Source organism: Podarcis cretensis (genome assembly GCF_951804945.1).
Source record: "Podarcis cretensis genome assembly, chromosome: 6".
Classification (NCBI taxonomy): Eukaryota; Metazoa; Chordata; class Lepidosauria; order Squamata; family Lacertidae; genus Podarcis; species Podarcis cretensis.
In genome coordinates, this window is record NC_137175.1 from 86,766,091 (window position 1) to 86,838,179 (window position 72,089).

A 72,089-nucleotide genomic window follows, 5' to 3' on the forward strand; every position below is an offset into this window, starting at 1 on the left:
CATGTGGATCCTAATCCTATTTTGATCCATGCCAAACTCACCTCCAACACCTCCACCCCTACTTTTCCTCCTTCCTGCTGCCAGAGTACCAACAGTGGAGAAGGAATCGCCACAGGAGTTCTCTTGACTATAATAAACAGGTCTGCAGTATTCTATGATGACACGTCCTCCCAGAGAGCACAGAACTGCACCTTAAATGAACCCAAACCTAGTTCTAAAAAGTTGAATCCTCCTAACCAAGGGTCCCTGTTGTGCGCAGCCCTGGGACTCCCCCCAACTGCGGGGCCTCTGGCTCTTAGCCAATTGGTGTGGTGGAATGATTGGGGTTAGAGTATTTAAACAGCAGTGTGACGTGGGGACCTCCTCTTGCTTCGTGCTGCCGAACACCTACCCACCCACCCGTAGTTGGGTCTTTGTCTGGCCTTGTTTAGACTTTGGTTGGTCACCTGTTTTGGAACAGGGGCTGGGTAGGAATATTTTTCCAATGGAGAAGATTGGCAGTGGCCACTTGGTTTTTGCCTACCTCTTAGCAACCAGCACAACTTTGTAAGGTTTGGCAGTTAGGCATTGGTTTAGGGGAGCGTGGGGAGGGGAGGTGCTGCCATCATCTGCCCTTCCAGTTGCTAGGGTATTCCGTTAAAGGAATCCAGGGGTGCAGATCTTGTCCGAAGCCTGGGGAAGGGCTAGGGCCATGCCAGGACCCCCAGGAACCCTAGGGGTGAGCACCAGTCGGTAGGCATTGATGGAGCTCCCTGTGCTGGTAGTTTACCCTTTCAGGCTCTCTGCAGGGTGTGCAGGAGCCAGTTATAGTCATTATATACCGATGCCTAAGCCAATACCAGTCACACTTTTGTATTCAATAATGACCGCTCCCCGCATAAAAACGGGGGGCGCCCTTTGCGTGGACGCGTGCAGCCCCTAGATCTGGAGCGGCTCCAACAGCATAGGCTTGGCTTCGCCTTCCCTCAGGTGGAATACCTGGAGGTCTCCGCCTACCTCAGTCAGTTGTCCAATCCCACCTGGGGGAAGCGTTGCCAAGGAAACCAGGCCAGGTAGGGGAGGGACTACCTGCCCACACAATAGAGGGAGGATCTTACCTGGGAATCCTCACTTGGCTCCAGAGCTTCTCCCACCTTACCCACCCTCAGTTAATGTCTTGTTTTGCAGGTTAACTTTTCTTCACAGGTTTGCAGGTTAACCTTTCTTCACAGGTATGTGGGCACTGCTACGTCAAGGTTGCTGTTAAAGGGCCGGAAAGGAATTTCCCTGCATTGGCAGGTTTCGCCTTTCCCATAGCAAAACGTCACAACTTTGGTGGTATCAGGCCTTGGGTGGAATCCTTTAGTCTATCTTCCTCTTTGCAGCGGCGATACCAGGGTTCCCCGTTAAAGGGGTTTCTGAAGGGAGGCTTTGACCGTACGCCGAAAGGTCGTCATTGCTCTCCCCTGCGGCGGCGGCGTAACGGAGGCAGCTATCTCTGCTTGAACATATGTTCTCCAGAGCCAGCCCATCCCCCCCCACACACACTGGATAACCCTGATGCTCCCTAGGTCCCCGGCTGGGAACTGGGGAGCGATAACGCCCAATGCCTGAGCCAAGGTCTACCCACATTTGAAATTTAATAAAGTTGTGGCCAATTTAATCCCATAGCATGTTGTCTTGAGTCATTATTCCACATGACGGGGGGCCCGCTCAGGATCTGGGGGACTCCGCCTGTCCACGCAAAGTTGTGGCCTAAATTTGCCCATTTACCTTTAAACTAAATTCTATGTCCATTGTGTCCTTATTTCCATTGGGGCGGGTTTCGGGGCTTGACGCACAAATTAAAATTTCTAAAACAGGTTAAGCATTCATGGTAATAAATATTAACAGTACCCGGAAGTACTGTAAGTTGTTTCAAAAGTGTGATCAAAACCTCTTTGAGCATCACACTTAAAATCAAGTCAACAGATAAGTATGAAAAATGAGCCTAACTCTGCACCCCCCCCCAAAGTAAAAAGTGGCCACAATTTACTGTAGCGTTATCTGCACTGGCATATACAAATTATCCGTCTTCCTGTGCTGCCCTGCTTCACACAGCTGAGTCATGACAATTTGACTCAGCCTTGCTCCTTAATCAAAATGTAAACGTTCTTAGCAGTGATCAGAACAACACTAGGCTTCTGCGGCAAAGCCAGCTTGGCATTTCAAAAAGAAATGGGAAGTGGGACAAAAGTGTGTTTGCGCATTTTTCTTCTCTGACAGTGAACTGCATGGAGCTTTTGTCTCAAAGTTCCTGAGGTGGCAGCCGAGTTTTATCCTTTGAATATCTTTGACTTCAGAGCAGACAGCAGCTCTGCGTATAATGAAGTTTTATGGCTGGGAGGCAGAGTAACCCCGTGGAATATCTATGTCCTTAGGTTGTCCTACATAGAAGAAAAGCAAGCAATATATAATATTCTCTCATTCATTTCTGGAGCCGAATGCAGCCGGCTGGTTTCCTTCAGGGTTTAAAGGAGGGGAGGGGAGCTTCCACTACCGAATGTAAAGCTTTCAATTTATCCGTGTACAGATGGGTTTGTGCTGTATAAATTTGATTTGGGTTGTGTAGATAACACACTCAAATGCCGGGGTTGGTAAGGGAATGTAGGGCTTCATTACAGGCAAGGAGCTTGAAACATTGCAAGCTGGTTCCTTTGAATCCTGAAATGTACACAGGCACTGCACAGACATTATGAAAAGGCATTCAGTCCATGTGTGAGAGTGGGGTGTGGTTCAGGATCACACCAACAGGCCTGGGATCCAGCTTCCTTTTTTATTATTGGACTTTGTGCATAGAGTTCTGTAGATTACTGCAATGCGCTCTACGTGGGGCTACTTTTGAAGGTGACCCGGAAACTGCAATTAATCCAGAATGCGGCAGCTAGACTGGTGACTGGGAGTGGCCGCCGAGACCACATAACACCGGTCCTGGAAGATCTTCATTGGCTCCCAGTATGTTTCCAAGCACAATTCAAAGTGTCTTGTCCATTCCTGGCAACCTGCCATGGGGATTGGTTCCTCTGCTGCCTGACAGTAGCGCTTCATGGAAAGCATAGAGTATGGCTTCCCAAGACTGCATCACTTCATACAGTTTGTAGATGAGGGCAGCATCCCTTGTTTCAGACCATGTTGTTGCTGTTGTTGATGGTGGTGATGAAGAACCAAATGGCTCTAGCATGGTTGTGGTGCCCCAGTTCTGGAACACTCTCCTTGTTGTGAGTTTGCTATTCATTGCAAATTTACTTGTTTCCCCTACCTTTTGGTGGTTATGCTTTTTGAGCCTTGAGTTTATTTGTTTTTATAGCACTGATTTTGTAGCTTATACTGCGGTTTACATATTGTGACTTTATTATTGAAATTGATGTTGCTGGTGTTACTTATTGATGTTACTTTTTAGCTTGCTCGTGTTCCGTGATTTGCAGTAATGTGGCTTTGTTTGTAAACTCCTTTGAGGTCACTTTGGACAAAATGTGGTACAGTACATTAAATCATCGTCATAATCATTTTTATTATTACAAGGTGAAGAAGAAGAGAAGAAGAGAAGAGTTTGGATTTGATATCCTGCTTTATCACTACCCAAAGGAGTCTCAAAGCGGCTAACATTCTCCTTTCCCTTCCTTCCCCACAACAAACACTCTGTGAGATGAGTGAAGCTGAGAGACTTCAGAGAAGTGTGACTGGCCCAAGGTCACCCAGCAGCTGCATGTGGAGGAGTGGAGACGCGAACCCGGTTCCCCAGATTACAAGTCTACCACTCTTAACCACTACACCACACTGGCTCCTCCAGTTGCTAAAAAGTAACTTAGTTCCAGGTGCTAAAAAGTAAATTACGGAAGGGCTGTGGTTCAGTGGTAGAGCAACTTCTTTGTATGCAGGTGACAGGTTGAATTCCTGGCATCTCCACATAGGACTCGGAGATGCTCCGGTTTGAAATTCTGTAGAGCCATTGGCATTCATTGTTGAACTTGATGGTACAGTGGCCTGATTCAACAAAAGGCACCTTCCTATGTTCCTAAGTATATCAGAAGTTCTTATAATGCTTTATTTTATTTTATTTTATTTTATTTTATTTTATTTTATTTTATTTTATTTTATTTTATTTTATTTTATTTTATTTTATTTTATTTTATTTTATTTTATTTTAATTGCAGTACAAATTTGAGCATACCCAGGAGCAAACTGTTAACTCTACCTCCGAATACAGCCCTTCTCCCTCAGCCCTTCTCCCTCCAGAAACCTATTTGCCTTCCTTCCCAGTTGAAACCTGAAATGACATACCTGAGACCCCATGTTTCAATGACCTCAATATAAAAAGCCATCTGCATGTGGAAAGCTACATGCCCTCTAACATTCCCCTCAATAAAAACCAGAATGCGTGTCTTTTTGGTGCTACTGACTCAAGCAAGTGCATCACACCACTGCAAGCGCCATCACCGGCTCATCCTGAGCACAATTCAAAGTGTTGATGCTGACCTTTGAAGCCCTAAATGGCCTTGGTCCTGTATACTTGAAGGAGCATCTCCACCCCCATCGTTCAGCCCGGACAGTGAGGTCCAACGCCGAGGGCCTTCTGGAGGTTCCCTCGCTGCGAGAAGTGAGGTTACAGGGAACCAGGCAGAGGGCCTTCTCGGTAGTGGCGCCAGCCCTGTAGAACGCCATCCCATCAGATGTCAAGGCAATAAACAACTATTTTACTTTTAAAAGACAACTGAAGATGGCCCTGTTTAGGGAAGTTTTTAATGTCTGACGCTGTATTGTTTTTAATATTTGGTTGGAAGCCACCCAGAGTGGCTGGGGAAACCCAGCAAGATGGGTGGGGTACAAATAATAAATTATTATTATTATTATTATTATTATTATTATTATTATTATTATTATTATTATCATGGGTTGTGCGTTTGCATGTTCAAAAGAGGTAAGAGCTCCCCCACCTAAAGATTAGAAAAATGGGAAAGAAACAGAAATGAAGGCCGAAATCCATGTAGGTTATATTTTATCACCAAATTTCATGCATTTCCCCCATGTCGTTCCTTCTTTAGTCCTACACAGTACTTGACAGATGAAGTGGATCTATTCAAAGCTACAACACGAAAAGCACTCTGCAGATTATGCCAAGGCTAAAGAAGCACACAAAACACATTTATTCAGCGTGAGAGAAAACCATCTCCTGATGGATATCACATAAAGGGATGCTCCAGAAGATGCTGTTATTCAAAGAGGAGCTCAGGAATGCAAAGTACGGCAGCCCATCAGATTGTTCAGGAAGCCACTGCAATTCATAGCTGAATGAATGTGTTGCTGGCATAGATTGCTTGAACAGCGCAGAAAGTCGCTGGAGGGAATTTAGCCGCTCTTACAAAAAGGGGAATTAGTTTGTTCATAGCAAGATTGTTCAGGATCAACAGGAAGCCTATAATGAAGAGGAAAATTAAAATGAAGAGTCTAGACAGAAAATTATAGGAGAGGCTGAGTCAGAAACAGAGAAATATTTAAAATGGACATGGCCTGCAGAAAATAGAACAGTGCTTGTATCTGCCTTAATGGTGCCATGAGCCTATCATTTCCCACTACTTTTGCCCAATCTTATGAAATTGAGTGATTATGGAAAGCTCACAGTTACGTGGGTGGGAATCCCAGACTAGCATCCAAAAAGCTGCTTTAGATGCACCTAAGGGCTTTCATATACTCACTGGTTTTCACAATATATATTTCCCCCACTTTGAATTGAACAGTTTATCCAATCTGCTTTTAAAAAGATGTCCGCCCTCTGCTGGTTAATAAAACACAAGCCAAAAGCTGGATCCTTTTGGCTTGTGCCCTAGGTTTCTGAAGAAAGAATTGATCACAGCAATGGCTACATTCAACAAAGAGATAGCTAATGATTTGGCTAGATATATATTTGAATGTTGAATGTGTAACTGCATGTTCAGAGCCAATGGATAAAACAAACACCATTAGAAGTTCTTCTGCATAAGTGTTCAGTGGCTATTATATTTGTATTTGCTTTAAAAACAATAAAAAATGGTTTTTGTTTTTAAAGAGCAACAAATGAGTTAAATAATGTATGGTGGAGCTGGAACAGAACAAAATTGTGTTCATTCACATAACAAACAAACAAAAGAGAGAAGAAGGAACATAAACCTAATAAGAGGTACTCAGGCCCGCCACAGACATTTTGGTACTTGAGGCAAACCACAAAATCTCACCTTGCTCTCCAGCAGCGAAGAACGGTTAAATGAGGATCTACATCAGGGGCACGGCAGGAATAAAGACTTACATAGGCATCTGCTGACCCTATGGATCCTGCCACCAGAGATAGTCACCTCTCATTGTCTCTTGGGTGGGCTGGCACCTCGGTGTACCTCACCAAAGACTCTTGAGTGTCCATAACAATCTAGACATTCCTGAAAATAGCATGCACAAATGCACTGTAGTAGGGGAAATTGCTTTGCAAAAATGAATATATTCGTCTAAATTGCATACTAAAATGTGTTCATTAGAAGAAAACTCCCAGGACATTCAATGCAGGATCTCAAAGCAGCTGTCTTATTACAAAATAATTTCAGAAATAGACTTGAAAGAGAAGTTGCTGAATTACAACTTATGACTAAACTGAAATCTAAGGAAGAGACCTGGTCTGATTAGAGATTTTGGATTCTTGTCTCATTACATATGCTAAAGGTATTTTTGGTCATCTGCATACTATCCCTTGCTTTTTCCTTCAGGACTGATTGCAGTCGTTAACAGTTGTCAACAGGTTTTACCATAGACACTGAGTCAATCACCTATCACCTACGATCCGTCCGAGAAAAACCCCACCCCACTCTCCCACTGGTGGTCTGGTGACTTCTGTTTCAGTGTATCTGAAGAAGTATGCATGCAAACAAAAGCTTATACCCAGAACAAACTTACTTGGTCTCTCAGGTGCTACTGGACAATTTTTTAATTTTTTTATTCATTAGAAGAAATGTTGGTGAAGGGTTTTTTTAAAAAAAATTAAATAAAATAATTTTATTTTTAAATAATTCATAATGTAGGAAGTGATGTAGAGAACTGATTGTAAGAATAAGAAAATGAGAAACTGAGAGAACCAAAACTGACAGATCCCTTCCTCCGTATCCATGGCCCAGAAGAGGATGCATGACCAGCAATGGACTTTCAGGATCTCTTATCAGTGATAAGCTTCCCCATCCCACTGATCTTCTGGTTGAGTGGGGTAGGGGAAATAGAAATAATTGCAGGTACATTTGCAGCACTAACCACACTCGGGAATGATTTTCTGCTCATTCTCCAGCTGTGAAGCCATCCAACATGCTCAGGGGATCTAATTAGACTGCAAAGTTTGCTTTCCTGGTGGGCTTTAATAAGCACTGTTCATTCTAGAACTTTACCAACACGAGTCAAAGGCCTGCAACTGTGCAGGACGGATGCTGTGAACGCGCAATGCGCCGTTTAGTCATATAATTGCACTTAACACTTCCATCATTACCAAGACACTGCTGGAACAAGAATGGTGGCCACAGTATTGGAGGCAATTGTTCCATTAATGCCAATCTGTGGGGGTCAGAGGGATAATGAAGGGGCTAAAGGGCTAATGTTCAGGCTGAGTGCAAACACTAGCTTTATAGAAGTTATACGTAGGGAAGCTCTTTTGTGTTAACCATCTATTTATTATACTGCCACGGCGGGCAGTTATTTCCGCAAGAATTGCTCATTTCATAAATCACTCAGTTAAAAAAAGATATTACGCTACAGTTGTTTTGTCATACAGAGGCCGGTATGTGTCTCTAGTTCCTGAACTAGAGTAAAAATAAACCCCTTCACTTTTTTTCTCAGCTGGTCTCTTTGCAAATTTTGGAATGCTACTCCTAATTCGTTTTGCATCAGGTCCTCATTCAGTCTCTGTGGGCCATATTTTCTGAACATAAGAAGATTCCTTGCTGAATCCTTTTCCTTTAAAAAAAAAAAATGAATTTTCAGATTATAACAACAAATTTTCCACAAAGCTTAATTGAATAATTTATATATCCATATTTCTCCCCTCCCCCCTCTTTGGCTTCCCCTGTATTTCTGTATTGATTTATTAAACAAATTCTCTACCCTGATGATTTTGCCCCTTATATAGTTGTGAAAGTTTAGTCAAAACCTGCCAATGGGTCCAAATCTTTATCCTGTCTTTTTATATAGTTTATAAATGGTTCCCACTCCTTTTGGAAATCAATGTTGTCTCTCTCATGTATCTTCTCTGTCAGCGTAGCCAATTCCGCATAGTCCATAAGTTTGGCTTGCCATTCTTCCTTTGTCAGCGTTTTCTCTGTTTTCCATTCTTGTGCTAATAAAATTCTTGCTGCTGTTTTCACATACATAAACAATCTCCAATTTCCGTCTCTTATATTGTGATCTAAAATTCAGATCATGAATCCTTTTCCTAAGGCTGCATGCATACATTTAATGCACATTTAAAGCAAGCGGCTCCCTCCAATTAATCCCAGGAGCCATCTGTTGTAGACTACGATTTGGGAGTCCAGGACACAAATCCACTCTTGGTCACTGGGCCAGTTACTGCCTCTCAGCCTAACCTTCCTTACAGGGTTGCTGTAGCGACTGAAAAGGGGGAGAACCACGTATGCCACCTTGATCTCCTTGCAGCAAAAGGCAGGATATAAACACAATAAAAATAAATAAACTTGCTCACCTTAAGAGCCTGACAGGATTTGGGAGGCTTGAGACGTGGTAGCAGAGCAAACAAGACAAAGAGAAATTGAAAAAATACTTCAGTGACTGCAAATATCCTCAGAAATATCTGGAATAGGTAAATTGTAATGGCAAAATCCTGAACGGTGCAATCAGACTCATTCGTTGTTAAGCCAACTAGGAAGTAGGTATTTTTTCTTGAAAACTATCATAGTTACAAGAGCAATTGCTGTTGCTTTCCCGCTGAATACATAACTGAAAGTAACTGATAGCTGAAAATTGACAGAAATCCCCATTCCTGCCTAAGTCTTCTATAAAAAGAACAAAACAATCCATAATGAACAAGCTCCTCAAACACACTGGCCTTACTTCATAATGTATACAGTGGTACCTCGGATTACAGAAATGTAGCTCTAGAATATCCAAGTATTTTTGACACTGAAGAAGAGAAACAAGCTCTTCAAAATTTCCATGTTAAAGTACCATCTGCCCATTTCAGATATCAATTCAGATTTTGCTTCACAGTAACAGCAAAAGTGGTATTTTTATGTTTTATGAAGTACAAAAGAATGAATGGTGTGAAGAACCCATGAGTCGAATTTATCTAGCATTGAACTCTTTTAACAGAGTTGTAAAGTCCATTATAACATTTTTTCCCTATTCTGGTTTACTGAAAGAGTCTGGGAAATCTGAAGCTACAGGCAAATGCATTTGGAAGAACAACAGAAGGGCAAATTCATGCTTTCTCAACAAAACTGATATGACTATAACCTTTTTCATGTATTAGACTCTAGTTCCAAAGGCTCCACACCATGACAGCTTGTCAGAGAAGGGAATGATAGGCTATTTGACCCTGATAGAAATTGCAATCATACTATTAAATTGTCAGAGTAATCCTCTGTCAATTTGCCACCCACCATGTGTTATGAACCATCAGGAGCTCATACTCTTACAATTTTTGCCATCTACCTGCGACGGCCAAAGCAGGGGTGATGATGACACATGGTTGATAGCCTGCATTTCACTTTGTAGATCACTAGTTATATAGATGTATAGAATAGTCAGAAAGCCAGCTGATCTACAGGCTCGAGCAGCAGAGCAAAGTTTATCTGCACATATAATAAAATTGTAAATATGTCACCATGCTGCAATTCTATTGGCCACAGATAGGTGGTGTTATGAACTACAGTGCTCTCAGAACTGGGCTTTCAGAGCTATTGCAACAACATCAGGGTGCAAGGAGGAGAGATGGAGATGTGGGTAGGCAACCTGGCCAGATGACTGAGTGGCCCAGGTGAGCTGTGGGGGATTGAGGATATCTCAGGGGAGCAGTGGTTTTGGTGAGCTCTAGGTGGAGGGCTGGTTTTGGCAAGATGTAAAGGGACAGGGTGCCTTTTGTTAAGGAGTAAAGCGGGGTTGACAAGCTCTGTGGAGAGGACTGGTTTGGGCAACATGTAAAGGGAGGGTGACTTTGGCAAAGTGTAAAGGGAAGGGGTAAGTCAGTTTGTTGGTGGGGTGTGGGGGTAGGATGTCTCAGGTTCCACATCCCTGAAAAAGGTCAGGTCAGTAGAGTCACCAGGAAAACACCAGGAAGTGTATGCCTTTGCATGTGTACTAGAGTTTATGGCAGAAAGAATATACTTTTTTCAAGGAGAAGGAAAAAAAGAACTTGATGACATTTCAGCACAGCAATTTAGGGTGTGCACATAGGTTGTTGTTCTTTTTGTTAGTATACACCTAAAACATATGATGTGTGAGTACAATGAGCATGTATTTACAAACACACAAATCATGTAGGTACACAAACCTAAGAGATCGTGCATGTTCTTTTGAATGTATAGTTGGTGACTCATCTGGGTGTGTTGGTGAATAATGTCTGAAACAATTCTGTGACTCTCAGCGAAGAAAAATAAGCACATGTCTAAGACTGGATTGGGTGTTCAAGAAGATGTAGCACTATTGCTGAAAATAGCACCCTTTGTCATCTCCTTTCACCTCTGGGACACCTAGGGCAGGGCTTGGGACCATGTGGTTGTCCAGATATTGTCCAGACTCAACTTAGCCCCAAACTTCATTGTCCAGACTCAACTTCCATCAGCCCCAAACTTCATAACTAATGGTCAAGGACTATGGGGTGATGGAAATCATAGTCTGGCAATAGCTGTACAGCCACAGATCCCCCACCATTTGAGTTTTGGGGGAGAGATGCAGATTAGTGGTAGATCACATGCACTGCATGCAAAGGGTCACAGTTTCAGTCCCTGGCATTTCCAGGGGGGACTTGGAAAGACCTCTGAAACATGGACAAGATGCTGGTGGACAATACCTGGCAATGGGAGACAATGGTCTAAGATGCTGGTAGACAATGGTCTAAGACAGATTTCTGTGAGTGACATGACAATATAGTAGTGCTGTGATCTTCTCCCTTTCCACCCACATTCCTGGTTGTTCTTTGCGGGGCAGGGGACCCTGAGTGCCATAGTATCTCACCACACACTGAGTATCCCCAGACATCATGGGGAGAAAGGAGGAAAAATGAAGATCAGGGTGGCTTTTTTGGCTGCAGTTCCACATCTGCTATGTCTGTTGTTGTTGTTGTTTAGTCGTTTAGTCGTGTCTGACTCTTCGTGACCCAAGGACCAGAGCACGCCAGGCACTCCTGTCTTCCACTGCCTCCCACAGTTTGCTCAAACTCATGCTGGTAGCTTCGAGAACCCTATCCAACCATCTATCCTCTGTTGTCCCCTTCTCCTTGTGCCCTCAATCTTTCCCAACATCAGGGTCTTTTCCAGGGAGTCTTCTCTTCTCATGAAGTGGCCAAAGTATTGGAGCCTCAGCTTCAGGATCTGTCCTTCCAGTGAGCACTCAGGGCTGATTTCCTTCAGAATGGATAGGTTTGATCTTCTTGCAGTCCATGGGACACTCAAGAGTCTCCTCCAGCACCATAATTCAAAAGCATCAATTCTTCGGTGATCAGCCTTCTTAATGGTCCACTGCTATGTCTACTTCCAGCCTAACTTTTCCTTTACTGACATTTACATACATGTTAGGTCACTTGTCTTAAGATGCTTATCTGTTTCACAGTGCAAGTGAGGTTGCAGTCTCTGAAATGACTTGCTGCAGGCTGCCATTGCAGACTTCAGCGGGGATATACAATACAACTGCCTGATTGCCGTCAGCGGAACTACAAGATCTGAGGGCTGAACTAGAAAACAAGAATCCCCCACATACAAATGCAATGATTAAAGGTATATCAGTACAGTGAAGATTTTGAGAGGGGAGATGAAAAGGTTAGGAGTTTTCATTCCCTGTCGGGATAGTTAAAATCGATACCTATGTTAATCAGGGATGAGATGATACTAGATATTGAAGGGTGGTGAAGCTGGATCCCTGATTTCATTTAAAATAAATCAATGCATTTAGCATATGTGGGATTTGTGTTCTGGGAGGCCAAAGAGGCACTACTTTTTCACACCTGCTATATTGACACGGCAGGAACCTCAAAGAGACAGCGGCAAGGGAATGGGAAATATTTCAAAGCAGCATCAATTAACTTTAATTGAGCTCTCCTAAGGCCTACAAGTTTATAGATAATTTTTCTTTCAGCTTCCTCACTAAGCATCTTTCTTGCTAAAACTTCTTATAAATTTCTACTTTAAGGGGAAAAAAGAGACAGCTAAAGAGGAACAAGCAAAACAGCGATGCCTTTCAGAAAGCTTCCGCTACTCAGTCAGGGCTCTTCCAGGAAACAAATTTATGAGGCTCCATCCTGATTTGCCCGCACAAAGATTACACAGAGGTTGGTCTATGGGCCAGATACAGATAACCCAGTGTGCTAGTGGAAGCCAGCACAAGTTCGGAGGGTTGGGGAACCAACTGCGGCTGCTTAAATTTGCTCTAGAGGATTGAGGAGGAGAGGGGAAGAAAGTCCCATTTTGCAAGTGTTTTTCTCTTCATCTGTGTAACAGTCTTTCACTTATTTTACATTGGCTATCAATGCAACCTGGTTGAATCATTCTATTTTGCTGAATTATCCATATTATTGATGAGAGACAGAATCTGATTGAACCCAGAATTACCCCTTCAGCGCTAATTCTCCACTAAGCATAAACCGGTAGTTATTTACGTGAAATGGATGGTGGACAAGCTTATCATTATTATAATTTCCACCAACACAACAGAGTACAGACACTTGTTCCCTTTGTTTTTGCCATTAGACACATGTTGGCTGGTTTTCACTGAGCATTAGAACTACAGCTGATATTTAGCAATTAACAATGGCTGCAGTCACACAGCAGGTGCCACAACCCTGAAAATGGAAATGGAAATTACGTCCACTGGGGAGTCTCGTTTTTGCCTTCCAAGGGCAGTAAGAGATTGTATGTCGGATGCATTAGCATGGGAGAAAATATATGGTTTTGAGATTTCTCCTCAAAACTGAGTTATCAACTTCTCACTTTCCAGTCTTTTGCAGGAGTGGGGTGTTTGGCAATGAGGGATAGTGGCTCCTGCTACAATGAAAAATGCAAAAAAAAAAAAAAGTGATAGATATGCGTAGAATAAATTCAGCATCAACGTGATGAATGTTAACATGCCAGCAACACCTCCCAGGTGCATTTCAAATGGGCTGAAAGTGTAGTCAGAACATGCAAACTCAGGCTGCAACCCAGAGCCTATTTACAGGAAAGTAAGCTGCCATGAAACCAATTGGACATAGGGTTATACTGCACAAAGTACTTTGAGGCCCTGTAAGCACCTGCTCTTGGTTGGAGCAAGCCAACTGATATTCTCTCACCGGCAGTTCTTTTTGGTGTATCTGTGTGGCTTGACCATCTCTTTCCACTTGGCTTGGGGCGGGGCCTGAGAGGCTCTTAAGGATTGCTGCTGCTGTTGCTGCCCAGGAGAACTGCCTGCTGAGGGCCTGAAGCACCCTGCCCTTGCCTCTTTCCACCTGGCTTGGGGTGGTGCTTGACAGGCTTCACAAGGACTGCAGCTGCTTTTAAATTGTTTTTAAATTTTTATCTGTGTTATTTTAAATGAGACCATCTTGGCTGTGAACCCTGGAAGACCTGCACCCTGCCTTGCTGACTTGGAAGAGTGGAGTGCTGACTGACTCCAGATACAAAAGCTGAAGCTGTTGAACAGATTCTTGGGTTGGAGTATTGTTTACGGGGTTGAGAGAGAAGGAGGAGGAGGAGGAGGAGGAGGAGGAGGAGGAGGAGGAGGAGGAGGGGAGGAGGAGGAGTTTGGATTTGATATCTCGCTTTATCACTACCCCAAGGAGTCTCAAAGCGGCTAACATTCTCTTTTCCCTTCCTCCCCCACAACAAACACTCTGTGAGGTGAGTGGGGCTGAGAGACTTCAGAGAAGTGTGTAAAACTCATAGGGAACGAGTTGCTGTGCTCATTAGACCTGACACTCAACCAAATCTGTTTGTTTGTTTGTTTGTTTTACTAAGAAAGAGTAAACTCCAACTTTGAACTGTGTGATTTACTGACCAGCATGCTCTGGGATATCCTCCCCAGCTTTAAACTAAGGATCCAACCCAATTCCTTTTTCTGCCAAAAGTTGTGAGGAAAGCAAAAACCCCAGGCAGATCCACCACACCTGCAGGCAAATCCCTTCCTGGCTCCAAATATGGTGACTGAAAAATTCCACAGTAAGGTCATGTATGTGTGCTGCCTGCTTACAACCTGGCAGAGCCACGCTATACATGGTGGATAGGTGGGACAACATGGTGGATAGGTGGGGCAACTGATTCGAACTGCACTGCTAGATACAAGTGCAGTCAGCTTTTATGCCCTGCAAGTGGATTTGCCTAAAGACTGCTTCAGGCAGGCCCGCTGATGTGGCATCTGTGTTCAGGGATGCAGGAGAGGATATATTGTTTGATTATATCCTTTCCAACTTGTGTTAACAAGTTCTACAATTTAGCAGAGTAACATCCCCCTTTTTAAACTTGCACAGCGGATGCGTTTGCTCAGGCTTGCTAAAGCCTCTAAAATACGTTTCCTTGATAATTCCCCATTTAGTCCCTCATAAAAAGATAGACGCAACACAGTCTTCTATAAAAGTATAAAAAGAATTTACTCACTCATATTCTGTTCACAAATGGATTGCAGAAAGCAGACTTAAGTTACAAAAGTATTATACCAGGAATCCATCCCATAAAGAGACAGTTCCTTTGTCCTCTCTTTGGCTGGAAGCCGAGAGAGCGTCTTTGGCTAAGCAGATGTTGCTTCTTCGATGAATGTAGTCAGAGAGAGAGAGAGAGAGAGATGGAGGCATCCGCTGACATATTTTGTTATCTGCACAGGTGAGGCCATGCCCACCTCTGGTCACATGTAGAAGAAGTCTGTCTCAGCCTAGGAGGAAACAGGAAGCTCTGACTGGCTGGTCCAGACATCCCATTTTTACATCCACTCTAGGGATGTTGTGGGACGCAGGTGGCATTGTGGGTGAAACCTCAGTGCCTAGGACTTGCCTATCATCAGGTCGGTGGTTCGAATCCCCGCGGCGGGGTGCGCTCCCGTTGCTCGGTCTCATTGCCTGCCAACCTAGCAGTTCGAAAGCACCCCCACTTGCAAGTAGATAAATAGGGACCGCTTACTAGCGGGAAGGTAAACGGCGTTTCCGTTTGTTGCGCTGGTGCTGGCTCGCCAGAGCAGCTTCGTCACGCTGGCCACGTGACCCAGAAGTGTCTCCGGACAGCGCTGGCCCCCGGCCTCTTAAGTGAGATGGGCGCACAACCCCAGAGTCGGACACGACTGGCAGGGGTGCCTTTACCTTTACCTTTAGGGATGTTGTACTTGACTGCTCTGTGTTTCACATTCAACAGCATCACCCACCCCTCTAGGCCTCTTATTGATCCATATGATTTTAAAATTATTTGGTGGACAATCCTGCAAACCCCCATGACTGGCCAAGGCCAATCCTGACATCAGCTGACCACAAGAGGAACTTTACTCTCTCCCCCTTGGGTCCCTGGCAGTCATGCTGGGCCATCACCTTCAGAATTACAGGAACTGGTCTTTACAAACCGAAAACAACAACCTCTCACATTTGAACACGTAGCTTAGTTTTCTTGTCATTCTGTGTCCACTTGCATAATCTTTCATCTCAGCTTGATGCAGGACTGTAGCCACTATGAGCAATTTTTGTATATTTACTATAATAATAATAAATTTTATTTATACCCTGCCTTCCCTGGCCGAGACCGGGCTCAGGGCGGCCAACACCAAATATATAATACATTAAAAACACAAAATCAAATGATTAATTCAAAATACGGTTCGAGTCACATTTAAAATCAAAATAAAATTAAGTGGGAACCAACGAATCATAACCATAGGGGTAAGGAATTAAAAGTTCACCAGGCCTGGCCACTCGTGCTGGTCCCATATGGGCCAATAGAAAGAGCCAAGGAGGCTACCTACATTTGTTGTTGTTGTTTAGTCGTTTAGTCGTGTCCGACTCTTCGTGACCCCATGGACCAGAGAACGCCAGGCACTCCTGTCCTCCACTGCCCCCCGCAGCTTGGTCAGACTCATGCTGGTAACCTCGAAAACACTATCCAACCATCTCATCCTCTGTCGCCTCCTTCTCCTTGTGCCCTCCATCTTTCCCAACATCAGGGTCTTCTCCAGGGAGTCTTCTCTTCTCATGAGGTGGCCAAAGTACTGGAGCCTCAGCTTCACAATCTGTCTTCCAGTGAGCACTCAGGGCTGATTTCCTTCAGAATGGAGAGGTTTGATCTTCTTGCAGTCCATGGGACTCTCAAGAGTCTCCTCCAGCACCGTAATTCAAAAGCATCCTACATACCTACGTACAAGGTCCCATAGAAAGAAGGGGGTCAGACTGGGCCCGGACCAAAGGCCTGGCAGAACAGCTCTGTCTTGCAGGCCCTGCGGAAAGATGTCAAATCGTGCAGGGCCCTGGTCTCTTGCCACAGAGCATTCCACCGGACTGGGGCCAGGGCTGAAAAGGCTGAAAAGGCTATATGTAAGATTGCAAAATCAAGAAGCCTTTGGTTCTGGAATCACTGTGGTTGACAGTGGCAGCAGCCCAGATGAAAGTTTTTTAAACAATTCTAATAATAATAATAATAATAAGCCCTTCTGAAAATAGTTTTGCTTCTTAAAACAACGAGTAAAGAGGGGGTTGATAGAGATATCACTCAGAAGCAAGCTAACTTATTGATAGTCTATTTTAGAACTACAGAAGGTTTATAATCGGAGTGTGTGTTTGATCCATGATTTATCAGCTGTGGGAGCTGATGTATTAGAAGTGGCTTTTCTGGTAGTACCAATGTGCCTCTGCTCTCTGGCAGGATCAAAGACAAGGCACTCAAAATAACAGAGCAGGAGGAAAAGAGAAAGAGTTGGTTTCCCAGAGAGCTTTGAAAAAAGGACACTGTGAAATACTTGTTCAGGTATGCTTCAAATCAAGGAAGGGGCATGTTAGCAGAGGATTTCCAAACCCAGCACAAAGGTAAATTCTGTTCGAAGCAATATTGTCTCTTTCAGGTGCACCATTTTCTATGTCCTCCTGGAGGAAATAACACAACCACCATTTGTTATCAAAAACCAGGCTGGTTCCCCTTACATGGAAGATGCTTTCTCCCCTACTCAAACATATCTTTTCTGGCACCAAATCACCATTTTTGGGAGATGGGACAACCAGAACAGTCCACAGGATTCCAAAGGTAGTCTGCTTCCTCTAATAACATATTGCTTGTCTCCTTATTTTTATTGTTGGTTTACCTACAGCACAATAAACAAAGTTATAGGACTGAGAAAAAAATAAACTGTTTTGTGTGAAGCAAATAATGGAATTTTATGTGATGCATACTTCCTGAGAAGCCAGTGTATATCAAAGTCATCCACTTTAATAAACTGCAAGTACAAAATTAAGTGCCTGCTACCTTCAAAGGAGTTTGTTTATTTGTTCTTGATGGCCATCATTGCTCCTTGTTCTCATAATCTTTCTCCTTAGGGAGAAAATCAAAGACCATTTCCCCATCCATAGTAATATTCAAAAGAGGAACAAAAAATGTTGTATTAAAGAAAGCGCAACACAATAGTGTTGGTAATTGCTCGCTTGGCTTGCCAAATAAACATAAATCCAATATGTCACCTCAAAGGGGCGTTTGCTATTTATCAGCATTTGTTCAGTTAATTTATTGGCACAAAGGTAAGAAAGCTGTTCACACCAGTGTTTTATTTTACTTTTATATGAATCAGGCTTATGCTAGACTGAAAAAAAGAAATGATTGACCAAATTATTGTTTATTAGTATAATTAAATACACACAATCTTGTAAACAGCCACGCAGTGAGCACCCTGAGGCAAGTAAATCTTCAGCTAAGCATGAGAGAGTTCACTCCTCTGAGGTATTTCTTTAGAGGACACAGGGAGCCATGTTTTCCAGTGGATTCCAAACGCACTCCAGAAATTCTGGAAGCCTCCACAACAAGGCGAACTAGGCATTTTTCTCTCTTGTGAGCCTGAGCGGAGAGGCACACAAGGCAGGAATCAAGGACTACAAGGACAGCACCACACTCCGTTTAAGATGGAGGACAGCAACATGGATGGGAATGAAGCTTCGCTCCAATTCAAAAGCAGCACTGTTACCCTCCCACTACTAAAATGGCTACCTAGGGGGCTAGTAAGGAGGGCAATGAATGGTGATATGGCTGAGTCAGGCCAATGAGGGGTACTTCTGAGCCACTGGGGTCCTCAGACAGTTCGCAATCTGTCACCAGGTCTGGAGTCTTGCCAGAGAGATTTTTGACCTCCACATGATAATCACTCCCTAAGACTGAACCCCTCAGATCCACCAAGGAAAGTATAGCAACAGAAGATGCTGACTTATAATAAGCCAGAGCGTTTGTGTATATATCCCAGTGCTAGGCACTCCGACTGCCACTCTTTCCCATCACCCACTATGGGAATCTTTCAACTACAGCTGCAAGAGGCTGAGGTGGAAAAGGTGGAAAAAATGAATGTGGACGAATAAATACATGGAACGGTAGTAAGATGGGGTTCTGGATATTGAGGGTACTAGACTGAGGGAGTCTGGCTCAATGGCCAGTAAAACAGCTTGCCAAGAGAAGCAGGTTGGCCTTGAAAAAGAGGATTGTGATAGGGAGTGGTCCAGAAGAATGAGGGGAGGAGAGGATCAAAGAAAAGGGATGGGAAGGAAAAGTTGGAAAGGAGAAGGGACAGACAGGACAAATGTAAATAAGTAAGAGCTTCTGAGATAAGGAAGACAATGAAGATGAGGTTCAGGCATAGATCAAGGAGGAGGAGGAGGGGACACCATGACTTCTGAATATACCATGCCCCAAATTCAAAAAATTTAAAGTACATTGCACACAAAAGAAGCATAAATGGTTTTCTGCTAGGCTAACACCAGCCCAACTACCTTTGAGACACCTGGTTTGCCTAATCATATATTGAATGGATTACCAAGACAGCCACATCACAGAGCAATAAGGAACATGCTAGTATTTTGAGTGAGACCAGTTGTTAAGATATTTTAGTGCCTGGACTTTAATGTCCAGGGTTCGTTAACAATGATTTATTCTATGTAAGTAATTAGAAACAATGAATTATTGAGCTGTGGAAGTGAACTTTGATTCCTTCATAATGTGATCATGGTTAACCTAAAGAATATAGTCACTTTGCAGTTTCTTTGCAATCTTCCATTTGATTTAAAGACTGGGGGATAAAGCTGAATAAAATTGTGTGAAGACGGGATAACCCCCTTTGGCTCAATTTGAAACAACTTTGGTGTTTACAATTTTTAAAAAAATCATTCAGAAAAATATGTTTCTCCTTTCTAAGAGTTCTCTCCCATCTTGTAATGTTTTTCTTAAATAAAGAAATAATATTATAAACCACCCTTTCTCCCAAAAGAGCCCTGGTTGGGGTGGTCTTTTCAGTTTTGCTTCTGCTTTTGTTTATTTGTTTTTAAAGACCTCAGTTTTCAGTGTTTTAAAAACTACCACTCACAGACCAGTGCCATTGGAAGGAATCTTGAACCCAGGGCCATACATCTTTCCCTCACAAATCAGTGTTAACAATGTGTCAGAAGCCTTTTATTTTTCCAGTAGTTCATGTCACTCTAGAATGTATGCTGGCATTGCAGCTGCCATTTTTACTGCAAATCAATGGCTGCTGCCAATTTCTCAGTTGCCTGCCCAGCCACCCTGCTCAATGCTAAATTTTGCATGGATCTATCCACTTGCTTCCAACCACAAGGTGCAGCAGGTAGATGTATATTTGACACTCTGCCTGGTATACTCTATGGTCATAGATCACAATCTTCTTACTCTCCAACTTACTGAGCAATAACTATTTTACGAACAGGAAAAACAGAAAGGTGGGGCAGGGGAGCAAAAAAGAAAGGTAGACAGTGGAAGAAAAATAGACAAGTATGTCAAGGAGGAGAGAAGGAGACACTTGTATTAAGGATATTGAAGCTTGGGGGATGAGGACTATATTATTATTATTATTATTATTATTATTATTATTATTAGCCTTTTGGGGCATAGCCCACTTAACAGGATCATGGGTGGTATTCAACTAAGTTTTATTCAGAGTAGACACACTGAAATGAATGAATGCAACCTAGCTTAGTTGGTAGAGCATGAGACTCTCAATATCAGGGTTGTGGTTTTGAGCCCCACATTGGGCAAAAGAGTCCTGCATTTCAAGAGTTGGACTAGATCACTCTTGTAGTCCCTTCCAACTCAACAATTCTACGATTCTAGTCATCATTAATTTCAATGGGTCTACTCCGAGTAACATTTAGCTGAATACCACCCCATAAAACCACAATACAGATTCAAATTACCAAGGCAACAGTATTAGCAGTTGTTTAAGACAGAAGACACAATATAAATGTTGGCATTTAGGAAAGGAAAGCTTGCATGACTTAAAAAGGGAGATGAAAAACCAGCCGATCAAAATGGGCAAAATGGGTTGTCCACATTATAAAGCTCCTGGGACAACAGTGAGATAGGGTCCAACAGGAATTAGGCTCCAAGAATTCCAGCCAGCCGAAAACCTGCAAGGCTCCTTCACCTTCATTCTGCTTTCCTCTTTGCTCAACCAAGGCACTTTTAGTCCATCTACTGCAATAAGGAACCACTGCAGGATTCGCCTTGTCCCGTTGTTGGGAATATGTGTGCTCTTTAAAACATTCAGTATAGGAGTTGTGGAAGACAGAGATTGATTAACCAAGGATTGGGTTCTTTAACAGATGACAAAGAGAGCTAAGGGAAGAACTCTTTATCCACGTTGGCAACAACCTTTTCTGCAGCTTTGGCACTCGGAAAGCCGAAGAGACGTTAATGGATGCACAGTGTTTAAAAGGCTCCTGGAAACAGCAAAGGTCAAAACGGTTTGCTGTTCTGGAGCCAAATGACAGCAAATTCTTGAAAATATAGCTTATTACTAAAATACATATGAATATGTTTAGCGTTGTTAAGTAAGGCAAGAGCCAAGGAATAGATGAATGTGCTAAAAAAGAACCCCAAACGTAGACATGAATTCATAGACCTATCCACATTGCAAATATCAGTTCTAAATCCGCTTAACTGTCATGATTCTGCCAAGGAATCTTGGGGTTGTAGTTTGATGAGGCTGAGAACTCATTGTTTAGGGGAGATTTGGGAGGCCTGTCCCCAGGGAGAAATTCTATCTTGTTCCCTATTGCAAAATAGATAAATGTCTGTGGAAGGTGTTGTAGCTTATTTATGGCAGTCAGACTAACAGATAGTTTACTGGTCCTGGGTTTGGCCCTGCTTCACCATCTCTGTCCACCCGCTACCCCAAAGTGCCCTTCCCATAAAATTAGTTTCTGGCTAGGGATTTAGCCGGAATTAGTTGCTGGCTAGGGATTTAGCCGGAATCCCTAGCCGGAATTAAGATTGCCGGAAGAAATATCAACAACCTCAGATATGCAGATGACACAACCTTGATGGCAGAAAGTGAGGAGGAATTAAAGAACCTTTTATTGAGGGTGAAAGAGGAGAGTGCAAAATATGGTCTGAAGCTCAACATCAAAAAAACGAAGATCATGGCTACTGGTCCCATCACCTCCTGGCAAATAGAAGGGGAAGAAATGGAGGCAGTGAGAGATTTTACTTTCTTGGGCTCCATGATCACTGCAGATGGTGACAGCAGCCACGAAATTAAAAGACGCCTGCTTCTTGGGAGAAGGGCAATGACAGGCCTAGACAGCATCTTGAGAAGTAGAGACATCACCTTGCCAACAAAGGTCCGTATAGTTAAAGCTATGGTTTTCCCAGTAGTGATGTATGGAAGTGAGAGCTGGACCATAAAGAAGGCTGATCGCCGAAGAATTGATGCTTTTGAATTATGGTGCTGGAGGAGACTCTTGAGAGTCCCATGGACTGCAAGAAGATCAAACCTCTCCATTCTGAAGGAAATCAGCCCTGAGTGCTCACTGGAAGGACAGATTGTGAAGCTGAGGCTCCAGTACTTTGGCCACCTCATGAGAAGAGAAGACTCCCTGGAGAAGACCCTGATGTTGGGAAAGATGGAGGGCACAAGGAGAAGGGGGCGACAGAGGACGAGATGGTTGGATAGTGTTTTCGAGGTTACCAGCATGAGTCTGACCAAGCTGCGGGGGGCAGTGGAGGACAGGAGTGCCTGGCGTTCTCTGGTCCATGGGGTCACGAAGAGTCGGACACGACTAAACGACTAAACAACAACAACAACAGGGATTTAGCGGAATCAGTGGGAGGAATTCAGCACAGCACTAAGGAGATCACTCCAATCTTTTACAATCATATAACCGTAGAGTTGCAAGGGACCACGAGGATCATCAAGTCCAAGCCCCTGAAATGCAGGAATCTTTCACCCAACATGGGTCTTGAACTCACAGGCTTGAGATTAAGAGTCGCATACTTTACCAACTGAGCTATTACGTATGTAATATTCCCATTCCCATACAAAGGATTAATACCCAAGGACTGACATGTTACGTATTGCTGAAAGACAGGGGTAAAAGGTAAAGGTAAAGGGACCCCTGACCATTAGGTCCAGTCGTGGCCAACTCTGGGGTTGTGGTGCTCATCTCGCTTTAGTGAACGAGGAAGCCGGCGTACAGCTTCCGGGTCATGTGGCCAGCATGATTAAGCCGCTTCTGGCGAATCAGAGCAGCACACGGAAACGCAGTTACCTTCCTGCTGGAGCGGTACCTATTTATCTACTTGCACTTTGATGTGCTTTTGAACTGCTAGGTTGGCAGGAGCTGGGACCGAGCAATGGGAGCTCACCCTGTCACGAGGATTCGAACCGCCGACCTTCTAATCAGCAAGCCCTAGACTCTGTGGTTTAACCCACAGCCCCACCAGCATATTGCTGAAAGACAGGGGTACCCAATATGTAATCCTCCAAATGTTGTTGGATTCCAGTGCCCATTTTCCCTGGCTGGCTTTGTCTGATGGGAGTTGTAATCCAATAAAACCAGCAGGGCACCATGTTGGCTACCCCCTGCTTTAATCCATCTGCTCTCTGATACTGGATATTCATTTCATCCGCAATAGCCCACTCTGCCTGTTTTTCAAATGCCAAGAAGGTGCTTGTCATCTAAGGTTAGAAAAATATGCTAAAACAAAAATTAGAATTGTCCTACTGCCTGTTATCAGCAGCTCAAAATGAGCCTCACCATCATGTGAAATGGTAGGCTGTGCACAGGGGATGCTGAAGGAATCAATTGAAAACACACTATCAAGAGGATTTCCTTTCATTTGACCCCCATCACAGCACAGATTCTTGCTATGAATAATTTTTGCCTTAGATCTTTATGACAAGTGTTCGTTTCCTAAACATGCACACACTATATGTAAATAGATCTGTAAATTGCCTTGCAATGTGCATTATTTGCATATTCATTGATGTATAATTGCCACTGTCCTGACAGGTACCTCATTGTCTCTTTTTTTCTGAAGCATGCTTTGTTCAAGTAGTTTGTTGTTAGATTTTAAAGAGGTATGAACACATGGTCACGGGTTGGATCCCGGGCCAGCTGCATATTCCTGCATTGCAGGGGGTTGGACAAGATGAACCTTGGAGTCTCTTCCAACTCTAAAATTATATGATTCTATGTCAGTAAAAAGGGACGCAGGTGGCGCTGTGGGTTAAAGCCTCAGCGCCTAGGGCTTGCCGATCGAAAGGTCGGCGGTTCGAATCCCTGCGGCGGGGTGCGCTCCCGCTGCTCGGTCCCAGCGCCTGCCAACCTAGCAGTTCGAAAGCACCTCCGGGTGCAAGTAGATAAATAGGGACCGCTTACCAGCGGGAAGGTAAACGGCGTTTCCGTGTGCGGCTCTGGCTCGCCAGATGCAGCTTTGTCACGCTGGCCACGTGACCCGGAAGTGTCTCCGGACAGCGCTGGCCCCTGGCCTCTTAAGTGAGATGGGCGCACAACCCCAGAGTCTGTCAAGACTGGCCCGTACGGGCAGGGGTACCTTTACCTTTACCTTTCAGGAGTGCCTGGCGTTCTCTGGTCCATGGGGTCACGAAGAGTCGGACACGACTAAACGACTAAACAACAACAACAATGTCAGTAAAAGCAAGTTCAGCCACCTGAAGCGAAATATCTGATTTTCCAAGCTAGCTCCAATTGTATGCTGCAGTTAGAAGAGACAATGCACTTTTTCCAAAACAAAAAAAGTGAGAAAGACTTAATTAATTTGCACAATTTGCTGCCATAATTTGTGCCAATCCTACTGGTTTAGTTGACTTTAAGAAAGGAATGGTGCAAATCCATGAAAGATAAAACTATCAATAGCTGATAGTCACTGGCAACAGAAAGCTGGACTAGTTGCCTACCCTTGATTTAGTAAAGTAAAATAAAAACAAAACAAAACATTACCATTGGTTCACTGTTACTGCATTATATGGCTCTCTCTCTCTCATGCACACACACCTATCCAGATTTTTTTTCATATTTTAAAAGAATATGAATCTTTGTTTTTTTAAAACATTGTATCTTAATATTCATAACCCCTGAATACCGTGAAATGTTCAATAAAACTCAACTGGTTCATTTGGTATTCTGCGGCCAGCCTTTGGGACTTCCGAGAACTCAGATCAAACACATATTTGTCAATAAGGCCTCATGAATTTTTCACAAAATAGATGTAGCTTGTTCTTAATATGTCAGTCTAATTCCTGTTGTGTATTTAAAAAACCCAGATACAATATCGTTGGACCTAAAAGTATCCGAATGGAAAATAAATGCAAATTGTATATTGTATTGCCCACCTGGTAAAAAAAACAAAACAAAACCCTGAGAGGAATATTGAGAAGGGAGGAGAGTGAAACAAAAATGGATATAGGGAAAAGAGGAGATATACTCCCTTTCATATGTTTGTGGCATAGGCAGCAGCCCTCAACTCCAAAAATGTGTGAGCTAAAGTTTCTTCAATATTGTCTTCATGTGCCGGAGCCCAACAGAAGTGATGGTGTAATCTCCCCCTTAGATTACACTTGTCCCCTAAAAAATCTCATCCCAAACTCTTACAAACACACAATGGCTGGTCTACAGTGATCCTCCAAAGTCCATGAAAGTGGCATATCCAATTCAATACTCGCCACAAAAAGTTTCTGATGCAGCTATAGTCCCTTTCTCTGGAAAGTGGTGAATTCAGTTGCGGAGCTTCATGCTCCAGCACCAGGGGATGGAGAGCAGGTGGGGGCATGGCTGGCGTGCATCCCGGGGGCATGGCACATGTCCCAGGGGTGTGATGCACATCCAGGGGGTGTGGTGCACTGTCCGCAGGGGCGTGGTGTGTGTCCTGGGGGCATGGCACCCAGTGCGGGCGGGGAGCAGCCTCAATGGCACCCCACTGGGATCGCGCTGCCGGGGGCAGTGCACTCCCCCTGCCCCCCTCTTCCTCCACCAGTGGGTGGATTGGAACATACTATTCCCACTGAAATAATCAGGATTGCAGTAAGGACCAACATGTCCTACTGATTTCAGTAGGAATTAGTTCAACTTATTTAGTTCAACTTAGTTCTCTTATTTGGGAGTTTCTCTTGTGAGGGAAATGCTTGTCATAAATGTAGACCCACCAGAGTGTACATATCATACATTTATGATATGTGTACATATCATACTGTGTACATATCATACATTTAAAGCACATCCCCTCAAGAATTCTGGGAATTTTAGGAATTGTGCCATTGTAGCCTTGTAAGGGGTAAGCAAAGGAACACGGGTGGTGCTGTGGTCTAAACCACAGAGCCTAGGGCTTGCCAATCATAAGGTCAGCGGTTCAAATCCCCACGACGGGGTGAGCTCCCGTTGCTCGGTCCCTGCTCCTGCCAACCTAGCAGTTTGAAAGCACTTCTCAAAGTGCAAGTAGATAAAGAGGTACCGCTCCGGTGGGAAGGTAGACGGCATTTCTGTGTACTGCCCTGGTTCGCCAGAAGCGGTTTAGTCATGCTGGCCACATGACCCGGAAGCTGTCTGTGGACAAACGCCGGCTCCCTCAGCCTATAGAGCTAGATGAGCGCCACAACACCAGAGTCGTCTGCGACTAGACCTAATGGTCAGGGGTCCCTTTACCTTTAAGGGGTAAGCAACAGTTCGTAGGATGTGCTTTAAATGTGTGATGCTTGCACAACTTTAGTCTTCGGTCCACCACCTTGAAATCCTAATAGAGGTGGCATATAAAATAATTAATTGAATTAAATAAATATTATCCATTAATTGTGGCTTTTGTTGTATCCTTTTCAGGAGCAAAAGAAAACACTATCAGTGGAATAATTTCATACTAACCCCCCTCCAGCAATGTCTACCTATTAAGATCACATTCTCCTAGCACAGATTTTGAAATATTTCCAAAACCCTTATATCTGATCTGGGGACAAGTGTGAACAGGTGAGAAAGAGGCTTTTTGTTGTCCTACATACAAGCTGTGTATCTGGAGGCTTAAAGCTCTGCTGTCTTCAAAAGGAAAACAAAGACTAGTGTCTGGCAAGCTATTTGCCTTCCAAAATTGGAAATAACACAATCATAGCTTCAGAAATAGCTCGGGAAAGGCCGTGGCCATGTTATTTCTTGATAATGTAAGATCGGGGCCTGACATTTCTCAGAGATTTTTGAGAGAGCAAGGAGTCCAAAGGGGGCTGGAAACAGGCTGGCTTCAAAAAAATAGGGTGCAGGGAGAAAAAAAAGAAAGAAAAAGGAAGTATTCAAAAGAAATAGAATTGACAGATGAGTGGCCATGGTGCTGGTGGAAAAGAGACATTTTTAAAAGGGGGGGAAATTGAAAGAATGTTATCATTATCCCAATCACTTGTGGAACAGCTACAACAAGGACGCCCCATATTGTAAGCTGTATGGTGAAGGGAACAGAAAATTGCTTTACCTGAACCTAAGGCATATGGTAAGTTTGTGGCAAAGGCTGATGTTTTTCTTACTTAAAAAACTGAAACACTGAAGACCTAAATATTATATGCACAGCCCAATTCCTAGGCATGGGGACTTGGAATTGATTTCCACACTAGTTTACTCCTAGTATTGCAGCTTTTACTCTCACGAAAGGGGTGGTGTTTTCTGAATTTTTCATTGTGCGAACTCCACTACAGTACAAGATGCATAAATGGACTGGCGCCTTACCCATAATTTACATGTATTGTACAGTCGTTTCTCTCTTTCCATATGCTTGGTCAGCAGAGACAACATTGGATGTTAAAGCTGAAACAGTACCGAACATGAGGAAAATGATGAAAAATCCAAAAAGAAATCTGTCAGTCACCCAGGAAATGTGTAATGTAGGGTAAATAATTTATGGCAAGACAAGGATGTTCTAAACATAAAAATTTAAACTGTAGCTTAGAAGCCCTAGCTCAGTGGTAGAGCTTGTGCTTTGAATTTATCAAGATGTCAGACGAAATCCCTTGCATCTCTTATTTGGGAGTTTCTCTTGTGAGGGAAATGCTTGTCATAAATGTAGACCCACCGGAGTCTGCTCTACCACTGCAGGGAATTCTGGGACGGTCTTCCACTTGACAAGAGACTTGGGAAAGTAGGAGTCAGCAGCCTGCTGAAATCGGCCCCCTTGAGAACGATGGACACTGGCAGTTGTACAGATTTGGCATCCCCTGGATTGGCCGTAACCTTGACAACATTATCCACAATGTACAAGCATTAAGACCTACTTGGTCTGCATCAACCACGAACAAATCAGAAGCGCAGCTCTCAAAGTCTCAGCAGCAGATGCAGCCTCTTCATGCCAACACTGGGTTCAAAGACACTGCACGTGTGTGGACATATTAGGGCTCTGGGGTGTGTGATGTTGTGGTATAGCCGCCCCTCTGCATTTAATGCAATGTGCGGAGGACATTCAAGTGACTCCCCCTCCCTTCACCATCCATTCTGTGGGGTTTGAGGTTTGTAAGGGAAATCAGTGTAATCAGACTGAGTCTCTTTTGAGCAGCCCAAATTAGGGAGAGTCAGATCACTTTAAGCAGAGGCCATAGAAGTCAGTACATTGGACAGCTCCTGGTGAGCCCTCCTGGCTGTTCCATGGTAGGAACAAAGGGATTCTGTTCATACACAGCCCATCAAGACAACGGCAAAAATCCACCAACAACATACAAATCAATATGACTAACCTGACCCAAAACACCCACCCACCCCACTCATACATGAAAACAAAGATCACAAACAAACAACTACACCCTAGGCCAACCCCAACCTTTCTCACCACCAAAGAAACACAAGTGAATAGTTGAGAACCTGCACAAGCGACTGTGGCACAAAACCCCACATATATTAAGGAAAATAGAAACATTGTCAACCCGACCCCACCCCCCTTACCTTTCCCCCTCCACCTCCTTACCCATTTTCTTTGTAATGTCGCAATAAATGAAACTGATCTGTAAAAAATGTTACTTGAAAAGAGAGAGAGAGAGAGAGACATTGCACATACTTTTGTAAACCAAGAAAATCTTTAATAAAAAAAAACAAAAAATAAAAAAGGGATTCTGTTTCAGCAGAGAGCTGAAGGCACCTGAAGCCTTGCTTACCTAAACTGACAGAGTCAAACCTAAAATTGGCCTCTCCTCCTTGAAGATGCTTGCTGTGCTTATTACACAGTCCTTGTCTGGTTTTGTTTATGTTGACTTCTGCAAGGTTGGGAATGTGTTGTTGAGGACTTCTGTTTGAGAACACAGGTAGGGTCATATCCTTTGGCAGGAAGAGCTTAGGAGAAGTTATTGAAGGTTGTCCTTTATATAATTCTCTGCTTAGTCTGTTCCAGGATATTGCAGATCCCCAGAGTCAGCAGCCTTGTGTCACCTTGGGCATTCAAGGGAAACCCAGCCAGATGGGTGGGGCATAAATTATTATTATTATTATTATTATTATTATTATTATTATTATTATTACAGCTACCAAAGCAACCCAACGACTATAGATTGGCAGTAGCCCTGCAGCTTCTAAGGGTCTTGCTTTTGGACTACTTAATGGCCTTCTGTCACTTGAATTCTGCATACATTCCTTAAGCAGATGACACGTACTGCACAATCACATATTAAAGGTAAAGGGACCCCGACCATTAGGTCCAGTCATGACCGACTCTGGGGTTGCGGCGCTCATCTCGTTTTATTGGCCGAGGGAGCCGGCACACAGCTTCCGGGTCATGTGGCCAGCATGACTAAGCCGCTTCTGGCAAACCAGAGCAGTGCACGGAAATGCCGTTTAACTTCCCGCTGGAGCGGTACCTATTTATCTACTTGCACTTTGATGTGCTTTCGAACTGCGAGGTTGGCAGGAGCAGGGACCAAGCAATGGGAGCTCACCCCGTTGCAGGGATTTGAACCGCCGACCTTCTGATCAGCAAGTCCTAGGCTCTGTGGTTTAACCCACAGCGCCACCCGTGTCCCTATTACATATTAAATGTGTACAATCACTTTTAAATGTATTAAATTACATTTAAATGTATTAAATCACATATTAAATGTGTACAAATTCAGGTAAAGGTGGGGCTTACAGGAGCAGATAGTCTGAGTGGGCGAAGGAATGCCCCATCAAGTCAGATGGAGCCAAGACCATTCAGGCATTCCAGGTAATGAAATCTGAGAAGCTTTTTTTGGGGGGGGGGGATTGCAAGAAGGGTAAGGGTAAAATTGTAGTGGGCAAGCCTGCATAGCCAACACAGATAATTTAAGTACTGGGAAGATAGGGGTGAAGTTTGCAGAAGAAGATGTGTGAGGAGTCCCCCATGGTCCCTGGGAAACTAGGAAGAAGAAGAGTTTGGATTTGATATCCCGCTTTATCACTACCCGAAGGAGTCTCAAAGCGGCTAACATTCTCCTTTCCCTTCCTCCCCACAACAAACACTCTGTGAGGTGAGTGGGGCTGAGAGACTTCAGAGAAGTGTGACTAGCCCAAGGTCACCCAGCAGCTGCATGTGTAGGAGCGGGGAAGCGAACCCGGTTCACCAGATTACGAGTCTACCACTCTTAACCACTACACCACACTGGCTCTCCACCTAGGTGAGGTGTTGTCAGTTGGAAGACAGGATTAAACACTTCATCTCCTTTCCCGAGTCTGGGGTGGCTTTGGAACACAGAAAAGTGCTATGTAGCAGATCAGACAAGTTGCCCATCTAGGCAAATATTGTCTACTCTGACCCTCAGTGGGTCCTCAGGGTCTCCAGCAAATTTCCCCCCATTACCTTCTATCTGATTATCTTTTTTAAAAGCTGGAGATATCAAGGATTGAACCCAAAACATGCTTTCTGCCCTCCAGTGGTGCGCTCTCTCTCTCTCTCTCTCTCTCTCTCTCTCTCTGTGTGTGTGTGTGTGTGTGTTTCCATGAGTTCTGCAAATTCTCTTTCCACCTCTGGAAGTGGTTCACACATTAGATATTCACTGTTGTCCAGACACAGATATCACTAGGGGTGGGTGGATTGCCGTGTGTTTATTGGCTCCCAAAGCCATTGTTACAGAAATTACCGGGGGGGGGCACATCTTTAAAGTTAAATATTACAAATATTATGCCTGAGTGTATCCTTTCAACTTGACAGCTCAGGGAAGTTACCTAGCTTTAAAAATAATATAAAATCATCTCCTTTCCCAGTTTCCTCCATTCCAAACCTATCACCTGACTCGCCTCAGGCTCCAGACATGCAAAGGAACTTCTATTGTACTTTTGGGTGGTGGGTACTTAAGACATATTTTTCTATGCTAATCTTATACCTGAGTCTTGCCCTGCCATGTCTGCTTATGCTAATCTTGTACCAAGGACTTGTCTGGACATGTTTGCCAAGGTTAACCCCTCCCCTTTTGTGACATTTCAGTGATGTAGCAATGATGTAGCAATGATGCTGTATGAACTGTATTCTGGGATATGGTGGGAAAGTTTAAAAAGTCTTTGTCACCCCATCCTCGGGGTTCAAATTTGCTCTTTGAACCTATTGCACAATAAACTTTGGTCTACAGCTATTTGCTCCGGTTGGTGGCTGGACTCCTTCCTTTATTCCACAGGGACCTGCGGGCTCTGCCCGATGAGCTGGGTGACTGAGCAGCCTCACACCTAGATTTTTCCGTAACACCATGAATTTGGCAGAGCAGGAATCTACCCCTCTATACATAAATCACACTTCCTTTTCTCTTCATTTATATCTTGCAGCATTTCTCCATTTTGCAACATGTCACACAGGCGGGAGGGGAAGCACTCCAAGGTCGTGGCACTCAGCAGTGAGCTGGAGCAAGGGCTACAGAATAAACAGATGGTAGTCCATCACATATGAGTTACTTTCAAGGTCCCGGTTTATAAAAGCACAGCTCCGTGCAGGCTACTGGCTGTTGTGGAGCCTCTGCACTGTCAACGATTTTAAGATACGAGCAGCATCTGAGCAGCCGCTGTGCCCCAGGGGGCACTGCTGTGCCGCATTTAACATAAGCTTCAAGTCTGCAGCAGCTCCCTCCTGTTTTCAAGCTTGGGCACACTGAGTCAAAATAAGTCAGGGCTTACTTTTCTAAAGAACTTCTGGGCAGCTCAAAACTCCAACTGCTTTTTTATGATTATTAATGGCCATTGGAAAACAGTTGTTTGAACCTATGCAGCTGATATATGCTATACACCCATCAATTAAAGCATATATATTACCAAAGCCTCAGTATAAAAGTGCCTCTGCTGGAATGATGTGTATCATAGCTCAGGAGAACCTGTTGTCTTTTTGGAACCTGCTGAAGCCCATCTTTTTCATCAGACCTTTTAAGGGGAATTTGATATCCCACTCTGGATCTGTGCTGGAGCAATTTTAAACTTTTTTTGTATAAGGAATTGCTATTAAATGCTTGTAGAGTTTTATATATGGAACTGTTTTTACTGGGGGGGGGGGCGTTAATAGAAAAAAAAGTGCCGATTCTCATCATGAAGTTGTGACAGTAGGTGTCACACTTTTAACAAGTTTTTTTTGAGGGGGGGGGATGCCAGTATTGCATACCATTGAGTACCACCAGAAAAAAAATGTTTTGTGGTTGTGACTATTTTAATATTGTGTTTTTTGCTGTTCTTTGGGACACTGTGGCAGAGGGCAGATTAAAAAAATGCACAAACTAACAAACTTTTTTATGATTCAATAAGCAAAGCTACAATTCACTGTTGGAAACAAATGAAATCTTTAATATTTTCTCACTCATTTCTTTTGATGACAACATAGCAAAAGCAAGATAGCCTGAATAAACATAATACAGTGGTACTTCGGGTTACAGATGCTTCAGGTTACATACGCTTCAGGTTACAGACTCTGCTAACCCAGAAATAGTACCTCGGGTTAAGAACTTTGCTTCATGATGAGAACAGAAATCGTGCGGCAGTGGCGTGGCGGCAGCAGGAGGCTCCATTAACTAAAGTGGTGCTTCAGGTTAAGAACAGTTTCAGGTTAAGAACGGACCTCCGGAATGAATTAAGTACGTAACCAGAGGTACCACTGTAAACATAATAAACATAATAAACATGATAATAATAAACAATGGCCCACTCCTGATCTCCAGGGAAGGAGTAAAATTTCTGTGTGATGGTCACTGATGATTATTTTTTACTTATCTTGAGAGATTTGCCCATGTCCATCATTTTCCTCTCTAAGGTACCTTCAGCCACTTCCTTTCACTGGCCAGCTCTGGCACCCATCAAGTACCACCAGGCTCCTTCCCTAAAGACCCCAGGCTCCACTCCTGTATCACCGAATCTGAATCTCAGGAAACCTGACACTCCTACCTCCAGCCCATCCCCACAAATAAGTCTCAAAACCACTGATTTTTTTACATAGGCTGCCTTACGTTGCCAGTGAAAATTCAACCCACTCTAAACAGCAGATTTTAATTTTAAAAATCCTGAAGTACCTGAAGGTTCACCCTTATCCTAATCTCTCTCTCTCACCCACCCACCAATATTCTTTTATTTTTCCAAAGTGTAGCGCTTACTCAAGGTTGAGTATTGTCCCCTATTTAATTTCCCTGTGACTTAATTTTCCACAATCCTTCTATAACTCTTCACATAGGACCTTGTGCTCAACTACCCAGAACCACTTTTCCCCTTGGCCATCCTCAGATTCTGCTGCTCCCTCTCTGTTTACTCTTTGCTAGATCATTAGCAAGCACATTAAGTGAAGACCTTGGGGAAAAGCCTGCTGCTTCCTTTGCTCCAGTGCAGAAACCACTTGGCTTAACGTAGGGATTAATTTGGTGTTCCACATCTCACTTTCTGTATCATCAGACAGTAAAATAAAAATAAAAATATTAATTAAAAAAATCGGGGTGGGGATGAGTTGCTAATAACTACCAGCCAGTTACCATGGCAACCCATCAGGGAAATATTCTTATCCAAATAGTTCTGTAAATCAAGACTAGAAGCGCAGTGTAATATTTTCACATAGCCTCCTGCAAATAATTGGCTCCTAATGCAATAATATAATTCTTCATTGTATCATATTAAAAGTAGTTGGTTCTAATTTTCATGTTTTACACTTCTCATATTTATTACATATTTAAATACATATTTTGTATTTTATTACCTTACCTTAATAACATTGTTATTACCTTAGTAATATTATGCTTGCAGAGAACAGTAAAGGCAACATTATCACATAATAGTGATCAGCCTGAAGCACCATAACTTCACTGTGATCAGAGTTAGGTTGGTCATTCCCTTTTTCAGTCCCGTCTTTCAAGTTACAGTTCTGTACAAACCTACCTGGCAATAGGTTCCATTGAACGCAATGGGATTTTTAATTCTGAATGGATACATCTAGGGCTATGCTGTTAATTAATGCTGTTTGGGTTTAGATTTATTGGCATAAGTTTGAACAGTGAAATCGTAAAATCATACCAAGTCATCCAAATAGATTAAATAATCCAAACACATATTATATATAAAAGACTAGATAGCCACCACTGAATAAATCAGGCAACTTTGGACTTGGCTATTTGTATTTTATGCACACTACTTACTATTTGTTGAGGAATCACAAGTGCATAGCACTCAAGGGCATAGCGTGGGTTGCCGGTGTCCGAGGCGGGGCACGTGTTGTGCCCCGCTCCCCAGTGGACTGGACAGTAGTCAGTCCCTTTGCCAGCCAGGCTCTAATCAAGGGAGTCTCTTCTTGTAAACTAGCCCCAACCTGGGAGCAGAGATAAGGCAGAGGAATGTGAAGCCGGGAGATTGCTGTGTTGCCTCGCCCTCCTGTCCTTGCAGCGAGGCATTCTGGGCAACAAACATCGCTCAGGCAGTGCCTTCCTCTTCCTTCCCTCTTGGCCGGCCTATTGGCAGAACATGCACAGACATCCCTTCGTCAGCCACAAGGAGGTGCCACCCTAGCTCGGCCCGGGCGCAGCTTGCCCTCCCCCCCCCGACAGTTCTGGCCTAGATGTACCCCCTCATAAATTTGCGCCTGGGGTCATGGCCCCCCTGACCACGCCCACATTATACCAGTGGTTGCACTTGCATCTTCATCAGCAGTGATGGTTCTAGAAGCATCCCTCAACTGCTCCTTCAAAGGGAATGAGACCCCACCCCCAGATCCTGGACAGCTATCCATAGCACTTCCATCTTGTTGGGATTCAGCTTATTGATTACACTGGGCAACAATTTTTTACTTTTTGAATGTTGCCTAGATTTCTACAACTGATTTAGGGTATTTTTGCACTGCTGAATCAGGAAATGGCATCTGTTTCTCTCCATCAGGTCAGGTTTTTGTGCTATGTTGATTTGAAAAAACCAGATCTTGTGACAAAATCGATTACATTTCTGTGGCATTATCAGCTGGTTTTTGTCAACACATATCATCCTAAAAATGTTTTTAAGAGGAAAAAATGTTTTTCCAACAACATATATTGATTACCTGATAGAAACATCAATTACTGTAAACTGAATGGTGGGCATTGATAAAGGTAAGTACACATAAATTGCATATTGCTTCACCATTTTTCAAACTTCAGGGCTTGAACTTCCGTTTCTTGGAACTCTTGGAATGCTCAGAGGCAGGGAGGTCTCTCTTCAGAGTCCAACAGTAGTCAGCCATCATGCATCCCAGCGACCCTGATACCTGGTCTCCATCTCTTTCATGTCCTGATGGAATCTCTCCCCCTGCTCGTCACTCATTGAACCCAGGTTCTCAGGAAACCGGTCCAGATGTGAAAATAGGTAGTGCATCTTGACGCTCATGTTGCAGCCCAGGTTTCTGAAAGCAGTCAGCATGTTGTTGACAAGTTCTGCATAGTTTCTGGCCTTATTGTTGCCAAGAAAGTTCTTCACTACCAGAACAAATGCCTTCCATGCTTCCTGTTCCACTTCGTTCATTGAGTTTCCGAACTCTGGATCTCTGATGAGCTGACGGATCTGAGGACCGTCAAAAATGCCAGCTTTCAACTTCTCCATGGTCTTTTTTTTTTTTTTTTTTGAATAATATTTATTCAGGTTTTAAAACATTACAACATAAAAAACAGAAAACACAATAAAAACAAACCCAAGACATTTCCAAGAAAAAATACAGAAAATAAAAAAGCAAAAAAAAAACACAAAAACAGATAAAAAGGGGAAAAAAATAATTAGAAAATACATACAATCAAAACAGAAAAAAACCCAAGTTAAACCTTTACATATTTTTTTCTATGACTTATTTCCTTGACCTCCTCACACCTCCCCTCTTTGTTTTCTAGTTCAAATAGATATTTCAGCAAATCCTTCATCTTTATTTTTATCCTAATAATTTATCTTAATATACTGTAATTTTCCATTCTCTCTTTCACCAATTAACCATCCACTTTTACTTTATTTAATCTTATTTCTCATTAAAACTGATATATTTAAACCTATTCTCTTAAGACATTTCCCCTAGGGTCATAAAAATTCCATTCCACGATTTCTCCATCTCTCATTAAAAACAATTCTTTTAAAAAAATAATAATTCTCAATATATACACTTTAAATTCCCAATTTTCTTTCACCGTCCCCACTCCCCGGTCTCAGCCCCTGCCAACAGTTCCATCGGCTTACAACAGTCCATCAACCTGGAGATCTCAAATCCGAGGCTCTTAAGTCTTTTTCATGTCCCATCTGCCGATCTTCTTGATAGTCTTTAATATTAAGAAACAGTTCTCGGGGGAGCTCCAACCCAACGATGGTAATATTCCTTCTTATCAAGTCTGCCAGATTTCCATAATTAAAGATAGGGCCCATAAAGTATTCCCAATCTTGTTTCACACTTCTTCCGAGTCCAAAGGCCCCAGAAACTTCAGTCCCCTCCTGGCTCAAATTTATATCCCAAAAGTCATTTGATCTCCACATAGGGTGATCTTTCCACTTTTCATTTTCCAAATCAAGCCAGGCTCCCATCTCCAAAAACTGGCTTCTCCTAATTACAATCATGTAAGGCCTCAACTTGTAATCCTCCAATTGTCTCTGTAGGGTTAAAGCTCCCCCTTTAACAACAACTTTCTCCTTCTCTGGTTCTTCAATTTGTTCAATTGAGAAAGATTCTTGTGCCGGATTCTTGTCGACTTCTTTACTGATGCCTGCTTTCCCCCCCAAAATATCAACGCTGGTAACCATGGCATCTATCTGTTCATGCAGCTTTCCCAACAGATAAAATGTCCTATTCAATTCAAGCGTAACTTTTTTCTCCACCGACATCCTTGAAATGTCCAAGGTCAAAGCTAATTTCTCAGAGTTTTTATCTTTAGGCTAATTTCCCAGCTGCATTCTTATGGCCATGTCCCAAAACTCCCTCTAGCAGAAAGCAGTCTATCAATCCTTCTAGCACAGTCCCAAAAGTCTCAAAAGTAAATTAATAACAATTCCAGTTACCTGTCCTTCTTTTTAGATGCAAAAATGGACAATGGAAACAAAGTCTTTCTTTGTATCTTAACAGCTAGCTGTCAAATTTGACAGCTGTCAAATATGACAGCTGTCAAACCTTTCTATTCACCGTCGATGGGCTCCTCACAGACCTCTCCCGGGTTTGGAGACGTGACGCTTCAGTTCCTAAATTTTACCTTCTCCAGCAGGCTTCCCCTGCTTCCAAAGGGAGTGTAGGTAATAGTTTCAATCAGTGAAATTTTAATCCTTTACGTAGAGCTTTCCAAGACCTTAGTTAACAAACTCTTTGCTTCAGTCTATTTACAAAAGGGGGAGGTAGACTTCCTGTTTAGACCTTCCCCCGTTCCTTGCCAAATTAAATTGTTTTAAAAACCTAATTTGCCGTTCTACTCACAGGCTGTTGTTTGAAATCCAATTGTCCACAAGAAAAAGTCAGCGCTCTCCGGCAACGGCTGTGTGGCTTCACTCCGTAAAAATAGCGGTCGATTCAAAACACCACGCCGCTCACCTCACGTCGCTTCGAAGCCCCCAAAAAGGGGTTTCCCTGCGGGTAGGGGGGGCGCTCCTGGTGTCAGCCAAATCCCACGTTCCCAGGCTTCCTCTGCCTGGGATTTTTAAGGGGTCTCCACCTTCGCCGCGGCGGCAAGACCCGAATTTCATGGAGAGGGTTCCTCTTAGTCAGAGGAATTCCGCCATTGCCGATGGCGCTAACCCGGAAGTCCAACTTCTCCATGGTCAATCCTGTAAAACTTGGCACAAGTAAGTGAAGCAGTCACCACCCTTGTCCAGAGCCTTGGTGAACTGCTTGATTAAGCCGAGCTTGATCTGCAGTGGTGGGAAGAGTATTCTGTCTCTGTCCACCAGAGGGTCGTTGATGACGTTCCTTTCTTTGCAAGTCACCAATTCCTCCCGCACAGGCCAGTCCTTCTTCGTGTAATGCTGAGCACGGTCCCTACTATCCCACATGCACAGAAAACATGGGTATTTGGTGAAGCCAGACTGTTGTCCCAACAAAAAGTTCACCATCTTCAGGTCAACATAAATAAACCACTTATGCTGATCATAACCAATTTTCTCCAGCACATACTTCATCGCTTCATAGTTCTCCTTCAGTGTAGTCGAGTGAGCCAGGGGTATAGAGGCAAACTGGTTGCCGTTGTGTAGCAGAACACATTTCAGTGATCACTTGCTGCTGTCGATGAACGGTCTCCAATCTTTGGGTTCATACTGTGGCACTCCAAGCTTGAGCAGAAGCTGTGCAATATCTGCACAGTACACCAAGTCCTTCTCTTCCGAGAAAAAATGGAGGTACTCTTGATGCCTGTTGCGGAAGAAGCTGATGCAAGCACTGTCAGAGAGGAGGTTTTTTCCCTTCAATCTGGATGCCAACAGTTCGGCAGAGTCCTTTGACAAGCTGAGGTCGCGAACTAGATCATTCAACTCCTTTTGGGAAAATGGATGTGGAGCATCATCTTCAAGAACCACTTCTTCTTCTTCATGTCCTTCAACACTGGAGGCATCTTCATCACTAACGTCAGGAAGTTCTCCGAAGATAGGCACTGGAATTTCATCACAATGAGCTACAGGACGACGTGCTGATTGAAGATCAGGATACTTGAGGCTGCTCCGGTTCTTTCTGTTGATCCCAGCCGCACCAATTTATGGAAGATTTTGAGGTTTTATGACTTCAAACTGATCCCTTTTCGACATAACCACCCAGAACTATTGGACCTGAATACTTCTTGTCATTAAAATAATCATTTCCAATCAAAACAATTATTCAACATGGCATTTTACCCCCACCAACTTTTTCTAAAATGCTGCACACAAGCGTACATGTGGACAAAAACGTAAAAAAAGACATGTGGCCATAGCTCAAAAACTTAACCTGATTGAGCAAAACCAATGTGATTTTTGGATTCAGTGCATCAGATTCATCCTAAATCAACTGAAAAAACGCAGGCAACAAATTTGTTGTTGACCAGTGCATCCATCCAGGCCACCACTGCACCTGTAGACTGGCCGAGGACAAACAAAGCCTCTTCTGATGTTGCAGAAGAACAGAGTTGCATGCTATCAGCATACTGGTGATATTTCATTCCAGATCTCCTGATGAGCACTCTTAATAGCTCCTCCCAGTTCTTGGTAATATCCACACCTGGTTCACACACAAAATTAAATGGTAGATGTTTACTCTGAGCTGACATTGTGGACCGTCCAGCAGAACAGAGAGCAGGCTAGCAGGGCAACCTAAGATGGAGGGCGTACCAAGCTGGTCCATCCACCCATATTACTTTGCCCCACCACCTGGTGGGGCCAGTTCTTAGGTGTCTCTCCTGGAAGTAACTCCAGGCTTGTAGTTATGGAAGTATCTTGCTCAGTGTCCCAGCCTCATCTTCACCTTACACAAAGCAGTGGCAGTCAGTGATTGTAGTGAGCAACAGCAAATGGAGAGCAGGAGGTGTTAATTTAACCTATCCCTGCTTCATTCCCCCACTGCTTTCTCCTCCTGGCATGCTGGATTGGCTCTGCTGGTGTGTTTGCACTGTGCCAATATACACACCACCTCACCCCTCTCCCTCCAGTTGAGTAACAGTGACCTACCTGCCAGGAAGTTAGCAGTGTGGCCAGGGCCGGATTTAGGTTTGATGAGGCCCTAAGCTACTGAAGGTAATGGGGCCCTTTATATGTCCAGCTGTCCTTTGTCAACAACAAATTGTCGCTTTTTTTTGTGTTGAATCTATGCTATGTGGTAATTTATGGACCTAATAGGTATCTAAAGCCATTTGCACATAACAAAATATGTATTTTATCAAAGTTATTGTTATATTTTGGAAATATACATCCAGTTTTTTCCCTTTAATTTTTTTTGGGGGGCCCCACGAGAGTGGGGCCCTAAGCTATAGCTTGTTTAGCTTATACATAAATCCGGCATTGAGTGTGGCTCTGCCTCATCTGGTGAACCACTTCTGGATTTACCCCTTTGTTCCTGGGCCAAACACATAGGGACAAGAACACAGCAGGCATAATGCACTGTATCTCCTCCCCAACATAACTGATGTATAGGATTGCTCTGTAAGCTTGCAGTCCTAAACTGGCTTACCTGGCAGTAAGTCCCATTAGACTCAATGGGGGTTTCTTATGAGGTGACATGTATAGGATTATGTTGTCAATTACTTAAAATCTGTTTTCTTTCTTTTTCCCTCCTCATATCAACAATTTGTGCCTGAAATTTGTATTTCCTCTCCTAATGAGATTTCCAAAGTGCAACACATAGATTTTTATTTTTTAATTTTTATTTAATGAGGATGAGTGTGGGGAGGAGTTGCTTGTTAAATCACAGCACATTTTATCCGGCAACTTCAATTAGAAATCTTCAAAAGGTTTATTGAATAGAATGGAGCAGATGCAATAACCTGTTTTGTCACCCCCGAATCATAGGATAAATGCATGTCAAAGTAAAAAAGAAAAGAAAAGAAAGTGGTGATAAACTTCGATTACATAGAAGGAAACATATCATTTTTTAGCAGTCTACTTGCCATGCTGATAAATAGCTTTAGTCCCCCTCGTTCTCCACACTTTTTTTATTGCAGACCCCTTTCACCATGATAAACCCTTTGAAAGGCACCCGGTTCTGTGATAAAGAGATTTCGTCAGGAGCAGGGAGCTGTTGCCTAGTGAGAGTGCTGTGCTGTGAGACTTGATGAATGAAAAGCAAGTCAGTTGTGGCAGGGTGCCAGGAGCCAGTGGCAGAAATGCACTCGGCTGAAGCCAACGGCAGCTAATCTGACATCCCGAAAACATTGTGTATTCTAATACGGTGAGCAGACCTTATGAAGTCTTTTACAAAGCTAGGGATTTGTTTGCTTTTCACTTGTAAGGGCGCATACCCCTTGCACTAGGTGTCAGCTCAAACAGCTAGCTTGGAAATCCAATCAGTGCAGTTGGCGGTAGGGAGAGGAGAGAAGCAGCCACCTTATCGTTCCTTTGCTGCAAATCTTCAGAGCTGTAGCAGGTGGATTTAAATCAGGCATAGGAAGACTCAGCACTCCAGGTGTTTTGGGATGACAACTCCCATCATCCCTAGCTAACAGGACCAGTGGTATGCCTGATTTAAAGGCACCTTAGGTATACCTGCGTGGATGCATAGATCAAACAATGCCTTCCAATATTACACAGATGAAAATAGGGACATGAAAACAGGGACATTCTTGGGCATTCAGGGGAAGGCCAGAACCCTGCTTTAAACCCATAAGGTCCCATTTTCAATCCCCAACTTCTCTAGGCAGGGCTGGGAGAGATTCCCAAATGAAAAAATGGAGACATGCTACAAATAAGTGTAGATGCGGCCACGATGGCCAACTATCGTCCAGTCTCAAATCTTCCATTCTTGGGCAAGGTGATTGAGCAAGCGGTTGCCGAACAACTCCAGGCACGCCTGGAAGAAGCGGACCATTTGGATCCCTTCCAGTCGGGATTCAGGCCTCATCATGGGACTGAAACTGCCTTGGTCGCACTGGTTGATGATCTCCGGCGGGCTAGGGACAAAGGTGAGAGCTGTTTCCTAGTTCTGCTGGATCTCTCAGCGGCGTTTGATACCATCGACCATAACATCCTTCTGTACTGTCTTGAGGGGCTGGGAGCTGGGGGCACTGTCATACAGTGGTTCCGCTCTTTCCTCCTGGGCCGTTTTCAGAAAGTGGTGGGGGGGGGTGAGGAGTGTTCAGACCCCTGGGCTCTCACTTGTGGGGTGCCTCAGGGTTCTGTCCTCTCCCCCATGCTTTTCAACATTTACATGCAGCCGCTGGGAGAGATCATCAGGAGGTTTGGGCTGGGTGTTCATCAGTATGCGGATGATACCCAGCTCTACCTCTCCTTTAAATCAGAACCAGTGAGGGCGGTGAAGGTCCTGTGTGAGTGTCTGGAGGCGGTTGGAGGATGGATGGCGGCTAACAGATTGAGGTTGAATCCTGACAAGACAGAAGTACTGTTTTGGGGGGACAGGAGGCGGGCAGGTGTGGAGGATTCCCTGGTCCTGAATGGGGTAACTGTGCCCCTGAAGGACCAGGTGCGCAGCCTGGGAGTCATTTTGGACTCACAGCTGTCCATGGAAGCACAGGTCAAATCTGTGACCAGGGCAGCTGTTTACCAGCTCCATCTGGTACGTAGGCTGAGACCCTATCTGCCTGCGGACTGTCTCGCCAGAGTGGTGCAGGCTCTGGTTATCTCCCGCTTGGATTACTGCAATGCACTCTACGTGGGGCTACCTTTGAAGGTGACTTGGAAACTACAACTGATCCAGAATGCGGCGGCTAGACTGGTGACTGGGAGCGGCCGCCGAGACCATATAACACCGGTCTTGAAAGACCTACATTGGCTCCCAGTATGTTTCCGAGCACAATTCAAAGTGTTGGTGCTGACCTTTAAAGCCCTAAACGGCCTCGGTCCAGTATACCTGAAGGAGCGTCTCCACCTTCATCATTCTGCCCGGACGCTGAGGTCCAGCGCCGAGGGCCTTCTGGCGGTTCCCTCATTGCGAGAAGCAAAGCTACAGGGAACCAGGCAGAGGGCCTTCTCGGTAGTGGCCCCCGCACTGTGGAACGCCCTTCCAGCAGATGTCAAAGCGATAAACAACTACCTGACATTCAGAAGACATCTTAAGGCAGCCCTGTTCAGGGAAGTTTTTAACGTGTGATATTTTACTGTATTTTTGGTTTTTATGGAAGCCGCCCAGAGTGGCTGGGGAGGCCCAGCCAGATGGGCGGGGTATAAATAATAAATTATTATTATTATTATTATTATTATTATTATTATTATTATTATAGACAATTCTGATATGGATTGACTCATATTTGGAGTATGAACCAGATATAAGAATCTACTTGGAAGGAAAACACCACTATGAAAACACCTAGAGGACTGTGCTCAAAAAGAAGGAGACAAATATGAAGGAGAATAGAGGAACTTTAAGTTACACTGAAAGTAGGTATAAACTAAACAAAAAAAACAAAAAACCTAGAAGAAATTCTAGGTAGCGGGTTGGTTTCAGTATCATTGGTAGCACTAACTGCCCATGCACAGGGACAGCTCTGACATTCGCACCCCCACGAAGTCAGGAAGGGTAAGTCACCTGGGGAGAGAGACGGGACTGGGAACCATGCCTCACCTCTCCCCAGCATGCTCCCAGGGGCTTGCGTGGCCCTAGCCCCTTGCCAGGGGGTTTCGGACAAAAGCAAGGTGAGCCCCTGGGTTCCTTTAACGGTAAAACCCTTCAGCAGCAGCAGCAGCATTTTGGAGGGGCAGGCACAGCCGAATCCATACCCCTCCACCACCAGCAGCATTTTGGGGGGCAGGCACAGCCAAATCCATACCCCCCAGCAACCAATTCCAGACCAATGCCTAACCGCAAACCTTACAAGTTGTGACGATTTGCTACGCGGTAGGCGAAAACCAAGTGGCACACACTAATCAGCCAAATGGCAAAATTCCTACTGGCCCCCTGCCCCAAGGCAGATGACCCCATGACAGGCAATAGCAAGGTCAAGCAAACAGCCTAACATTAGGGAAGGGATGGGGGCCACCAGGTGGCACGTTGGAAGATGGCCGACAATAACATCTCTCTGACCCATATGAGGTAATTAAGGGGCTGCTATGGGAAGTATGCAGTCTTCCTACCCCCCAAGGAGACGGGGGGGTGCTGCCTTGCCAGCGATGTTCACAATGCACCCCCTGATCCGAGAGATGGGGGTGCCGAACACTTGGCATGAGCCCTCGGTGAAGTCAGATCTTCCTGATGCCGATTCCAATTAGCGCGTGCTGGTTAGCTTCAGCTCGGAATTATAATTGGAAACATATGATTCGAATGAAGCTGAAGCACATACATCAAGTAATGTTTGAGAGATAAGACTGCTGATTAATGGATCTCTGTGACCGGGAGTGATGGATGGATAACTAAATCTTCTGATGAATCACCACTAGGAGACTGTATGTTTGGAATGAAGGGGGGGGGTGGAGGAAAAAACTTTTTTCTTTTTCTTTGCACGATGTGATATTAGTAACCCTTCACCCCAGATAGAAATAAGATCATTGTGTTTTTATTAATCATAAGCAGGAATTCAAGAACTGTGTGGGATGGATTATAACAGGAGAGAGGATTGGTGAACGGTGAGAAAGAGGAAAATTTTTATGACGCAGTTAAAAAATGGCGTCTCGCCAAGACAGGCTTGCCGGAGAAAGAAGGACAGGGGGAGGAGAATCAGGATCGTTCAAAAGAGAAGGAATGTTGGAACGCAAGCTTGACCTGACAGAGCCTCCTGATTCATTTGATTTATTTGGCAAGCCAAATAAAAAAGTAAAGAAAAGTAAATGAGAAAAGTAAAGGACAGACCGAAGATTTTATATATATATATAGAAGCGTTGAACAGAGGCTGTCCCTGAGTGATATGATCTTTGAAGAGAACAAAACCCACACAGAGGGTGCCTGTTTTCAATCTGCTTGTGAAAATTACCGTATTTTTCGCCCCATAGGACGCACCGGCCCATAGGACGCACCTAGTTTTTTTGGGGGAAATAAAGGAAAAAAAAATTATCCCCCCCCCCAGGTGCACTGCGCTAAGCCCGAAGCTTAGGGCGTGCTGAGCTCAGCACGCCCCAAGCTTCTGGGTGCTGGCAAGGTCTCCGCTAGCCCTGGGAGAGCCGCACGGCTCTCCCAAGGCTAGCGGAGCACTGCGCTAATCCCGAAGCTTGGGACGCGCGGAGCTCAGCGTGCCCCAAGCTTCTGGGTGCTGGAAAGGTCTCCGCTAGCCCTGGGAGAGCCGCACGGCTCTCCCAAGGCTAGCGGAGCACTGCGCTAATCCCGAAGCTTGGGACGCGCGGAGCTCAGCGTGCCCCAAGCTTCTGGGTGCTGGAAAGGTCTCCGCTAGCCCTGGGAGAGCCGCGCGGCTCTCCCAGGGCTAGCGGAGCGCTGCGCTAATCCCAAAGCTTGGGGCGAGCGGAGCTCAGCGCGCCCCAAGCTTCTGGGTGCCGGCAAGGTCTCCGCTAGCCTTGGGAGAGCTGTGCTGGGTCTCCCACGGCTAGTGGATAGCTTCCTGAAGCCTGGAGAGCTAGAGGGGTCGGTGCGCACCGACCCCCCTCGCTCTCCAGGCTTCCGGGAAAGCCTGCATTCGCCCCATAGGACGCACACACATTTCCCCTTCATTTTTGGAGGGGAAAAACTGCGTCTTATAGGGCGAAAAATACGGTATCAGAGATCGCAAAGAAAGGAATATACGATAACAACAAGAAGAGAAAGAAAGTAATAAAGGACTATCTGGATTGAACTGGATTGAAAGCAGTAATATAAGTGATGTTTGGACTCGTTTGGAGTTTTGGACTCGTGTGGAGCTTGATGTATGGGTACCCCCAACAAAATTTAAAATTTGGCTGTATAATTTTGAACTAATGTGATTTGGATAATGTGATGTGATTGGCCTGTTAATAAAAATTAATTTTTTTTTTTTAAAAAAAAACATTAGGGAAGGGAGGGCGGGTGATCTGAAGCACGCAGCGAAAGAGGACGTCCGTTGCTGCGTGCCTTGTATTTAACAAATAGGGCTGTCAATCACTAATTGGCAACATCTAAATTTCCCCAGTAACAGCCCGCCCCTGCTTACAGGATGGCCAAACCATTTGCCTAGTAACAGTGAGGTGTCTTGTCAGCCCCGCCCGCAACCTGTGCTCTCCATGAGGGAGAACACACTTTCTCTTAAAGGAGTTGAATTTTCTCTCCCCCATTCTGCCAATTGTTGAAAGTATTCCTCAGTATTTGAAAACATTCTTCAGTGTTCTGCTGTGTGATTTTTCCAGTTTGGTTGGGGATGTTTTTCTCCTGCAATGTAGCCTGGTTTGCAACCTTGGCTTAGTTTGTTTGTGAGTGCTGTGGGTCTCCTAGAGAGGAAATCACAGGCACTCTGCTCATCCTCTACAGCTCATGCTCAGTCAGGAAGAACATTAACCATGAATCTTGGTTCAGACAACAAACTAAGCCAAACTTTAGGAGTCTCCTAACAGTTCCCAGGACGCAGGTGGCGCTGTGGGTTAAAGCCTCAGAGCCTAGGACTTGCCGATCGAAAGGTCGGCGGTTCGAATCCCTGCGGTGGGGTGCACTCCCGCTGCTCGGTCCCAGTGCCTGCCAACCTAGCAGTTCGAAAGCACCTCCGGGTGCAAGTAGATAAATAGGGACCGCTTACCAGCGGGAAGGTAAACGGCGTTTCCGTGTGCGGCTCTGGCTCGCCAGAGCAGCGATGTCACGCTGGCCACGTGACCCGGAAGTGTCTCCGGACAGCACTGGCCCCTGGCCTCTTAAGTGAGATGGGCGCACAACCCCAGAGTCTGTCAAGACTGGCCCGTACGGGCAGGGGTACCTTTACCTTACCTTTAACAGTTCCCAGCATACTTAACAAACGATAGCACTGAGAGTTCATTGTGGGAAGCCATGTCTTAGCCAAAAGGTCAAGAAGCGAATATATATACACACACACACAGTCTTTTTCTGACTTCCCATCCCATTTTCCATGGTGTTTTTAATTCCCCCCCACCTCTGCTGCACAGCACCTTCTACAGTGGTACCTCGGGTTACATACGCTTCAGGTTACATGCACTTCAGGTTACATACGCTTCAGGTTACATACACTTCAGGCTACAGACTCTGCTGACCCAGAAATAGTACCTCGGATTAAGAACTTTGCTTCAGGATGAGAACAGAAATCGTGCTCCGGCGGTGCGGTGGCAGCAGGAGGCCCCATTAGCTAAAGTGGTGCTTCAGGTTAAGTTTCAGGTTAAGTACAGACCTCCGGAACGAATTAAGTACTTAACCCGAGGTACCACTGTATTTCTTATACCATCACTTCAGTACCGTATTCTCTAATTCCTTCTGTCGCTCATATTTCAAATCCTGCTTGTGAGTTCATCAAGCTATAATATTTCCCCAAATAGTCCAAGTAGGGCTTCCAACCTCCCACAAAGCAATCATCATTAGAGTCTCTCATTCTGGCTGTTTGCTATTTCTGCATAGTCCATCACCTTATTTATCCATTCTTCTTTGGTGGGAACTTCTTCCTTCGCTTTTGTGTGTGTAAAGAATCCTAGTGAGTTAATTCTTTCACTCCCTTCACGATGTCTTGTGAAAAATCATGGAAAGGGGCAAAAGCATCTAAAAGTGAGCCCATTTTAGACCAGCCCTAAATAAGTTTACACACAGATATTGTATTCTTTTAATGGATCAGTTTGTTTCTGAGTCTAGAAGAGGATACGAAAGTTGTTGCCAAATGATCTTAGCTTTCCAAATTCATTCAAGTTATTATTTCTTTTCAAAAAGCTATTAGCAAATTAGTTCTTAGCAAATCAGCAGTTGGTCTCCTGGCTTCTATTAAAAGTAATAAACAGGTGAACAAACAACTGCTGTGCTGACATCAGCAGTGGAGGAGCTCTTAACTCTCTCTCATAATAAGGCCATTTCCAGCTCTGATTTTGCCTCTCTCTGCTATAAAACTCTATTATGTTTTGATTGTTGTTTGCTTCCCTTGGACAGACATAACTGTTAATGTTACAGCACTGCCTGTCCTAAGCAATCCCACAATGAAATAGTATTGCTTAGCTTGGAACATTTTATTTGCAATTGTCTGTAAGCACTTGCTGCTTCTGCGATCATGCAGAACCCCCAACCACCCCCCAAAAAGCATTGTGCATCAGCAAAATGTTAATCAGATTCAACACCCCCCACCTCTTGTCCCCGTGAACTGTATGCAACCGCCTTTCAATTTTAGAATGTTACAAACTTGCTTTTCTAAAGGTGTCTGCAACAAGGTTACAAATGCAGGCTTTGATCCAATATAGCACACAGAAAGTGACTATGGCAGTATTTTCAGAAGAAGAAGAAGAAGAAGAAGAAGAAGAAGAAGAAGAAGAAGAAGAAGAAGTTGTTAATATTCTAATCAGGTGTTTGGTAAAGAGTGGGGAACACGGAGACTGAGTGAGTAGCTGATCCCTGGGAATTCAGTTTTTTTTTTTTTTTAATTATAAATGGGCTGCTCACTCACAGCCTTGCTTGTGGAATCAGGGTGGGGAATCACCAGTGCAGAATCTATTTACATGCACAATTGCCCATGCAACTAGGACTGCAGAGAGAGAAATCTGCTTCCACCCAAGTATCGTCCCCAGTCGGGAGAAGGCAGTAGTGTGTGATGACTCAATTCCTTCAGACATCTGCAACATTTTGCCTCTTGATGATTTACTATCTTTATTTATCTTATTTCTCATCCTCCAGATCAGGGATGGGCTACAAGAAATCCACAGGAGAAGGAGTGAAGCAAAAGAAGGCACAAACAAAAATAGAACCGTCATCAAATATAATGAAACTGAGCAGTGTTGAATGAACTGCTTTGCACATGCTCCAAAGGCCTTTTGGAAAGGGAACATCTTTACCCTTATTTGAGTCAAAACAAGACTTCCACAGCTGCATCTGGTAGCCCTCAACCTCATTTCAGAAGCAACTGAGACATGGAGCAAGGCCTCTCCAGAAAATCTGAGATGGTGAGGAAGTTCATATGGGAGAAGACATTCAACAACAACAAAGGTAGAGAACCTGGGACATTCTAGATGTTGTAGGACCCCAACTCCCATGAGCTCCAGCGAGCATGACCAATGGTCCATGTGGAAGGCCACAGGTTCCCTACACGAGCATACAAGATATTTGGAAGTAATAGTGCCACTGTATTCTGCTCTGGTCAGACCTCACTTGGAGTACTGTGTCCAGTTCTGGGCACCATAGTTCAAGAAGGACACTGACAAACTGGAACGTGTCCAGAGGAGGGCAACCAAAATGGTCAAAGGCCTGGAAACGATGCCTTATGAGGAACGGCTAAGGGAGCTGGGCATGTTTAGCCTGGAGAAGAGGAGGTTAAGGGGTGATATGATAGCCATGTTCAAATATATAAAAGGATGTCACATAGAGGAGGGAGAAAGGTTGTTTTCTGCTGCTCCAGAGAAGCGGACACGGAGCAATGGTTCCAAACTACAATACCCCTTCCGATCTTCAGGAGGAGGGGGGGTTGTGGGATCACGACCCCGCCCACACTTGCTCTCGTGAGGCTGGCGTCAGCCTCACGGGAGACAGGGATTCACCCAATTAGCATACCCTGTGGCACCAGCCAATCGGCTGGCGGCAGGGGCAGGCCTTCGTAGGGCCACTTAAGGTCAGGGCGGCCCCTGGCTCGCCCCCTTTCATCCCTGGAGACGGTTTCCCACCCACCCACCCTTTAGGTTTTGCCACTGACCTTGCTATGGGCTTCGGCTGGTCGCCGCAAGGGGCCTGGTAGGAGTTTTTCCATTTGGCTAATTGGCTGGTTTTGTGAGCCACTTGGTTTTTTCGCCTACCTCGTAGCAAATCGTCACAACTTCCTCGGTTTTGGCGGTAGGCATTGGCCGGGGTATTATCATGCAGATGAGGTTGGGGGGGAGGAACGCCATCACCTCCCCCAATGCTTGAAGGGTAGTTCGTTAAAGGACTCCGAGGGGCGACGCCTCGTCCGAAACCTACGGAGGCTAGGGCCTAAAGCGCGCCCCCGAGCGGTAACCCCTCGGGGAGCGCCTAGGGATATGCATCTCGGGTGGCTCCCCCTGTTGGTGTTTAACTCTTCCCGGTCAGACCGGATAGTCGGTTAGGGCCAATGCCTAAAGCCAATACCCTTCTTTCCTGTAATCAATAAAGTTGTGGCCATTTTCGCCCATTAACCTAAAACTCTGTATCCGTTGTCTTCATTTATTCCACCTGTGGGGGGGAGGGAATAGCCACACAAGAAAGAAGATTCCACCTAAACATTAGGAAGAACTTCCTGACAGTAAGAGCTGTTCGACAGTGGAATTTGCTGCCGAGGAGTGTGGTGGAGTCTCCTTCTTTGGAGGTCTTTAAGCAGAGGCTTGACAACCATATGTCAGGAGTGCTCTGATGGTGTTTCCTGCTTGGCAGGGGGTTGGACTCGATGGCCCTTGTGGTCTCTTCCAACTCTATGATTCTATGATTCTAAACTGTTTCCTGGTGTTAAAATCACTGTCCTTACAGCACTCCTCCTAGTCACAACCTGCAGGTACAAATCATAGACCTCCGCACCCTACATGAATTATTTTTGTTGATACCTAGCAGAGGATGCATGCCATCCCTCTGCATATTTCACTGTTTTAGCCTTGCCTTCCAAACTTCACCTTTGGGGAGGTGCAAAGCTCTCGTCAGGCATTTTGCTTTTAGAGCCAATTGGACAAATGGTGGAAGGGAGCAGGGTCAAGAGCACTAGGCTTGCCCCCAACCCACTCATTTATCTGCTTTCCACAAATAAGAAGGCAGAACTTTTGTAGCAAACTTATGCACCCATGGAAACTCCCTGCATGTTTTTGAACTCTGAATAATTGAATTGGATTGGATTAATTCAGTCACAGACCAGTTCCAGCTCACATACAATATCAAGGAAGTCATAAAACATGATAGGGATACATTTGAATTTGCAATTAGGTATAACAGGGACAATACAGATATAGCAACAGTTAAATATATATATATATATTAAAACTTAGTCACTAACATATAACCTAAAATTTGGGATGTGGAACTGCAATGCCACATGAGCGAGATGACTAAACACCCAGCAATAAAAGATAATGGGAGAGGATTTACCCCAGCAAATTATTTGTCAAATCAAAAGAATTGGGACAGGGCAATCCTTTGTGTCAGTTAGTGCCTTCTCCTTAATTAAGTATGCTTAACATTTGTTTCACTGTATGCTTTGCTTCACCTTTTTGGATAATCTAGGGAGCAAAGGATGCTTAAACAGTGGTTTACCGATCTAATGCAGCAAACGGCTAGAGCCAGAGATTTCTTTGAAGTTTTCACAGTATATTGAAGACACAACTTATTTTCCCCCTCACCTTAAATCTAAATCTCAGACAAGACAAAACAAAACCCCTTTCCTTTCAGTGCAAGCTGCTCCCATAGAACTTTCAAAGAAATATCCAGCTGTGAACATGATTTCCCCTTGTGCGTACAATATCTCTTTGTAGTATCATAGCCACACTGCAACAGTTCAGCTGCATTTTGTTTATGCACTAGATTTATGTCCTATTCTACTGCTTCCTCTGAGGAGCTCAGGACAGCCTCAGGACAGTTGAAGTTTATTAAAGTCATCCTAGTGCAGCAAAAAAGAAAGAAAGAAAGGATTTTGTGCAGTTAGGGGAGTGATAGCGAAATGCATTCAAAAGTGTGTGGTGGACCAATGTTTAATGAGAAGAAATGTGAACACCTCATGTATGCAAATCAGGGTGGATGCTAAAGAAGGACCAGACATAGTCAAACCACTGTGTAAGTTTTGTGCAAAGCCTCTCCTCTTCCCCAAGGGGAGGGGTTATGAGCGGGTCTCGCTTCCCATGCTTAGGAGTGGGCGTGGATGACCCACTGCATCACAAAAGAGTCCCTGACCTGCGTCATGCCCTCAGCCAGTCGATACAGCTACTGGGGGGCATGGTTTGCCGCTCTTAAATGAGCGCGGGACTGTGGCTCAGCCTGTTTCTTTCCTGCATGCACGGATCTCCCTCCCTCCCTCTATTGTCATGCATTCCACTCTTGACCTTGCTATGGACCTCAGTTGGTTGCCTTGGTTGTCCAAGGGGCCTGGTAGGATTTGTAATAATAATAATAATAATAATAATAATAATAATAATAACAACAACAACAACAACAACAACAACAACAATAATAGCAATAATTTATTATTTGTACAACAACAACAACAATAATAATAATAATAGCAATAATTTATTATTTGTACAACAACAACAACAATAATAATAATAATAGCAATAATTTATTATTTGTACCCCACCCATCTGGCTGGGCTTCCCCAGCCACTCTGAGCGGCTTCCAACAAAGATTAAAAATACATTAAAATGTCACACATTAAAAACTTCCCTGAACAGGGCTGCCTTCAGATGTCTTCTAAATGTCAGGTAGTTGTTTATCTCTTTGACATCTGATGGGAGGGCATTCCACAGGGCGGGCGCCACTACCGAGAAGGCCCTCTGCCTGGTTCCCTGTAACTTCACTTCATGCAGTGAGGGAACTGCCAGAAGGCCCTCAGTGCTGGACCTCAGCATCCGGGCAGAACGATGGGGGTGGAGACGCTCCTTCAGGTATACTGGGCTGAGGCCATAAGGTTTGGCGGTTAGGCATTGGAAAATGTGTTGTGTGTTGGAGGGGAGATTGTGGCCATCACCTACCCCTCCCCTTGAAGGGTATTCCATTAAAGGAATCTGGTGGTCATGGTTCCTGTCTGATGCCCAGGTGGTGGCTATGGCTATGGCACAACCCTCCAGTGACTCTAGAGGAAAGCTTCCAGTTGATTCACACCAACAAGCTCCCCCTACAGGTTGCTAACCCTTGTGTGACTCCCTGCAGAGTGGGCAGGAGTCAAGTATAGACAGTTCGGATCCAGTTCCTAAGCCAATACCACTCACATTCTGTAACCCACAAAGTTGTGGCCTTTTTTATCCCATCAACCTAAATTACTTGTGTCCATGTGTCTTATTTCATCACAAAGTGGGGAGTGGGGCCTTGACTCACAAGCAAATCCGGATGAATGATGAATAAAAAGGTCATCAGGGGGAGGCCGAAAGAGGAGGATAGACAAGTCTCCCTCCAAGGGGAATTCTAAAATCTGACCGCAACCACTTAGAAGGCTAGGCTGAGCCTTTACGTCTGAGCAGGGCTCTGAACTTGGTTGTCCCTGGTTTGACTTTCTAACTCCAGCACTACAGTAGCAGAATGAGGACTTATGAATGAGCCTGTAAAAAAGTGGCAAGGACCAGAAAAAGACTCACTCATCCATCTCTAGTTCAATGCTAGCTGCTCCACTCCACTAGTTATACATTTACATTGGTGTGTGTGTGTGTGTTAAAAGTAAGCTAAGATCCAGTGATTGGTAAATTGCACTGGAACTTTGGCTTCATAACAGGAACTGAATAAATGGTGCCATATTTTGTTCCTGTCCTAACTTGCACATATTTGGACTGACACAGCTCATGTGAGTTTCATCCAGAGACAGAACTTCAATCCCCATGAGCAATGGACGCAGTTATCATATCATAATTTAACCTTGTTTTCAGGGATTTGCCATCATTTATTTTATCTCACCGCGAGCATCAGACCCTCAAGCACCAGAATAATTTATACCAGCAAGAAGCCCAGCCTTGGACAATGGCAAATGATTTCAGGGCCCTTTTGCAAACATCACAAGCTCTACAGTGCGGAAGCTAGATTTATTTACTTACGGTATTTATGTACAGGGAAGCTGGCATTTTCAAGGCTATAAATGATGTGCCTGAGGAATACTAGGCCGCTGGTCCTAGTGTTCTTACTCAAACAGTATGGAACTACACCTCTGAATGTTGCACCCGGGAATTTTTTGGTTAGGAAGACAAGTAGTAGTGACTTCAATATGCTAGAGAGTGGTACTTGAACATACTGAGTCTGACACTATCCTCTTCACTGTTTGAATGAAAAGACTAAAGGCCACAGTTCAGTGGTAGAGAACATGCTTTGATGGCAGAAGGTACCAGATTGTATCTCCTTCAACTTCACTTAATCTTTTCTTGTACCAGACAATGACAAAAGGCTTCTCTTTGAGGCTTTGCAGAGCAGAAAAAACTGGGATGGTTGGACAAGTAGTCTGACCTGAGTAAGATTTATTCCTGTATTTCCTTACACTTTTGACCACTCCCCTCTTCTCACTATCTCCTGGTTGTGTTCCCCTTCCTATGCTAATCTTGCCTCTGGCAGGGTTTGAGGTATCAGCAAAGGAGAAGTACCTCAAAGGTATTGGCACTCTGGAAATACTTTTGTGAGAGGTTGTTCTGTGTTTCACCATGCTGATAGGGAAAGCAGCATTCTGGAACAGCAGATCTAGAAGTTGACAGAATATACACAACTCACAGACTTAACATATAGAATAAGAAATCAAGAAGAACATATGTCTAAAGAAGATTGGAAAACGTTTATTGGATATATGGGAAATAATTGTGTGCAGCTGAAAATGCTGGCAGCATTAAGATTAATTCAACAGTGTAAACAAGTTTTGATGGGTGCAGTAATGGAATACTGAATGGTATAGTTTCTGTAAAATATGCAGGGATTTATGATATGTAAAATGAACCATGGAAAGAGAAGAAGGGAAGTCATGGATATCTTAAGGATGTAAAATGAGGATTTTAAATTGTAGAACAGAATGTTAAATTGTAAAACAGTGTCACTGGCCCAGAAGAGGAGGAAACACATGTGTGGGGCAGCGGTGAAAGCTGAAGGACGTCTGAAGCATCAAGACCATCAGGTGCTGAGGTTGTAACCCTGTGGGTAAAAGTTTCTGTGCTCGAGGCAGAGCTGAGCACCTACCAGAGTCATCTGGAGCAGGAGAAGAAGCTGGACCTCAAATCCCAGGCCAGCACTCCTATTTTCATCTCAGAACTGTTGGAGGGTATGCCAAACCTGTGTTAGACACAGAATCTTTAAAAAAAAATATATATACTTAGAAAGGGACGATGGTGGCGCTGTGGGTTAAACCACAGAGCCTAGGACTTGCTGATCAGAAGGTCAGCGGTTCGAATCCCCGTGAGGGGGTGAGCTCCTGTTGCTTGGTCCCAGCTCCTGCCAACCTAGCAGTTCCAAAGCATGTCAAAGTGCAAGTAGATAAATAGGTACCGCTCCAGCGGGAAGGTAAACAGTGTTTCCATGTGCTGCTCTGGTTCACCAGAAGCGGCTTAGTCATGCTGGCCACATGACCCAGAAGCTGTATGCCAGCTCCCTCGGCCAATAAAGCGAGATGAGCGCCGCAACCCCAGACTCGGTCACAACTGGACCTAATGGTCAGGGGCCCCTTTACCTTTATACTTAGAAAACATTATGATATGAGGACGATACTTTCTTTCTCTTCAAAATTGAAGCTAATTTTTTCCTGCAGTCTAGCTTAAGTCTTCAAATACTTTTCTTCCTTCAGTAGTTTGGCCAGAAGAAGACTGCCGCAGGCCACCCACCACGTCTTCTCAAGTTATAACTTTATCGGACACTTCTTGACAACTCTGAATTAAAGAATTCAGACATAGACTGGGGGTTATTTTTTGCCCTTTTTAGAAGATAAATCTCCTTGCGGAAAATTAAAAAACAACAATGTTGACTTTATTGTTGCCTGTTGTTCATTCCCGCCCCCTCCCCCCCCCTATATTATATATAAAACCGTTACTGGGCAGAAAATAATGGTTCAGAACACATAAGTAAGGGCACATTGTGAGGTTTTTGTGTGTGTGAAAAAACCATTCCCAGGGGTACTATTGCAGTTATTGTGGGGAACCAACTGTGAAGATTACACAGACTCTGAGGATCATTTAGTAGCCTTTTTGACCTTGTGGATTATCAGGTTCTGTATAAAAGGAGTAATCTCCCTGAGAGTGCAATACTCCGGGTGATCAGTAACTACTGGAGTCTACAAGGAAGGCCTGGTGACTAACACCTAGGGGTTAGGGGCAGATTATATCTCTGCAATGTCTCCTGGAGATTTTCACTGGCTCCTAAATTTTGCCATGATTAATGTTTCCCTGCTTACTCATGATGTGTGACTTGGTTCACATTTGCAAGGTACTTTTCTGTGCTCAGGGAACAAGCCCATGTGCAACAAAAATGCAGATTGAAAGATTGAGCGGGAGAAAACGAATAAGCTTCTTCTTTTTGCTATTTAAATGCCTGTTTAAATAAATAAATAAATAAATAAATAAATAAATAAATAAATAAATAAATAAATAAATAAATGGATAGATAGATAGATAGATAGTAGGACCCAAACCAATGGTTTCGAATTACAATAAAGGAGACTCTGACTAAACACTAGGAATAACTTTATGATGGCAAGAGCTGTTTTACAGTTGAATACACTATCTCAGAATGTGGTGGACTTTCATTCACTGGAAGTTTGTAAGCAGAAGCTGGAGGGCAATCTTTGGGGGTTTGTAGTTAATGGGACCTAGCTCCAGTGCGGCTGAATTCCTGGCATGGTGCTTTGTTGAAAGAAAGCTTATTAAGATGGCACTGCATCCTGAAGTGGATCTACACAAAAGAAAAACCCCACTATAAATAAGTCAGAAATTAAATCGTTATAACAAAAGGGGGAAAAAACCCCAATATGGAAAATCACTTAGAAATTTTTCTTTGCTCTCCTGCGCCCTCCGGTGTTGCATGTTTATAACACATTCAAAACACTGTTGTTGTTTTTGGCTAATGTACAGTGGTGCCTCGCAAGATGAAAAGAATCCGTTCTGCGACTCTCTTCGTCTAGCGGTTTTTTCGTCTTGCGAAGCAAGCCCATTGACGGCTTAGCGGATTAGCGCTATCAGCGGCTTTTAGCGGCTTTTAGCGGCTTAGCGGCTTAGCGGATAAGCGGCTTAGCGGCTTAGAAAAAGGGGGGGAAGGGGAAAAAACCCACAGGAACTCGCAAGACATTTTCGTCTTGCGAAGCAAGCCCATAGGAAATTTGTTTTGCGAAGCACCTCCAAAACGGAAAACTCTTTCGTCTAGCGAGTTTTCCGTTTTGTGAGGCATTCGTCTTGCGGGGCACCACTGTAGCTAGGTCCCTGGTCTTTTGGGTTAGACTGTGCATCACTATGAACTTTCTCCATCTATCAGTGCCATATTGCAAGATGCACATGAAGAATGGTTCAGTTTGTTTCCCTACTGAGTTAGTTAACAAGCTAACACTTATTCAGAGGATTTGTTTTGTTTTTTCTCTTTACAAAAAAAAAAATCCAGAACAAAAACAAACAATCCAAATCACACCATGAAACAGCACATTGTGATATGGAAGAAGAAGCTACCCAAGTTTATAGCAGCAAAGAAAATATAGACCGTAAAAATGATAACGTGAACATAAAAGTTGAGACAAAAAATAAAAATCAATATTTGTTTTTAAAATCTGGCAAAGGGGAAAAGGCAGCTTCCAAAATATTATATTTGTACACTGAGCCATAAATCAGAAATAAAGCACTTCCATAAACCAAGACTGAACATCATATATATTGTATGTATGTATTACACACTCATATTTTGATTCACAGTTGTTCAGAGTTTGACAGTTCAATGTTAGAATTTTAAATCAGTTCCCAAAATCCCCCCCTTTTCTTACTCTTCCTAAGGAAGGGAAATAAAAGGGGGGAGCATGCAGGTCTTACTTACTGAATATTTCACAATTTATGAGGAATGTTTCGCTGTGACAGTGATATGGTTTTATCAAGAGGTCTCTGCCATATACCTCTGGTTAATAACCCATAAAAAAGGCTTTCCCCAAAATTTCTGAATACAGAACAATATTGAAGACAGATGTCGCTCAGTCACAGTGGAAGTTTATAAAATAATATTCATAAGCATGTTATTTATGTCGAGATGGAAATAAAAAAGCCCCCCCTCCTTTCTTTTCTTCTTCTAAATCCCAGACAACAGACAGCAACTATACTGGTCAACATTCAAAAGTGAAAGAAATGAAATCAGAGTCAAAATTTGCCCCATATTTAGGAGCAAAACTTGAGCCCCATATTTAGGAGCAAAGGTCCTGATATTGTCTCCAATTTTCACCACAAACGCCTCACTAAGTCTGCCTGGAACAAGGCTTCTGCAGCACTCCTAAATCCTTATGTACTAAATCATTCCCAGCTAGGCATTCTGGATAAACAGGGCAGCTGCTCAGGAACAGCTCACTGGGCAGAGGCAGATTTAGGGCAGTGTGACCAGTTCACCCACACTGGGCGCAGGGGCCAAGGGGGTGTTGGGATGCTGCTAAGGAATCAGGGGCAATAGAGAGCCAGTGTGGTGTAGCTGTTAAGAGCAGTAGACTCATAATTTAGTGAACCAGGTTCACATCTCCGCTCTTCCACATGCAGCTGCTGGGTGACCTTGGGCTAGTCACACTTCTCTGAAGTCTCTCAGCCTCACTCACCTCACAGAGTGTTTGTTGTTGGGGAGGAAGGGAAAGGAGAATGTTAGCCACTTTGAGACTCCTTCGGGTAGTGATAAAGTGGGATATCAAATCCAAACTCTCTTCTTCAACAATTGGCAAGCCCCCAGCTGGCTCCAGCCCACCGGCCGACGTGCCAGTTGAACTCCAGTCCTTGGTGCAGCATGAGTCTGCGACCCAGAGCTTCAGAAGCTTCAGAAGCTGGGCACGCAACTCAGCAGAGGAAACACACAACAGAAGGGGCAGGGAGAGTGTGTCTAAAGCATATTTACAAGCAGTTTATTGACCGTACATCAGGACAAAAGAAAAAACATGTCTTCTCCCTTTCACGTCCAAGCAAGCAGCATAAGCAATAGCTATACACACAATATCACCTTGCCAACAAAGGTCCGTATAGTTAAAGCTATGTTTTTTCCAGTAGTGATGTATGGAAGTGAGAGCTGGACCATAAAGAAAGCTGATCGCCGAAGAATTGATGATTTTGAATTCTGGAGCTGGAGGAGACTCTTGAGAGTCCCATGGACTGCAAGAAGAATAAACCCATCCATTCTGAAGGAAATCAGCCCTGAGTGCTCACTGGAAGGACAGATCCTGAAGCTGAGGCTCCAAACTTTGGCCACCTCATGAGAAGAGAAGACTCCCTGGAAAAGAACCCGATGTTGGGAAAGATGGAGGGCACAAGGAGAAGGGGACGACAGAGGATGAGATGGTTGGACAGTGTTCTCGAAGCTACCAGCATGAGCCTGACCAAACTGCGGGAGGTAGTGGAACACAGGAGTTCCTGGCGTGCTCTGGGCCATGGGGTCATGAAGAGTCGGACACGACTAAACGACTAAACAACAACAAGAACAACAACAACACACACCAACAGAAGTTCCCAGCAAGCTGTGCTAGAGTGTAAACAGACATGTGACATGCAACAGTTCCACATGTCTGTTAAGGTGGAACAGAACATCCATATCCTAACAGGGGGCATCTTCCCGCCTCCTTCCTAAAACATTGTAAGTGCTTGTCCAGGTTTGTGAAGGGGATGGGAGGGCTTTAGGACATTGCCAGAGCCTTGTACCTCTTTCCCAAAGCCCAGCACCTCCCTTGTCTGACTGTGGGAAGACACTGCAAGAGCTGGGTGAGAGGGCTTCGAATATTGGCCTTGCACATGACATCATATTATCAAGATCCGCCCCAGCACTAGTTCCCTGACAGATGGGTTGCTGTTGCTTACTGAAAAGGAGAGAGAGGAGGCAACAGGAAGGTCTGCATGGTGGATAAATAAGCAACTGGAGGGAGGGGTGTGTGGTGTGAAAAGGTAGGTGGCTTTCTAACTAAATATTCTACTGTGCTACTGATGACAACCGTGTAGCACAATTTGGGGCTTTGCCATTCACGCTGCTGCAGAAACAACAAGATAGCTCAATTATGCAGGGCTGAATTCTCGCTTGCTCCTCATTTGCCAACAGCACAATTGTGGCAGGAATGAGCTGTGGCCAACTTTGCAGTCTCTAAAACCTTCCCTAAGAAGTTTCTACACCCTTATAAATTCTTCAGTGGAGGGGAAAATGAAGAGGTATTTTTTATGACATTGGAAAGTTTATTATCTTCCTTTTGTTCTCCTAAATAAATTGATGGTGACTTCACAGACACAAAATCTTTACTTGCATGACAAGTGTGAGTCTGGGGTTCAACCTTAAAACATGGTCTGACATCTGGGGTTGTTTGAGTACATCTTATTTTAGCTGGAGGGTACTGGAAGTCATTATGTCTGGCAGGGCATATTGTGAGTTCAGCCAAAATAGGTGGTTGACAGTTGGAAAAAAATATTTAGTTAAGAGTTATAAGCCTCTCCTTCTCCACATGGCACAACATTACAATCATCCAGTACTGGCTTTTCCCTAGTGCAGTGGTTCCCAAAGGATGTGCTGTGCCATGCTGGTGTGGTGGGAGAGAACGGCAAGTGTGGCAGGAAGATTCAAGGACAACCAATATTATATTATGGGAATGATTCATGTTCTTATGCATGTATATTGCTTTATACTCTCCGGATATATTGTGATCATATTGCAAAGTAGTTGTGCTCTATTTTACAAAGCAAGCACTGCTAGCAGTTGTTTCTTTTTTATTTTCCAAGGTATTTCCTTTTTTTAAATACTACTACTACTGCTGCTGCTGCTAATAATAATTTTTTTACATCTTTATTATATTTTCTAAATTTATAAAACAAACATACAAAAACAAAATCATCATAAAAATACAAAAAGAAAAAAGAACAAAAAATAAAAAGAAGAAAAGAAAAGAAATTATTTGTCCAGTATAACATTATTTAAGAAGTGCAAACCATCATTTGAATATTCTATATAGAAATTTCCATGAAAGAAGTTACCTTAATATTTCTCTCTCCCCCCCCCCATTTCCTTACAGTGACTTCCTTTCTTTTCCACTTTACTGGTTTGAGTCCCTTATAAATTTGTTGATTTCCCTCTATCTCTTTGTGGTTCAATTAGACTATTAGACTTAAATATTCTGTTTTCAATTATTTATCAATACAATAGAGGGGGAAATCCCTTTCTGTGAAATTAGACACAACCAAGTGTTGTTGTTGGAACCATATTTAATCAGGTAATTTTTAAAGCAGTCCTATTCTTTTTTGACCTGTGTCACATCTCCTGTGTGGTTTTCCAAGTTATTTCAATGGCGATTGCTGCTAAAAGACTTTCGCTAATATTTTTTGTGTGAGGCTGACTCCCCTCCCTGCTTCTTTAGTCTAGTTGTGGCACTAAAAGTGCAGCAGGGATGTTGCCGAGGTTTTAGCCATAGTCTGAAAATGAGACCAGTAATTTATAGTTTCTGACCAAGCTGCGGGAGGCAGTGGAAGACAGGGGTGCCTGGTGTGCTCTGGTCCATGGGGTCACGAAGAGTCGGACACGACTAAACGACTAAACAACAACAATTTATAGTTGGAGGTTTGTGTAGTTGGTTCATATCTCTCAGTGGTGTCTGTTAATAATACATTATTAACACTTCTGCAGGGTCACTTCCGAGTGAAGTTCACCGTTCTAGGTGAAACATCCAAGGAATTTCAAGGGCAGTGCAAATAATTTCAATAAGACCCTTGGGGGGGAATATTAGTGAAAAGTCTTCTAGGAGTAATCGCCTTTCAGTGAAAGAGGTCTCTAATCTCAAATGGTATTTTATAAACTGCAGTGAGAGTCTGGCCTGTGTGGGCCCATTTGAAATCAAGTTGCCTTAATGGGGATCATGTATAAAAAGTATTTTATTGCAGAAGACAGAATAGAGCAAACCAAGGTCCAAGTAAGCAGTGATTCAGGCATACCTGATTTCACACAAATATCACCATGACCTACACAGATTTCCAGATATTTTGGACTTTTAAAAAATCTTTGGTCTTTAGTTGTCACTAAATCCCTTGTGCTGTCTCAAATCGTTTTGATTCGTATCCTGGCTGACTGTGTCATTGACAACAAGATAGCAGCAACCAATTGCAACCTCTGTTTTGGTATAGCTGGAAGCTTTTTATATTGTGTTTGGCTAATGCATCTACTTCATTAAGTCGTTGTGTCAGGGAATAAGTTTTGGTTATTAACTCTGAAAAGAAGAAAGAAAAGAAAATGCTTGGATACCGTTTGATGTCAGGCTAATTGATTTCTTCCATTGGAGAGATTGGCACTTTCTAGTAAATAGTTGGTTCGGCTCTATAAATGGAAGGGCCATCAGACAGAGCGCCTAAGTCAATTAAATGTATTGCTTGCAGCTGATTAATCAATGAGTTAAAATTAATAATGCAGTGTCTTGACATGGAAGATGTGTTGAAAATAATTAATTAGGAGGCTAATGGGTTTTCACGGATAAATAACAAAGACTGATTGTGTTTAGCCTAAGGGGTAATCATCTTCCTTGATCCTAAACATTTCCACTTGTTAAAACCCCTACCTTGCTGACACAAAGTCCTGTTTTCTGGGGCACTGGGAGCTTTGTTCAGCACATTCACAAAGATTTTGTGCTCTTGATGCTGCCAGAAGGCTTTCAATGCTGTTTGTGCCTGCAAAGGTTTTTGGCGTGGTCACACAGATTTACATCCACTTATGTGTTCTTCCTTTGTATTTATTAAAATATGGAGCATACTTTTCAATGTATAAGACAAGGTTTTCTTACTCTAAAATAATGTTCAAAATCGAGGGTCGCCTTATACACGGATAGTGCAGAGGGGAGACGGGCGGAGCAGGAGCTTGTCAGTGGTGATTGGGTGGGTGATTGGTGGCTGCGGCAAAGGCTGCTTTGGATTGGCTGCTGCTGTGACAATTGGGTTGGTGATTGGTGGCTGTGGCAAGGGCTGCTGTGTCGTGGATTCTGCTGAGGCAACTGGGTGTGCGCTTGCCAGCTGCTGGTAGCACGTGGTCAGATGCTTTGGGGCTTCTGTGATGTGTGTGATTGGCAGCGTTTGTCATTGTGGTGAGTGATTTTCAGCATCCCCCCGCCCAAAGCTAATCAACTCTGGGCAATCCCCCCTCAAAAAAGCTCAACAACTCTGGGCCATCTCCCCCCATTTTCTTAAATTAGAGTCCCCACAAATAGGGGTCGTCTTATACATGGGGGCATGTTATACATGGAAAGATACGGTATGTGCATGCATTCATCATTACTGATGCACTTACATTATGAAAGAAAATAGGTTGATAATGGGAAGGGGCATAGCTCAGCGGCAGAACATTTGACTGCTTTGCATGTCAAGTGTCCCAAGTTCAGTCACAGAGATCTCTAGGCAGGGCTGGGAATGACCCTTCCCTGAAACCCTGGAGTGTCACTGACAGTCAGTGTAGACAATACTTAGCTAGATAGAATAATGGTCTTACTCAGGATCTAAAATTTACAAGGGACCTAAAATTTACAGTGTTGAAAGAAAACTATATGAAAATGATGTACCACTGGTACGTAACTCCCAGTAAATTAGCAAAAATGTATAAAACAGGGTCAAATATATGTTGGAAATGTAAGGAAAAAGAAGGCACCTTCTATCATATGTGGTGGACATGTAAGGTAGTAAAAAAAAAAATGGGAAAGGATATATAATGAATTGAAAAAAATATATGTTTAAAATAACGTTTTCTTTAAAAACCCGAAGCCTTTCTTTTAGAAATTTTAAGTGCCGAAATCCCAATGGAGCAGAAAAGACTATTTATGTATGTGACCACAGCTGCTCAGATGTTATTGGCCCAGAGATGGAAAGAAGATAAAGTCCTTACCAGAAAAGAATGGCAGATTAAGTTGGTGGATTACACCGAAATGGCAAAAATGCCGGAAGCATAAGAAATCAGGAAGACTAAAATTTTAATAAAGAATGGGGGAAATTTATAATTTACCTTAAAAACCATTGTAAACAGTCAAACATGTTAGTAGGATTGGGGGAAAAAAACTTGTAGTTTAATGGTGAATTTTGGATATAATGGAGATGTAAAAGACTTGGATTATTACACTGGTCAACAACAAATTTGTTGTCTGCATTTTTTCAGTTGATTTAGGACGAATCTGATGCGCTGAATCCAAAAATCACATTGGTTTTGCTCAATCAGGTCAAGTTTTTGAGCTATGGCCACATGTCATTTTTTTACGTTTTTGTTCACATGTACGCTTGTGTGGAGCATTTTAGAAGTTGGTGGGGGTAAAATGCCATGTCGAATAATTGCTTTGATTGGAAATGATTATTTTAATGAAAAGAAGTATTCAGGTCCAATAGTTCTGGGGGATTATGTCAAAAAGGGATCAGTTTGAAGTCATAAAACCTTGAAATCTTCCATAAATTGGTGTGGCAAAGCATAAAGTTATTTTGGTATTAAACTTGGTGACCAGGATAAAGCTTGGGTGCCACACATGGTGTGCAAGGCATGCACTGAGACTCTACGTGGGTGGACCAATGGCAAGAGGAGTCTGAACTTTGGAATTCCCATGGTTTGGAGGGAGCTGACAAACCATGTCACTGACTGCTACTTCTGCACTGTTGATGGACTGGGATCAGCAGAAAGAACCAGAGCAGCCTCAAGTATCCTGATCTTCAATCAGCACGTCATCCTGTAGCTCATTGTGATGAAATTCCAGTGCCTATCATCGGAGAACTTCCTGACATTAGTGACGAAGATGCCTCCAGTGTTGAAGGACATGAAGAAGAAGAAGTGGTTCTTGAAGATGATGCTCCACATCCATTTTCCCAAAGGGAGTTGAATGATCTAGTTCGCGACCTCAGCTTGTCAAAGGACTCTGCCGAACTGTTGGCATCCAGATTGAAGAAAAAAAAACCCTCCTCTCTGACAGTGCTCACATCAGCTTCTTCAGCAACAGGCATCAAGAGTACCTCCGTTTTTTCTCGGAAGAGAAGGACTTGGTGTACTGTGCAGATATTGTGCAGCTTCTGTTCAAGCTTGGAGTGCCACAGTACGAAACCAAAGATTGGACACTGTTCATTGACAGCAGCAAGTGATCACTGAAATGTGTTCTGCTACACAATGGCAACCGTTTGCCTCTATACCCCTGGCTCACTCGACTACACTGAAGGAGAACTATGAAGCGGTGAAGTATGTGCTGGAGAAAATTGGTTATGATCAGCATAAGTGGTTTATTTGTGTTGACCTGAAGATGGTGAACTTTTTGTTGGGACAACAGTCTGGCTTCATTCATGTTTTCTGTGCATGTGGGATAGTAGGGACCGTGCTCAGCATTACAAGAAGAAGGACTGGCCTGTGCGGGAGGAATTGGTGCCTTGCAGAAAAAGGAACGTCATCAACGACCCTCTGGTGGACAGAGACAGAATACTCTTCCCACCGCTGCACATCAAGCTCGACTTAATCAAGCAGTTCACCAAGGCTCAGGACAAGGATGGTGACTGCTTCACTTACTTGTGCCAGGCTTTTCCAGGATTGACCATGGAGAAGTTGAAAGCTGGCGTCTTTGATGGTCCTCAGATCTGTCAGCTTATCAGAGATCCAGAGTTCGGAAACTCAATGAACGAGGTGGAACTGGAAGCATGGAAGGCATTTGTTCTGGTAGTGAAGAACTTTCTTGGCAACAATAAGGCCAGAAACTATGCAGAACTTGTCATCAACATGCTGACTGCTTTCAGAAACCTGGGCTGCAACATGAGTGTCAAGATGCACTACCTATTTTCACATCTGGACCAGTTTCCTGAGAACCTGGGTTCAATGAGTGACGAGCAGGGGGAGAGATTCCATCAGGACATGAAAGAGATGGAGACCAGGTATCAGGGTCGCTGGGACACAGTCATGATGGCTGACTACTGTTGGACTCTGAAGAGAGACCTCCCTGCCTCTGAGCATTCCAGGAGTTCCAAGAAACGGAAGTTCAAGCCCTGAAGTTTGAAAAATGGTGAACCAACATGCAATTTACGTGTACTTACCTTTATCAATGCCCACCATTCAGTTTACAGTAATTGATGTTTCTATCAGGTAATCAATATATGTTGTTGGAAAAACATTTTTTTCTCTTAAAAACATATTTAGGATGATATGTGTTGACAAAAATCAGCTGATAATGCCACAAAAATGTAATCGATTTTGTCACAAGATCTGATTTTTTTCAAATCAACATAGCACAAAAACCTGACCTAACGGAGAGAAACGGATGCCATTTCCTGATTCAGCAGTGCAAAAATACCCTAAATCAATTGTAGAAATCTAGACAACATTCAAAAAGTAAAAAAATTGTTGCCCAGTGTTATAAAAGATGCGGGAAGAAATGACTAACAATAGGACCCACAAAGAAGGGAAGTCCAGGAGATTCTTTGGACTCTTGTTTTTATGATGTATGTTGGATATGTGATTGTAAAACTGTAATTTGGAAAACCAAATAAATAAATTTTAAAAACCCCACCACTTTGATAACCTCTCCAAAAAGAAAAAAAAAGTTTGTGGGGGGGAATAATGGTCTTATTCACTACAAGACAGTTTCTTATACTTTGCCATTGTGCTACTTCAGCTTTGGAAGCATAGTGTGATCAGCCTTTCTGAATTGAACAAAATCTGGTGCTGTTTGGTGACACCTGCCTTTCTTTGCGTAGTGCTCAGTTACTCCAGGCTAAGAAAAGCTTGAATTGTTCAGAGTGTGAATATTGATGCATTTTTCATGGGCAGTGAGCCGGAGGCCCAATTGATCAAAAAATACATAGCTGTTTTACCAACAAACTGTGACCAACCCTGAGAGAGAGGAGAGGTGGCCGTCTATATACATAGATAGCATCTCATTGGGAAATGTTTTCACGCATGATGCAGCTGTTCAACACAAATCATCATCATCTAATCTTCTGGATCTATGAACGAAAGTAGGAAGACACGGTACGTTACTATGTGATAGCAAGTGATAAAGCAGGTATCACTTTAGGCCTGTTCAGACATGCAAGTCACTCCCTCATGCTGTATCACGTCCTACATTTAGGAAGATCTATAAACTCAGACAAAATATGTTTCAGTGACTAAAAAGAAATAAAAAAAAAGATGTTTCTTCTTTCACAGAAGTCATGCAAACTCTAAACATACTCTAGTTTCTCTTTTGCAAAGGTCTACGAAACATTGTTTCATACTTTTCTGATTATATGGCTCCCTTAAACAGTTCTACACACCTTGCTAATTCCCAAATAAATCTGGCACCCGCCAGTCTTATGTGACTGGGAAGTCTCATAACTGGTAGGTTACTGCAATTGACTTTCCTTTCTTGATTAGGATTCACAGGGCAGAGAACAAGTGGATTGAGAATATGATATGGCATGACAACCTCTATCCTCTGGGAACTGCTATCAGATTTCCTACTAAATAAATCTGAAACCTGACAGCCAGGCACTGAAGTAAGGAAGCCATTAGTTCTGCAATTGAAGTACTAAGCAAAATTCAAGAAACCCAAGCCTTTGGCAAGGTCTACTTTGAATGGTTGTCTGCAAGAAGTTTTGGCAGCAGAGTTGAAAGAGTTCATGGTCAGGTCCATGAAACGGGATTAAATAATTTGCTTTTTAAAAAATGGCTACAGAAATAGTTATTTAAGCCAATCTGGGGTGGGTGGCAGGACTGGACACTATCCAAACAGATTTAAGTACTTGAAATCCCATAAATTTAATTGGGAGAGTTTTAAGGTAAAGACTGTTATGGAATAGTGGGGCTGATTTGAAGTTAGGAATGGGTGAAGCTATCAATTTTGCTTATCATCCCCTGCACCCAGTCTTAACGCTAATGAACATTTCCGCAACAGTTTGCAATTAAAAAACAAAAACAAAACTTTGTCAAGAAATAATTGAATTGTCCATTGCTTTATCTGAGAAAAGCGTACACACCCTGAATGATGCAAATAAAGGCATACCTTGGTTCTCAAATGCTTGGTACTAGGATATTTTGGCTCCCGAACACAGCAAACCCAGAAGTAAGTATTCCAGTTTTCAAACGTTTTTCAGAAGTTGAATGTCTGACGCAGCTTTCGATTGAGTGCAGGAAGTTCCTGCAGCTAATCTGAAGCTGTGCCTTGGTTTTCAAATGGTTTCGGGAGTCGAACGGACTCCCGGAATGGATAAAGTTCGAGAACCAAGGTATGACTGTATTCCAAATGTGGTTGAACCATAGGTTTCTATAACAGCATTTGATAGCAGATTTATTTTCAATTCTTTCCCTAATGATCCTAGCATATAATTTTCCTTTATTCACAGCTGCCACACACTGGGTGGACCACTGCACTGAACAATCTGCTACGGTCAAGGTTTCATTCATCAGTATGGGCACACAGCTTCCTCTCACAGATCAGTTGAGGAGGGAATGATCCCCCCTCCCTGATTACCAAAATGATCAAATGTCTGTGGAGGGGGCAGTTTGTATCCCCCCAAGGCACTGTGCTAGGTACCTGAGCGCTAGATCTTTTGAAATTTTTCTGCTGCCACCAAAAATGTAGGTTTTTTGTGGGGGAAGGGGGTAGAAATTTTGCTTAGGGGGCCAGATAAGTCCCCTGGGCTGGGAGCTATCTACCCCTGCCAAGGGGCATTAAGATGGGTGCAGTTTTCTTTTCTAACATTGACTGGCAGACCTGTGATCAACCTGCCATTTCTCTTCTGCACTGATTCTAAGAAGTGAAATCTTTCTTCACCGACTCTATCAGTCACACTATCATTAGCACCACTGCCTTTGATAATTCTGGCTTATTGCTCCCCATTGTTGAATTTGACGTTGCTTTTGCAGAGGCTTTGTAAACAACAGATGGGATATGAGCAGGCTGTTTGCAAGTTCCTCTTCTCCATCTCACCTGCATGCAGGGCAACCCACGCTGCACGCTGGCACGGGTGGGAGCTAATATTTATTCACCAGCTCTCCTGACATTCTTATGTAGCCATATTCCACGGCTGTGATTTTTTAAATGTTAGCTCATGGCATATCCGGTTCAAAAAGGGCGAGTGTGTTTGGGATGAAATATTCATGCTGAGTTATAGATCCATTCCGTCTGCAGCACACAGCTGTTGCAAGGCTGTTGCTACATCTTAAAGGTGAAGGTAAAGGTACCCCTGCCCGTACGGGCCAGTCTTGCCAGACTCTAGGGTTGTGCGCTCATCTCACTCTATAGGCCAGGCGCCAGCGCTGTCCGGAGACACTTCCGGGTCACGTGGCCAGCGTGACAAGCTGCATCTGGCAAGCCAGCGCAGCACACAGAACGCCGTTTACCTTCCCGCTGGTAAGCAGTCCCTATTTATCTACTTGCCCCCAGGGGTGCTTTCGAACTGCTAGGTTGGCAGGCGCTGGGACTGAACGACGGGAGCGCACCCCGCCGTGGGGATTCGAACCGCTGACCATGCGATCAGCAAGTCCTAGGCGCTGAGGTTTTACCCACAGCGCCACCCGTGTCCCATGTTGCTACATCTTGCTCTGGACCAAAAGGGAAGATTGTACCTTTAACAACTTTTTTTGACACAGGGGTGGGCAGGGATGGGGAGGAAGCAGACAACACACAAGTGTACCCATTCCTGCAAGAGGTTGCTACTAGATTTTCTCTTCTGGTGGCCACACAGTCACAACAAAGCTCTTTGAGGTTGGATGTTGGAGACTATGCACAGACTATGCATCATTAAAATATTTTTTACTTTACCTTATCTTTTAGACCAAAAAAATATATCAATGCAACTAACAAAACAGCAGGAATAAAAGGCAAGTGAATCCAATATAAGGGAACTAATGCTTTCTCTTCTACAGAGAAGTTAGCTACTGATGAAGGAGCGTCTCCACCCCCATTGTTCAACCCAGACATTGAGGTCCAGCGCAGAGGGTCTTCTGGCTGTTTCCTCACTACAAGAAGCGAAGTTACAGGGAACTAGGCAGAGGGCCTTCTCGGTAGTGGCACTCACCCTGTGGAACGCCCTCCCATCAGATGTCAAGGAATAAACAACTATCTGACTTTTAGAAAACATTTGAAGGCAGCCCTGTTTAGGGAAGTTTTTAATGACTGATGTTTTAATGGATTTTTAATCTCTTGTTGGAAGCTGCCCAGAGCAGCTGGGGAAACCCAGCCAGATGGGCGGAGTATAATTAATAATAATAATAATGTCTAATAGGATGAGGGGCCAAGTGGCAGTTCAGCCAATGGAAGGGGCTTCCCTAGCCCTTGTTCTCCTGCAGTGCATGAACTAAGGACTTCAAGGGACACTTGGCTATTATACTTAGTTATTCTGACAATTTGTATACAGCTTAATTTCTGTCATTTCCAAGTGGTGTGCAAAAAACTCAATACAATGAAAATAAAAAATCAGAGTTCAGCAAAACACCTACTGGAATAATAATTTTTAAAGTCTTCAGGAGGCACCTTCTCTGCTTCCATCCTCTGACTGCAAGACATTTTGGATCAAGACATTTTGCCGCCCGAAGCATAGGATGACACAGTGCCTTCCCTTTTCCAAGTACAGAAGTTGACTGGACAGAAAACTGAATCTTAGTTCAACACGGGCAATGGCATAGCCTCCTCTTCCACACCTGAGGGTAGTTAGCTAGCTTAGGAAGTGCTACAACAGACTTTGTGGCACACAAAGCTCTTACACCTCTCGGCTGCTTCCGGGGCTGGCCCAAGACATTAGCTATCTCAAGCAAAGGATAGATGGCACTGCCTGCCTTCTCTTCTACTGGCTGTTGAATCTACACCAACACTAGAGAGAAGACAGTGTTTTCACTTCACTTAAGGGCAACAGGCTAGCTTAGGGGCTGCAGAGGAGTCGTGTGGTAAACATAACTTCTCTAACACCTCACAGCTACTTAGGGCATCCACTGCCTACTTCCAGAATCCACTGCCTCACTTTTGTCTAATGATAGGGCTGTCCCTGTGCAAGACCTTTCAGGATTTTCTACTTGAAGCTGAAGATAGTATCTTCCTCCCTCAGCCTGCTGAATGGCTTCTCTACAAGACCACCATGAACTGATCTGCCTTTTTTCTTAATTCTCGTGCAGCCACTTTGTTTTTTTTTATAAATACATTTTATTAGTATTTTCCACACAACAACAACAACACGAAAAATATTGAAAAATAACAATAGACAACACACAAAAACCAACATTCGAAATCTAAAGAAAGCAACAACAACAAAAAACACAAATCCATATCTTACAAGTTAATTCTATAAACACTAAAACAACAACAACAAGACATTGACATTGACTCATGCAGCCACTTTGAGAGAAGCTTGTTTTCTTGACTAGAAAATGTATGTGTGCATATTGTTGTAACTGGTCACTGATAAGAGTCCAGGAGAAAAGTGGAGGAATAAAGACAAAGATGGGGCTCCCTCTCACTTGTGGAACATGAAAGAGAAGGGCTGGTTGGCAGCTGAAGCCCAAATTTTGGTTGCACACTTCAGTCATGGTGTCAGCCTGACAAAGAGAGAGAAAATTTACTGGTTTTATAGTGCTCAGAAGTGTTCTAAGTGCTTCACATCCATCATTTCAGTCATCCTTACAAATACCTTGTTAGGCGGGCCAGTTGTTTTAAGTCAAGGCCTGCCAGGTTTGATGCCAGACGAGAGGGAAGGAGAAATCAGCACAGGCTTCTCTGGTGAGGGAGCAGCACGGGGACACAGGGAAAGGAGGGTGAATTATTGGGGACTGGCTTTTATAGGGAGAGATCCCCAAATTACAGTTGGGGGAGTGTGAGGGATTGTGGCCTGCTAGTGCTATTGTGTAAAGTGAGGAAGCAGCCTCTGGTAGCATATGTGAAGCAGACAGACCTGTGTGTTCCCCATGCCTAAGCTAGTCTGCTTTCCTGTGTTGATGAACTAAGATTCAACAGTCAATCCACTGGCCTTCTGTTTGTCATTTGCCACAGGCAGAAAATTTCATTGGGTTAGACCCTACATGGCTGAAGTGAAATTAAACCAGGAACTTCCTGGGGTGAGCTAACATTCTTACAGTGAAATCCAGACCCTAAATTTGCTAAAATGCCTCAGTTTGGAATAGCTGGATGTTGGGTTCTCCCAGCTGACCTGGCGCTATGGTAGCTGAGTTGAGGCTCAGATGATGGAACTTAAACCAGTATAAGTCCCAAAAGGGGTGTGGCGGGGGCATGGCACAGCAAGAAGAAACCTCTTTCAGGTCAGTCACATGACCTGGCAACCCGGTGGAATGCATGCTGGCAAGAAGGGTGGTATAAGTGTAAGTCAATCTGCTTTCCCCTCTGCTAGGCTTTGGCTAGCTCAGGCTGCAGTAGTCCCATTCCTGAGTAGAGTTTGCAACAGGGGCAATGAATGCTGGTTTAACTTGAACTGGTTTAAGTCCTGCTGGCTTCCTAAATTTAGGATTGCTCTGACAACCACCAAGCCACAGCAGCTTTCATGTACAGTGGTACCTCGGGTTACATATGCTTCAGGTTACATACGCTTCAGGTTACACACTCCGCTAACCCAGAAATGGTGCTTCAGGTTA